Here is a 72,089-nt window from a genome sequence, read left to right on the forward strand (position 1 = left end):
TCCGAGGAGCTACAATGTTTAAGATTTTAAGTTAAATATTTCAATAAGCTTGTTGTATAAGATAATATTTTAGTTAAATACAAGAATCACATTACTCACCTCATAGTTGTTATTTTTGCAGTTTTCTCCTTTAAATAATTTATGCAACACGTTTAACACCAATTACACAACAACTTAATAAAGCCAAACTGAAACATTAACTAAAACTCCGGTTAAATATTTGATTCGATGTCCCCGAATTTCATTATTTTGTGCTGTTTAATCGATAGCTGGTAGTGGATTTTCTTAACAAACTGCTTTTCTTTTCCAACAAAAATGCGTAGTTTTTGTGAAAATCGAAAATGAAAATTATTTTTTTTAAGGTTATTTTTGTACTAAAAACGACACTTTTATACCATTGTCGTATTAAAACTTCTAGTAATCTCGCACACAGGCAATATTTTTAAATATAATGCCGTATTATTAATTTATTTATAACAATTTCTTAAATTATATTACCTGGAAAATGTAAGTTTGTATTTACCACGTATTTACGACATGCCATTATAGATAATAAATGTTATATGGCGCGTTCACAATTGTAGATAATAAATATAATTCGAAAGTGATTTTTAAAATGAATTTGTCAAAAATAATTTTAAGGACAGCGCTAGTCGTCCGCTAAACGGATGAATAAAATAAATTAGTTGTCCGATTACCGGATGAATAAAATAATAATTCTTTAGAGAACTGCCGCACGTATTATAGGTTTTTTGTGGGGGGAGGAGAGGGGGGAGGAGGGCACACGTAGGTATTTGATTTTTTTTGCGCGTCGAGGGAGCCCCACTTCGCGGGGCTCCTATTTCTGTGTAGTTTTTTTTTTAAGAAACCTAACCTAACCTAACCTAACGGCTAACCTAACCTAAACTTGATTTTTTTTTGCGCGTCGACGGAGCCCCGCTTCGCGGGGCTCCTATTTCTGTGTAGTTTTTTTTTTAAGAAACCTAACCTAACCTAACCTAAACCTAACCTAACGAATTGAGGGCGAATATCTCGGCCATTTTTGATTTTAGAGAAAAGTTGTTCCTATAAAACATGCTTATATTAGCGTAATCTTTACGATAAAACAATAATAAATAGGTGTTATAATGACACCAACTCCATCAAAAATTTTCTAAGTCCTGAGCCCCCTTTGCTTTAGTCCAACCCAACTAGCTTTAGTGTTAAAAGGTTATCTAGTAATCCGAATAATCGGACGATTAAATTATTTTATTCATCCGGTAATCGGACGACTAATTTATTTTATTCATCCGTTTAGCGGACGACTAGACACTTCGTAATTTTAATTTAGATAGCATTTGATAATAACAAAAATTTTACGATACATAAATAAAATACAAACAGGTTGTTTAAACCTACGTAGTTTTTTTTTGTTTGAGTGGGAATCGCCCTAAAGTCGCTTCTGGCACTCGCCGGCCGCTGCCGCGGCACGCTCGCTTCGCTCGCTCGGCTCGTGCGGCAGTTCAACAGTTAACCTAACACGCTCGTCGCTTCGCTCCTCGCTACCTATTTGAATACTAAAAGTAAAAGTTAATCGATTTTTAAAACTGAAGCAAGTGAGCTATAAAAAAAAACATTAAAAATTAAAATGTATCATTTATACTCTATGATAAGCTAGTATATTTGTATTGCTAATCTGTGATCTGCGTCATATTAACTAATCTGTGTTATCTGTGGCTTGTTGTGAATACAAAATATGGAACGATTTTTGGCTATACTAAATTGTTAAAATACTATTTTGACAAAATAAATTGTAATATGTAAATAAAGTAATAGGTACGTAAATATATTTAAAAATAATGCGTGTGAGTGTGATAATTAGACATTTTGATACTATAATGGCTTAAGATTTTACTTTAAGTTGCGTTTTTAGTACAAAAATAACCTTAAAAAATATCATTTTCAATTTCGATTTTCACAAAAACTACGCATTTTTGATGGAAAAGAAAAGCAGTTTGTTAAGAAAATCCACTACCAGCTATCGATTAAACAACACAAAATAATGAAATTCGGGGACATCGAATGTAATATGCAGCCAAAACTCCAACATAACTTTTAGAAAGAATGCAACACGAAACACTTTAAAATTAGGTACAAAAAACCACTTGAGAAATAAACATAAGTCAAACGAACCACAGACAAGCGTCCTTTTTTTTCAGTGACGCTAGAATTATTTTGATTTTAAAGAATTTATCAGTGTAAAATTGCAATTTTAGTTTAATTCCACCCACGGTACAATACTAAAGTGTTATTATGTCTTCAAAATGTGTTAAATTGCCGCATTTTAAAGATAATAACAATGTCGATAAATTCAAATCTATAAGATCCCTTCACTAGGCAAGTGAGTTTCGAAGTGAGACTCACTTCGCTTCGCCTCTGCCGAGCGGATGTTTACAGAATGCGAAACCAAAAACTCGAACGTTCGAAAGTGAAGTGAGTCGACTCACTCAGGTGAGATGCGAGTTCGGGCGCGTTTTTTACAGAATAGCCTAGCTGCTACGTCCGTACAATACGTTCCCGTGAGAAACGTCGACGCAGCAATGTCTTGGGGATCCGTTGGCGTAACTCCTCCCCCCGAAGACCAGCAACTATTTGAGCACGGTGTGATAAAATGTTGCTGGAAACTGTGGTCCTGGCGAAGATTCGGTACAATTTTGACTGTCTTGATCTTCCGTCTTTGTATTAGGGTCGTCTTGATTCTTCCAGCACGTAACGTTCTTATAACGGATTACTTTGTAAGTTGCGAAAAGTAGCAAAGTGCCCAAAAGGAATGTATAAATTGGGACAGTGGTATGGTATATCGTCGATGTATTCTTTTCTAGTTCAATCGGTGCTTGCATCAGTACCTTAGTATGAATCTTATGCAGATCTTCCAAATTTATTGAATTCAACTTTACATGATTTTCAGGGCTGTGGTTGAAGTGTATTTCATTTAAGTCGATATTACTTATTTTCAGTGGTTGTCCCCGAATTCTATCTTGAACGTTATTGACTTTAAATTTATCTGATTCCAGGATACAAATATCCCGTTTGATAAAATATGCTAAATTTGCCCAAATCCTTAGCATAATGACAGAAAATGTAGATGATATATTGCAAGAATTGGTTAGAATTGAAAATACATTAGCTTTCATTCGTACGTCCTCAACACATCATTCTATGTTAAGTTCAAATGTGTTAAAGGATATATTAATAAAATTAAATACTATATATGGTAAGGATAGAATTTTAGAGTTAGAATTAAGACAATATTACGATATAATAAAACCAGGATATTATTTTAATGGAAAAAAGATTATAATTGTTCTTAAATTTCCGATAGTGTCTAAGGATTCATTTACTTAAGCTTCACAATATCTTTTTTGACTGATATGCTCTAGAGACCTAGAGTGTCATGAGACAAGTGGTGTGATGACTGGTACTTAAAACCTACTGAGTTATTTTTTTAGTTGTCCTACTGTTGTACTGGTCCAATTTTTTTAATTCTTTCGTTGTTGGAAAGCTACACTATCCATAAGTATAATACACTATGTTTGTTCAATAAATGCTTTTAATAAAAAAAATACTAAAATCCATGTTTCTGTAGCAATCTATTTATTATTACTTGGGACCATATCCAATGTTATAAGTAACATTTTTATCTCTTTCAGGCAGACCATCCATCTCAATTTGCCTTAATTGACATATCAAATACTACTGATCAACCATCATGCTCAGGTTATCCACATCCACAAGATGCCAAGGATCTTGAATTGGTAAGAGCAGTTCTTGAATAGAAAACCTATATGAAATAATTCTTGTTTAAGGTGGATGTTCCGACCGTCCCTCCATACATTTTTGATGACGACTAAACACTTAACACAGACACTATTTCTTTAAAACTAATCATTTTATCACTTCTCTACAATGAAATGTGTCCGCGTTCGACCTTTTTAATCAATAACTTACATTATTTACTTAGAAAAACAACAGTGAAATACCGGCAAAATTTGACACTTCTACAGTAGTGTGCGTGACTTTTGCCAAGCGAAACACGACATAAAGCACGACATCTAGCGCGTCAATGTCTAAACGAATGGCGATGTTTAGACATTGACGCGCTAGATGTCGTGCATTCGCGTTCGTTATCTTATACATAATTCGCATAATTCTAATAAATCAAAGTTCTATGTGTAATAATTGAGTAATTTCATTTCCAATCGTTCAAAGAAAATAACAATAAAATAAAATAAAACTAATGACCTTAGAAACTATGTTTTTTTTTGTAAACAATTTATTACTCATTATTGTTCGTCCGTCGTAGGTCTGTAAACTGTATTGTACACTGAAGGTAAATGGTACTGTAGGTACTTTAGTTCGGCGTCGTCGTCGGCTTGATATAAAATTACATTCTTGATTTCATTGACACGCGCTATGATTTGCGCGCGGAATTTCTTGTGTTGTGAATTTATTTTTGTATGCTATGCATTTTTTGATTCAAATTGCAATATTTCTCTAGTATGCATTTGAGACTATATTGTAAATTGTAATAATTGATCGTGGGTATAGTCATTAATTATTCTAATAACGCAATTAGTAATATGTATATGTATTTTCGGTGGGATTCAAAACAAAAAATTGGCCCGTGATTTTTATGAAATTTCACCACATTGCAAATCACATCAATCATAGTTCATACACATGTATGACGAAAGTGATTAGTATTGTGGCTAACATTGACTCATCAGTTCATCACTGAAACCAGTGATAAATCAGTACCTATATCATATTGTGTTTGAATATTTTTAAACAATGATATAAGTATACAATTATTATAAATCGATAAACTATCAAAGTAATCACAAACTTGCAAACATTGGTAAAATATGCTTTAGCGAATTTTCAGACAGACACACAATTTTATTACTTAGTTTGTTTTAGCAAAGTAGGTACCTACTCTGTTTACGTCACGCGTCGGCCGTCGCGTCGTCGAAAACGGTGCACCCAGAAACAAACATACCTAATTACCTAATTCAGTTACAATCCTTCTTTTGTTCCAATACGATTTTTTTTCCTGATAGCTAATAGCAAAACCATATGTTACTTTGTTTTCGTAAATATGTTTTTCACCTTCCTGGTTATTTTCACATAATGAAATATAATAAAATAATAAATAGTGTATTAGATTTGTTATTGTATCTTGTATAGGTACGAATTATTCTTACTTGTTGGTTATGAAATGTTCAAATACCTATTGAAATAATTTACTGTTACAAATCATTAGTGTTATTAGTTTTGAGTGAATAGGCATGGATCAGAAATTCAGAATATTATATGCTGCTAACTACTCAAATACATACATGTTTTGATAAAAAAAAAACAATAGTGTACAGTGAAATTAGTCTCGAGAAATTTTTGCATATGTAGTGGTGTGTATATTACTCAGATCTTAGAGCGCGTTTCCATTATATCGTTCTAGCCTATACAAAAATGTTTCGATATCCTAACATTACTATTTAATTTTATACTTATCCCTAGCAATACTCTGATTTATGTTTTAAAGAAAATGGTTTTGACTTTATAAAAAAAATAATATATCATTCAATTTTACGTCCTTGAGCCAATGACAAGGCGAATACCGTGAAACAATAAAATATCTTGTTCATAATAATTTGTTTCGTAATTAATATTTGACCATAATAATTACGAAACAAAACAAATAAATAAATCGTCACTTGATAGTGGAAAGTGGAAACACGCACAAAACCAGAATAAACCAGTTTACGCTGTCCGCAGGTGCCTCGTGCAGTCCGGCGTCAGTCGCTTGGTACCGTTAGAACATAAAGCACACATTTCATTCGAAAATTATAATTATTACGTAGTTTAATTGTTAAATTTTGTATTTGTTGATTGTTGTTATTGTTTGTTATTGTTGTTATTGTTTGTTATTAAAGTGAAACTTTTATTACATCGTCTCAAACTTTTTGGTCTGTGTAGCGCATGTCGCGTGTATCGCGGCTGCCGAGTAGGTATACCTACTCGGCAGCCGACCGTCACGCGACATGCGCTACACAAAGCAGTGTTCGGAACCGTTCGAACAGTTTCACTTTTACCGTGGTTTACATTTTTGGCCGGAGAACACCAGCTAATTCATACACGTCTTCACTGAAGTAAAAATCGGCACTGCTTGTAATGTTTGGAACTAATAAAATATTAATAATACTAATATTATATACTTGAATAAAAACTAAAAATAAAATGTTGTTTTTTTTTATTTGCTGACCATACACTACTACAAACGCAAAAATTTCTCCAAGCTAATTTACCTGTAATGTAATAAAATAAAACTGCGTTTTATTGTAATCAATTTTGACATTATTTATTTTCCAAAATTAATGATGAATAAAATAGTTTACGCCAACAAATATGTATAACTTTTATTTTTATAACAATCGTTCATACCGTAGCAGGTAGCGTTTTGAGTCTCACGCAACGTTGCCGCATCGCATGACAGCAGCAATTGCGACGTTGCCATTCCTTTAGTATAAACAAACACTATGGATACCTACGCGTAGGTACGCTCGCGAATGCAAATTCGGTGATTTACTAATTATTGATAATCATTGAATTCGTTTTGAAATAGCCTGTACTTTGTAATTTTTAGTGTTATAGACATTTATAAAATGTGGTGCTCATTTTTTTTGTAATAAATTATCCCGCTACGCTATTGTATTTTCGTTGTTTTATTTCAAGTGAACACCCATACAATTTTGTCACGAGCCGCCTCTGGCCTCTGGGTGAAATCAACCAGTCAAATGATTTTTGTTCTAATTGTATTTTGGTAGTAGTTTGTTTAGAATTTACATTACCATTGTTTAATTTTTATTTTGTATTTGCAGTAAAATAAAAAGATGAAAAACTTCATTAGGTATATTGTCTACTGTATCCTCCACAGTTGTGTGACCCCGACGTGCATTGAACACGCAGCTTTCTGATACTAGTAGCTAAAATCAAAACCACAGATATGTCTGTGATCAAAACCATAATAATATTTTTACCTACCTATTATTTTACTAAAAGTCGAGTGCATCGAAATCGTAAATATATGTTTTTCACCTTCCTGGTTTTTTTTCCATAGTAAATAGTGTTTTTGATTTGTTGTATTTTCCTAGCCAAATTATTACAAACAATATTTTCGCTCCAACTCCAAGGTATCGTATTACGAGTACGAGTTAATTGTGTCTTTAAGAAGTATAGTAATAAAACAAACAAAATAAATCTTGTGTAGAGCAATTTAAATCTCGATAATTATTTCTATTAATATTATACAAACTTTTTTAACCGCCTCATTCAGTCGTAGAGCTGTCAAATGTCGATTGCGCGGCAAATTTGTATTTTTTTTTTTCATTTTGAAAATTTCATCATCTGTTGTTTTACAGTATTTTTTTATCAAAATATGTAATGCAGTTTACAATAAAAACAACGTATATCGAAACAATACAGCTTTGTGTGAATATTAAATTATGTTCTCAGTTCAATTACTTATTAAGTACTATTTTTCGTACATTTTGATATCAGTTGAAAATATTATACTTATTATCATATAAAATTTTTGGTTAATGCAGCTGGTATAATAAGGTAATGCGCTTTCGTGTTTTAACTACATAATTAGTTCAATATTAATTTGTCGTAAAATACGTTATTTTGTTATTAATTTGAATAATATTGTAAGGAATCTAATTCAGTGTTAGATTTTCAAAATTAGATTAAGGATAATTTGTAATCATTGAAATAAATATTTTTGGATGTACATACTGGTCTTTTTATTTTATTCCCCTGTGCTCATATTATGTCATGAAACCTTTCAGTAGATACATGGACGAAATCGCAGCCAGCTGCAGCGCCCAGCAGTAATTAGCTATAACATATAGGTAGGTAAGGTAATAAATAATAGCTCTATAGTTAATACGCACCTTGATACTTACCGTAGAGTTGTTTGATGTTGAATCCGTAATAAATAAAATTTACACAATTGAATGTTACTTTTGATAGGTTATTCAGATAGAAATAAACGAAAAAAGTTTGGAAAATCCAAAAGTGCACGCCTCATAATTTTTTTTTAATAATTATTTATTAATTATTATTTTTGTTTATTTAATAACAATTAAACCACATCGAATCAGACCCTGAAAAATGAAAGGGTTCTATTCCTGAGCATACTCAAGCGTAAGAGAAAAAAAAAGACTCGATTAGTAAAGTATTTCGGTCGCTATCGTGTTAACAAGAAAATCCTCCGCACATACAGACACACGGACGTCCAAGACAGAACTTTTTTAAACTGTTTTTTAACTAGTTTAAATAACAAAAATGACATCAAAAATATCATGAATGTTAAAAATAGTGTTTTTTTCTTAATATGTGTGTGTATTTATTATCTTACAAGTGCAATGTATGATACATAAAGACATTTTAAGTTTGAAAAATCAGATGTTTTGCGCGAAGTGACAGTAGTACCCACCTCAACGCTTCGCTTATGAGGCGTGCAATAAATAAATAGTTCCCGTTCCCGTGGGATTTACGGGATATAACCTATCCTATTTGTTAATCCAAGTTACCTGTTGAGTATGAATATCATCGTTTACGCATGAAAATAAGTGGACGCGATCTCCACTTATGTTCATACAAATACAGACTTTACAGGGTGCTCCAAAATTACAACATTTCAAAATTTTTTGCTACTTGTTTTTATTTTTATTTTAATTAAAACTAGATAAAAACTAACAGTAATTTTTACTTTTTGAAAATATTTAGGTTTTTATTAATGTTTAAAAATCGTCTTATTCCTAAATGACGTCATTCTTATGGTGGACTTTGTTCTAACGTCTGTATGTATAACGTCGCCACATCAATTTTAATTTTAATTTATTTTCTCTTAAAATTTGCGATTAAGAAAATATTTTTTGTGGTAACAATAGCATTATGAAGAAATGCTTTTTTTTTTCTTTCATGCTCTTAATTTTATAATAGTACCTATAAAATGAAATGTTATCCAACTTCAAATCGAAAGGCACTGTATCCATACAGAAAAATGTCTAAGCTGTACAAAAGTGAAATCTACATTTAATTATACCATAACTTAATTATAAAACGTTACATAGAACTTATAAATCAAAAATTTCGAAAATTCGAGTTTTAAACATTTTTTATTAAATACAGCTTATGTAAAGGATAAAAATCAATAAACTTAAAGATTCAGAATAAATAAACAATTACACAAATTATGTTTCAGACAGCCGGAGGCCCCAAAAAAAACTACGAATTCACTTAGAAATACTTTAATATAAACTTATTACAATACGTCTTGCTCGATGCAAGTCTTAACAATTAATAACTATAAAGCTAATTGAATATAAAATGAAAACTTAAAATTACGTTGCGCCAATGGAATCTGCAGTGCTATTCTGTAAGGTTATTATAAAAACTCGAACGCGGAATCCGCGGTGAGTTTTCGATTTCGTATTCTGTAAAACTCGACAGTACTAGTGGCGCCACATCGTCGAGAGCGGCGACGAGGCGAACTGTGCTAAGTGAGTATTTTGACCACAGACATGTATCAAGATAGACTAAGCGAGTGTATGTACTTCCCGTGTCCAAACTAAGTTTATGAAACTTACTTGACGCTGGCCTACACTCAGTCCGCGCTTGCAGTTCGCCAAGGAAAGACGTGAAGCTGAATAAAGTAAAATGCCGAATTGCGCCGTTATAAACTGTAGAAACTCCACAGCTGTGAGTGGCCGAGTTAGCATAGATGTTTCCTTCCACCGGTAAGTAATTTTCTAATCAGAATATGCACTATTTATTTTAAAATCAAATAAAGAATATCTGTGGAAAACGATCGTGACAAACACGGATACCAAATCATACGAAATGATTCGGAATACATTGCGGCTTTTACTTGGCACGGTAAAGATCGCGTCGTATGATAACAAGCAATGAATAGCGTCTTCTCATTTTTCTGTTCTCATTTTTCTGTCCAATTTTGTGGTTAGTGATGTTCATTTGATGCAACAGTTCTCGATTCTAATCGATTTTATAATCGAACAGAAAAATGATAATTTGAAGGAGCAATTTTTCAGAAAAAAAGGCATAGATTTTTTTTGTCATTTAATACGACTTGACCTAGAACTTTTAAGTATTTTAATACAAAGGTACTAAAAATAAATATTATGACATGGACGCCATTAGTTATAAAGTGTCATCTTGGGAGTTTTTTAAGAAAACTCCTTATTGCTTAGACTATGTTTGTTTTTTCAGTTTTCCAAGTAACCCGAACATAAAAGGAAAATGGATCGATGCAACGGGACATAAAGATTGATTGATTGACAGTTTCATTACTTTCTTTCGATGGCCTCTCTAGTACGTAGTACATGGTAACTCAATGGGCATATGTAAGAAAAAGCTAAAACACATTAGTTTACTTGTTAGAATATTAAAAGGTTTATAACTTTATTTTATCATCCCTCTGTCTATGGTAATTATCATTTTTCTGTCTTGAATCGATTTAGTAATCGATTACGATTCATTTATTTGACTACCTCTTAGACATAGATCTAGTTTGATCTGATTTCTTTCGATTTACTTCGATGGGATAGGACGATACTAGAATCGCCGCGCGAGTGGCGGCCTAATCGATTTAGCGTAAAATGAAATTAACATCACTAAAAAGCGCTCGTGACGTCATAACGCGTCAAGGTCAGTACAAAAAATATGACACGCTTGGTTTTCATACAGATCGCGGTACTTGCGTTGTCTACTTAAATATATGTACATGTCTGTGATTTTGACGTTTATAGTATGAATTCGGCATTCTGTAAGGTAATTTTACACCTCGAACGTCGAGTTCGAGTATTTACAAATACGAATTCACCTGTCAGCAATTCACTCGCCTATTAGGTGCCGAGTTCGTGAGTGAGTTAGTGGTTGTGGAACAAATTTGATACAAATTTTATATATTTTTTTACTAAAATGGCGCGTTATTTTATATTAAGTGCTATAATACGAGAAGCTAATGCTGTGGATATAATAGAAAGTCGCCGGCAAAGTACCAGCATTCGGGAAATGCAAATTATTAATCGAAATAAAAATTTTGTTGAATGCTACCGTTTATCGGAAGAACTAGTTTCTCAAGTGATGGAAGACATTAAAGTTTTAGTTAAAAAACCTCAACGTCGACGAAGAGGATTAACTGCTAGAGTCAAGGTATGTATCTAAGTGCTTTATATGTGTATTCATAATGTCATGAAAAGTTACTGTTACAATAGTCATCGGTCCCGTGATTTCATCTGCGGAAGTCCCGATCCCGTGTGAATATTGGGATAACTTTCCCATAACTCTGTAAAACATTCCATTATGTAGGTAGGTAACATAACTTCCTCGCATAGAACATAGAACCACTAACGATAACGTCATCTAATCCCCGATTATTTTTTATGATGTCACCCTTTCAAGTGGTAGGTACCCTATGTTAAAGTCCAAAGTTTCTCTCCCTTACGGTTTCTTTAAAAACGTTTTGAGTTATTAACCGACTTTAATTATGGATGGTTTCCTTATCAGATTAAGTACCTTTTATTTTGATAGTTTCAAGAAATTTCATTAATTTTTTTCAGTTGTTATGTGCACTTTCTTTCTTTGCGACTGGGAGCTATCAAAGGATATGTGGAAAACACATAAATTCGTTTGTGTCGCAGCCATCAGCATCTCGTAGTATCCACGAGGTCATAGAAGCCCTAAGCCATCCAAGTATAGTAAAAAAATACATAAGATTTCCCCAAAATTCTGAAGAAAGACTGAGACTCAAAACAAGGTTTGTGTACCTACCTAAATAAACCTATCATGTTAATGAAAAATATTTAATGATTTTTTTATTTCTTATTGCAGATTCTATGAGAAATTCAGTATTCCTGGGGTATTAGGATGTGTAGATGGGACTTTTGTGACAATGGTGAGACCAACTTGCCATGAAGAACGATACTACTGTCGCAAAGGATATCATGCAAGAAATGTACAAATGGTAAGCCTGATATAATAATGTCTGTATACGCTTTCGCACTTGAACCACAGAAAATCGATTTAATGAAATTTGGACCAATTCCATAGGATCATTAACGAAGCAGTATAAATCACAAGACGCTGCTAGTACCTATATTTTTTTTAACATTCATTAGAACAGCCACATAAAAATAGTTGTAAAATAATTCTTTTTGCAGTTCACAGATGCAGATTTGAACATAATACATGTAGATGCAACATATGGCGGAGCGACTCACGACAGCCTTATTTTTAATAATTGCATCATTCGGGACCACCTCGAACAATTAGTACAAACAGGCGAATCTGTGTACTTGTTAGGTGAGTTACCTCTTAGCTAATTAATTATAAAGACGAATCTTTGTTTGTTTGTAAATATTTAACTCAAAAACTACTGGATTAATTCCTTCAAAAATTCTTTCATCATTAAAAAAACTACTTTATTTCTGAGTAATTTAGGCTTTATTACCGAAGTTCACGGAATTCATAAAAATTGGAGAGCAGGCGAAATCATTGAAAACTCCTAACTCCTAATAAAAATATAATTGTTGATGACAAAACATTTTATTTTTTAACAATATTCATTGTTACAGGTGATTCTGGGTATCCGCAGCGTCAGTACCTAATGGTGCCAGTTCCAAATGCAGACGAGGGAACACCAGAACATCACTATAACTAGCTGCATGCTACTGCAAGAAACACCGTAGAAAGAACAATTGGGGTCCTTAAAGCCAGATTTAGATGCCTATTAGCACATAGAGTCCTACATTATGACCCCGACACGGTTTCGAAGATTGTAATAGCATGTTGCGTGCTTCACAATATTTGTAATCGTGCCGGCCTGCCAGCTCCAGCCATATTCAATTCAGAGCTAGAGGTTGAGGCTGGTTTTCATAGGACCAGACAAAGTGTAGCTTCAAATGAGGATGTACCTAATGAAACTGCACTTGGTCAGCTATGTAGACAAAGATTGATAAATGAATTATGGAGGGCAAGGAACACGCGGTAATTGTAATTAATTCAATCAAAAATCAATGCAAATTATTTATTCCGGAAAATTATATTCATAGGTGTTAGTAACTCAATTAGGGCTTATAAACTAATGTTAGTAAATTAAGAAACTATAAGTAAAACCACAGATAATTTTTTACTACTAAAATAAGTTAAGAACTAATAAATGTATTTAAGTATAAAAGTATTTTATTTTTTTAAATTTTCAGCTAATAATTTAAGACCTTCCCCGACGGCAATCAGGCCCTCTGCTGTCATTCTGTTGGTCTCCCTTTGTGAGTTGACCATCACCTCCTGTAACTCACAGTAGCGACGGTCAATCTCAATCCGTTGCTCTTCCAAGCTAAGAAACCTTTCAGTAAAGGTTGTTAATTGAGATTGCCGCCTTTGTGATGGAGGTGATCGTCTTCTTTGCCGTTGTTGTGGACGACTCGATGACCCTGAAACGTAAAATAAATATTAATTTATTATTATTTCCACCGGTCGCGGTGACGCATTTTTGACAAGTCTTCTGATGTTATTATTATTTCCTTAATTCATTATCAAGTATTATTTAGTTTTATTTGTATGTATTTCCAAATTTTTATTGTTGACTAGCTTTCCGCCCGCGGCTTCGCCCGCGTTTTCAAAGAAAAACCCGTTCCCGTAGGATTTCCGGGATAAAACCTATCCTATGTCCTTTCTCGGGTATCAAAATATCTCTATACCAAATTTCATGCAAATTGGTTCAGTAGTTAAGGCGTGATTGAGTAACAGACAGACAGACAGAGTTACTTTCGCATTTATAATATTAGTATGGACTAGCGGTCCGCCCCGGCTTCGCCCGTGGTACATATTTACGTTTTCTCTACATAAGAACCATCCTCGTACTTCAATGAATATAATAGAAAAGAATTATCGAAATCGGTTCAGCCGTTCACACGTGATGCCGTGACAACGCGAAACGGGTGCAGACCCGCCGCCTTTTTATAGCTCCCGCCGCGAAGCGCGTCGAACGCGGCAACTGATACACAAAAATAATCCTTATGGCATGATTCTGTATTCTCGCGCGATGACTTAATGTATGTATAACTTTGGTGTTTCTACACCGATTTACATGATTCTTTTACTATAACCTGCCCAGGAGTATGAAGAATAATTGTGCCAAATTTGGTTAAAATCCGTCGTGTAGTTTTTGTTTCTATAACGAATATACAGACAGACAGACAGACAGACAGACAGACAGACAGACAAAAATTTTACTGATTGCATTTTTGGCATCAGTAGCGATCCCTTATCACCCCTTCATAGTTTTTTTTTAAATATATTTCATGTACAGAATTGGCCTCTCTACAGATTTATTATAAGTATAGATTATAAATATTGTAAATCAATTCATAAATCTCATAATTACTTGTAGTACGACGTGGTGATGGACCCGCGACGTTCAATTGACGTCGAGCAGGAAAGTTGCCTGAGCCAGAGGGGGTAACTGCTTGCAGAGGGCTCGTTACCTCCGCTCTCGGTGGTGTATGAGCAGGGGAAGGTTCGGGATTCGGGATACAGTTAACATATTGCTGAATTAGTTGAGGTCTCTGAAAAAAAAAACATAGTATTTCAAATACTAGAATCAATAAAAAAGTACCATTTTCATAATATCTTATTAATATATACCTCAGTATCTGCCATACTAACATTTTCCGTATTTATAGCAGTCTCATCCAAGACTTGGTATTCCTAGAACAATATAAGAAACATTTACTAATAAGTTGTTTATTATTAAGTAATATTTTATTAATACACTAGGTATTTACTTACAATAGTTGTGGTTTCATTTATCATAGATGAAGTCGGCAATGTGGGGCTTTCGTTGGCATCAGTAAGGACGGGGATTTCCTAAAAAAAGAACATGATAATAATACAAAAGATTTATTGCAACCAACAGAACATACATAATAATACACAATACAAAAAAAGGAAAACAGACATAAAATAACACAAAATTATAAGGAATTTACAACACTTACAGTTATTAGTTACACTTATAGTTAAAAAAGTACACGAATGTATTATCTGTGTTGCGCGCTGGCTGCAATTAGGCCCTGGCTCAGCATAGTGTTGTGGGAGCAAGCTCCACAACGCTGATAATTCTGCCAGATACCCAGATGAATAGTTTGCGCCTCCAATCAAGTAGGTATATATAAGTATAACTAGCGACCCGCCCCGGCTTCGCACGGGTGCAATGCTGATACTAAATACACTACAGAAAAATTGTGAACGTTGTATAGGTATAAAAATATAGCGGCCCGCTCCGGCCTCCGGCATCGCACGGGTATAAAATACATAGCCGGGCGGCCGCAAACGCTACGTCCTGCAATTTTTAAATCTGTAATATCTTCGAAAATATTCACTTAAATCATACGGTGTAAAGGGCCATATAGATCTATATTAAATGAACAATGTATCCATGGTATTTAATTGGTTAAGGATTAATGCTGTATTGGTTAAAATCGCTTCGAAAATTAGCCATTATTTGTCGTAAAAAGTAAATGACAAAAAAAAGTTATTGTGGGTTATCCATAAGAGATAGACATATACTATCGCGGACTTTTCTGTAGACCTTTTCAATGTGTATAATACTTAGTACATTATTTTGATAAAACTCGTAGGGTTCAGCCTGCGTTTGCAATGTAAGCGGAATAAATGTAATTTTTTACGACATCACATTAGAAACCTCAAAAATAACAGTACTTCTCCACTACTTAATGGATTTTATTATACATATAAACCTTCCTCTTGAATCACTCTATCTATTAAAAAAAACCGCATCAAAATCCGTTGCGTAGTTTCAAAGATTTAAGCGTACAAAGGGACATAGGGACATAGGGATATAGGGACAGGGAAAGCGACTTTGTTTTATACTATGTAGTGATGATAAAAATAGAATAATTAATTATGAATGTAAAGAAATAATAAATGTGTAATAATAATAATATATAAGCAGTAGAATATATATATTTGGTCAAGTAAAATCAGTATTTATATGTAGGTATATAGGTAGGTATATATGTATGTATAATATGTTAATTTATAAGTTTGGATACGTATAGTCAAAGGAAATAAAATTATGATGATTGTAATTTGAGCAGTAGTGATTTGTAAGTGCGACGAAAGTTGGATTTGCACTTGAGTTTTTTTATTGGAGGTGGTATGTTGTTCCAACATTTCGTCGCATTATATTTAAATGACCCACGAAAGGCGGTAGTTTTATGTTGGGGAATTGATAACTCTTGGGTCCCACTTCTTATTTCACCTCTTTTAGTATACTTACGCCACAATAGTTTTGTGTACAGATATTCAGGCTGCTTTGTATTGATCGTATCAAATAAAAGGCAAGCTAATAATAAATCTTGCCGACCTTTCATTTTTAAAAACTTTATGCTATTAAGAAAAGGGGTGACGTGAGACCTGGGTGGGATTGTGACGCAAAATCTGGCACAGGAGTTTTGGACCCTCTGAATAAGACGGTGTGCTTTTGCCGTTAGACAAGGTCCATAAACAGGGAGAGCATAATTTAATTTAGATAGTACGATGCTTTCGCACAGTCGTATTCGTAGATCGACACTCAGAAAAGGCCGAATATTGTAAAGAACTTTGAGTCGATAAAAGCAATTACTAACTAAATTAGTGACATAATCTTCGAACCTTAACTGAGCGTCGAAATCGATGCCCAGGTTACGAGCAATTGTAACCCGCTCTATAGGGGTGGAATTTACAAAAACGGTGGGATCTGCTTTAACCAAGTCAGAGACTTGCTTCTTAGACCCAACAACAAGATATTTAGACTTGGATGGATTAAGAACCAATGAGTTTTTATGAGACCAGTCTGATATGCGTTCCAAATCCTCATTCATTTTTCCTCATTTTCCTGGTGCATTCTTCTATTCGGTCTCTATCAATAGGAATGTAAAGTTGCAAATCATCGGCATATAAATGATATTGGGAGTTATTTATGCAAGAGGTGATATCTGCCGAGTACATGATAAATAAAAGAGGACCGAGAATAGAGCCCTGAGGAACCCCTCTATTGACAGGCACAAGCGAAGAAAGATCTCTGTTGCCGTCACCTTTAACCAGCATTACTCTTTGGTGACGTTGGCGAAGATAGCTATCAAACCAAGATGAAGCAATAGAATTGAAACCATAGAAATTAAGCTTTGAGAGAAGAAGAGAAATATTTATACAGTCAAAGGCCCTAGAAAAATCAAGCAGAGTTAGAATCGATGGCTGGCCATTGTCGCATGCAGAGAGCAAGTTATCCACAACATCAATCAATGCAGTACAGGTACTACGAAGTTTTCTAAAACCTGACTGGTACTCCGGTAAGATATTATTTGATTCGCAGTACTTAGTGACTTGGTTGTAGACAACTCGCTCTAAGATCTTGGAGAGGTAAGGAAGAATACTGATTGGCCTAAGGTCCTTGAGGGCAGTGGGATTGTTGTTTTTTGGTATGGGCCGCACCAGGGCTGTCTTCCACTGCGATGGGAAAAGTGAAGAAGAGAGAGATGTATTAATAATTTCAGTAAAAGCATGAAGAGAATGTGGAAGTGTTAAAAGAAACATGTCCCTGGTTATTCCATCAACTCCTTCTGCATTACTTTTGATGTCCAGAATAAGTTTTCCGACATAGCTTTCACTAACGGGTTCGAATGTAAAAGTACTGTCACAGTAACGATTTTCGTTAAAATAAGCAAGGTCGACAGGGTCAGCAGTACTTTGACCGGGAACATCCAGGAAATGTTTATTTATTGCGTCGGCGTCACACAAATGTTGCGGGATCTCACCAGTGCATTTAAAATCAGGGATAATATTTCTTTTCAAATTTTTCCACAGAAGTTTAGCGTTATTCTTGTGTTGGTTTATGTTATGATCGAAGAAGGCTTTCTTTTCATAGAACAAGCTAGTGTTCACTAATCCTTTCAAATTTTTATAGTCCTGAAGATGAACGTCAAGGTTAGTTTTTCGATATTTATAATGTTGCTCATCTCTCAACTTCATCATGTACCTTACGTTACTAGTTAACCATGGATACGACACTTTTTTTATTAAAGACTTCTTTATAGGGGCAAATGAGTCAAATAAGTTTATAATCAAGTGATTGAATGCATCTACCATCTGATTCACATTGGATAAACGCACAATTGTATCCCAGGGAAGAACAGAAACAGCTTTATTAAAATTATTAATATCTATGTCCTTTAAGGGTCTAAATATTATGTGTTTGGGGGACAAGGTGTTTTTTCTTAATTTGAATTCTGTTGTGATAAATGCATGAGCACCAAGGTCTGGGATATGCTCAACTTTTATTTTAGCTACAGGAGCATTTGTACAAACAACATCAATAAGTGACTGACTATGATCGGTGAAGTGTGTAGGCTCATTGACATGATTTACCAATTGCAGAGATTGTAAGAATGCATTCAAGCGTGCGGTATTTGGGTCTCGTTTGTTAATGAGATTTATATTAAAATCACCAGTTAGCACCAGATAGTCGTAGTCACTGAATGCAGATATAGTGTCTGTTAAAGTGTCCAAAAAGACATCGACGCTAAGCCATGGCGGGCGGTATGCTGTGCCGACAATGACGCGACGAGAGTTTATCTTCATCCTCAGCCACATCTGTTCGACAGATGCAGGAGAAGAGGGAATGGTACAGTCTCGCGCTCTCATACCACGCCTTACGTAGAACCCTACACCTCCACCCCTACTGCGTACTTCGGGAGGGCGGGGTCGGTGACGGAGATTAAAGCCGGGCAATGAAGGAGCATGTGCTTCCTGCCCATCCCGAAGCCAGGTCTCATTGATCGCAAAGATATCTGGTTGTGAGCGATCAAATGCAGCACGGAACTCATCCTGTCGTGTACCCAGAGAACCCGCATTAAAAAATCCAATAATTAAACTAGTAGACTTGGCCATAACAATTAAATAATAAATAGTAACTACCTAATGCAATAATTTTAAAATCATACGTATCCCGGGTGCGATTATTTAATTGATAAGAATAATTGTATGGTAAACTATAATAAAAATTTAAGGTAATAAATAATGTTTTGTGAAAATAAATACTTTTAGATACAACAGGAATAACAAAAATAATATTAAAGATAATGTTAGCATATGTTATAATCTCATATGGTAGTAGGTATGTTGTAATATATAAATAATAAAGTAATATTATTTGATTGTGTATGATAAAAGATATAGGATAAAATTTATTCAATAGCATTCCCAAAATTCTTAAAAGTTCATAATATGATATGATTTTATATTTTTTTATATGTTCATTGTCCAAAATGGTACCTGAAGAATTATCAGCTGTATCGTGGAGTAGGAAGTAAATAAACAGAATAATAGAATTAACATATAATATTGCCATAACTGACCACGATACCAAGTTTCGCACAACCACAACGCAATCACAGTTATCTACCTTATGTTTAATTAAAATAGCGACAAAAAGTAATATTAAATTAAGAATTAAAACAATTTTCACAATACTATAATATAAGTTCATACAGTTTAAACGTAACACATTATTTAGAAAAAAGTTGAGTACAAAGAAAGGGTCTGACCACAATATAAAGTACATAATTTTAGGTATTGAAATTGAATTCAAGATAGAAAATGAATAGTTCATTAACAGATTAATATCATATTCAAATATACGGCGCAATCCACTACAAATACATAGAAAATATTGAAATATATAAAACTCAAGCTTATTAAATAATACAATATTATATCTAATTTTTGTTATCAACATTGTACGGCACATTTTTGTTTCTGAATACACGGGTAATATCGTGTTCATTACGAAATAAACAAATTTTTGTGGTTTCACTTTGTCTTGCATATATACGTCCCTCCTTCGTCCAGGCAAATCTCCAATTTTGTGCCTTACACATTTCACGTAGTTTACCGAAAAGTAGGCGATTAGATTTAGTTAATCTTTCATTAATATAAATTGATTTTTGATGGTGAGGTGGGAGTCCAAGATCAGCTGTTGTCAAGTTGCGTTTAATGCGAGCCTGCTTTATAAAATCATTTTTTATTGATCGGCGCGTGAGTTTTACAGCGATAAGCCGGGGACGCGGGGAGCGGGAATCAAGGTGCAAGCCATTCGTAGAAATCGTAGAATCATTAGTACGATGTTTAGACCCTATGCGATAAGCACATACGATGTCGCGTTCTTCGATTTCGATGCCGAGTTTTAGTGCAGTGGTGATAACAAGATGAGTCAGGGACTCGTTGTTAGTTTCGGGAATGCCAGATATTTCTATATCATTGAGTAAATCAAGCTGATAACGTTCGTTTAACTCGGATTGTAATGCATTAACGGTATCACTAAGATTAGTTGTGTCCCGGGAAGAAAGTTGATCGCGTATGGTGCTTAATTCGGCCCTCAGTGAGACGTTATCGTTTTCCAGTGCCAGGATTTTCTCCTTGTGAGTATGCAGCTCGTTTTGATAATCAGCCAGTTGATCACGCAAGATGTTAATAGTGTTCGAGAATTCTTTTTTTATCTCAGTGAGGGCGGCACTTATATTACTTTCAAGTAGGGATTTCAACTGATCGTAAGTAAATGGGGAAGGTGGGACTACAGGGGAGGGACATTCTTTGAAAGTATGCATATCGGCCATCGTGGGAGAACGATTTTTTTTTACTTCATAACTGGTTCTTTATATACTTCTTGTAATCTTTAGCGCTTATATAACATATTTTTTTTTTAGGGACGTAAATATAAGTTAATTTGAACAAGTTATAGACGCTTAAATTTTTTGAGCGAATGGTGATGAGATTTGCTGAAAATGGTAATGATTATATAATTATGGTAATTAGTTATTGTAAAACGGTAATTAGAAATCAAACAACATAATATATTAGATATTGACATTTATTAACAATCAATAAAACTGAATACTTACTCTTATTACTAAATTACCTATAAAAAATATAAATTTTGGTCAATCAAATGCTTATATCACAATGTAAAAGAGGGAAAGCTGCACTAATTCTTAACTAAAGGCACTTCTCAAATAACAAATACGTGCAAAATTAAAAAAAATTCTCAACAAATCTCAAATATTTCTTAAAATCTATATAATTCTTAGCTACCTTAATTGTAATTTTTGATAAATCAGATCGATCACTCTCGTTGACTAAATATGCAAAATGCAGTCTCCTCATGCATCGTATTTTCCGAGCTTTATTTTTTGGCATGTATCTTAATATCTTTTAAGTTTATTATTATTTTTTATTTATTATCACAATGTTTATTTGTTTATTTTTATTTATTAGTCTATTATATTAGCTTATTATATTTAATATCACAATGAAAAATGCTGAAAACTACACTACTTTCTAACTTTACGCATTTCGCAAATTAAACATAACAACAGTTTGAAATAAACTTAGAAATTCAACATATTAATGAAAAACAATAGCAACCATTGTGGTTGCTCCCCAAAATATCGTTATATCAAAATTAAATACATACTAAACTGCAAAATAAACTTTCTTTCTGGGATAAACATCAAGCTCGTCCTCAGAATCGCTTAACCCTTAAATTGATTTCGTCAGTTTTAAAGGACATAGTATTTACACACATGCTGGCGCTGTTATAGCAGACCTAAGCATTGCCAATCGGTATATTGGGAAGGTACTAGCTATGTCCTTCGCGTACATGTAGGTTTTTTTACCAAAGCGAAGTAGAGTCGCGAATGGTGACCATTTGAAAATTGCAAAAAACGGATCTCTTGACTCTCCCGATAAAATTGATAATAACTGTAAGTATTTTGGCTATTTTGCTTTTAATGTTATATTATTAGTTAGAATACGATTGTAAGTATAGTATTTTGACATAATTTTTACATATTTTACAATATTTGGAATACAAATCTTAGTTTATATACGATGTCCCATAAAACGGACGTTGACAACTTGGAGTATATACTAGGGTATTCTTCACATGTCCTATGTAACGGACGTTGCCAATAAGGCCCTCCATTTTCAACGTCATCATTTTGATATATTTTTCTCTATTTTTAATATGTTTTAGAGGAGCATGACTTGGCAATCAATAAAAAATTCCCTCCCTACCTCTGGCGGAAGCTGAAGAGTCTGGCGTTGAGTTGAGATGACGATTTTGAAGGAAATGTAGACCTACGGGAGTGATTTCACTATGATAACAGTGTCAATCATTTACCCCCAGCACCATACCTTCGGAATTATACGACATATTGATTTGAGACACAATGAAGACCCAAAAAGTCAGAATTTTTACCATCAACAAAATATTATTGCTGCAGAATTACAGCCATTACATGCGGTGCGAGATGAATCTTCCCTACTTCTCAGTAGTTCTTCAGCCACAGCATGATGTTACTTACCAGAAATACCACCCAATGTTTGAAAATTTAAATAATAATACCTTACAAATTAAAAAACTGGCAGAAAATGGATATAATATATGCCAAAGAATCCAAAAAAAAGCGATTTAAATTTCCTGTTTGTTTTGGTACCTCAAGCATGGTATACGACTTCTTTGCATACGATGAAGCAAACACATTTCAATCTGTACAATATAAGGAATGGGAAGAGGACTTTCTTAGTGTATTAGATAAGTTCTCAGGCTATGTAATACTATTTCTATTCCAATTCTTAGCATATTCTTAGGCTGTGATTTTTGGTAGTGTCGTTTTTTAAAATCCATTATTTTTAACGATATCGTTAAAGTTTTAACCAACATTTTAAGACAGATGTTTGAAAAGCTTATTCTAGATCGTTCATAATTATAATTTGATAATAATTTTGAATTACAGAGTTGAAAATGTGCATTGTATTCATGTACCACGGTTGCAGGAATAATGTGCAATGTCCGTTATATGTGACGGTTCGAACATGTACATATAATTGGCAATGTCCGTTTTATGTGACATAGTGAAAACAATAGAAAAAATTAAAATTTTTAATTTTTTTTTTCATTTTCCTCTTTTCTATCCTAATTCCAACACATCCTCCAAATTTGGACATTATAAACACAAGTTATCTAGGGGTGACAATTTAAGGGTTAAATTGAAAAAACTACGATTTGGTTTTGATTGAGCTTGTAAGTTATCCGTACTTGCTACGAAGGGCGGTGAATTTTCGTCATTTGGCTCAATATTTTTGGTATCAACTTTTCCTAATTCCGATTCTTTTATTTCAGTCGAACTTTTTCTACGAATTATAAAAATTTTATCTGAATCTGAATCACTGTCATCTTTATGCGCACATGATTTTTCATCTGTAGAGGGATTTTCTATTATCGAGGTTTTGGAGCGTACAAAATTTTCAAATGCACCCGAAAAATTTGCTTCGATACCACTAACGTTGTACATATTTACCATTTCATTAATGCTTATATTTTCTAAATGCATCTTACTGTCCGCTGTAATATCCGAGAGCTTTGTGACTTCACTGTGTGATTTTGAAGCTGGTTTTATTATTAAGTCTGACGTAATGCGCACGTTTTCGCTGTTTGGCTCTAATATTTCGGGACGGACCTTGTATTTAGGAGGTTTAGTAATAACTATATCTTTTGGCTGGCCAGTAATCAAAAGTTTTTGTTGATTTCCATTATTGTATTTTAGTACTCCAATATGTTCAGTGTGATAACAATCAACCCCATAACAAACAAAGCAGCTAGTTTCTCGAAAGATTAAATTGTTTTGCTCCTTTCCCCATACAACTTGATGGACTTTGTTTGTTCCTTTTAATGGTTGCAATTGATCTGAGGGTATTATTAAATCATTTTCAAAAATTTTATGCTCCTCAATAATTTTTATTATAATACTTGCTGTACTGTAGGTCACAACTGACACAAAATCATCAATTGATACAATATTATTGCCGTGTGCTACGGCGGCATCAGCTAAACGTTTGACTGTTCCTCCAATGCCGTCAGCAGCTCCTTTGCCGTGGCCTGCCTCCGTATAATTCCATGTGACCAATCTTAAATTCGTGTAATACCAGTATAATTTTGAAATTATGTAAAACATGGTTTTGTTCCTATATTGACTGCTTGGGGAGTCTGATTGAAAATGAATCGAATCAATTTTCCCCAGCGATTCCACAAACTCTATAAGCGGAAGAATATGGGCCAACACTGCAGCAGCATCAACTACTGACCGTACAAAATGACTGACAAGTGATTTGGCCATCGAGCATATAATATACAACTGCTGTGTGAAGAGTCAACTCTTTTCTGCTTCCACCAAAGTGAAATGCCTGGATTTCAGCAGCATATTTAAAGGCATAATTCTCACTGAAGTCAATATGTATAATTGCTTCACTCTCTTTTAATTGGTCTTTCAAATTTTTCATAGCAGTGAATTGCCACCTGCGAATTCCTTCATGTTTTAAAAAAATCGGCATCAAGTTTTCCAGTTCCTCTACCGCCTTTTTGGGTGAAACAGATATTTTTTTTGTACTAGTAACACGCTTTTCCTTCTCTTTGCCTTTTATATTAAATTTTTGTTTCTCATTTTGCCACATCTCATAAACTACTAATTCTTGGCTATGCAAATTGTATTCCATGTTTTTATTTTGACATACATCGCATTTTTGCAATAGACATTGCGTATTTAGGCAGCAAACTTGGTTAATCACCTCTTTGGTGCCTTTTTCTTTTATTATTTTTCTTTTGTACAGCGCTTCAATCAAATTACTTACGTTTGCATGAATTTTACATAAGCAAGTTTCTCTTTCGTCAACATTTGGGATAAGTACCCAGAATGGCCGCTGTTTACAAAAAAAAGAATAGCTAACAGTTTCGTATTCTTCTTCAAATATTTTGTGCAAGTTTCTCATAGTATCTAATAAATAACGTCTTTGTTTTTTTATTTTATTTTGTGTAACAGTTTCCTTCTTTCCTGCAGTCATTCTTGATACATCATCTCTCTCAAAAAAACTAATAATTTTTTTCTTTAGCTCCTCGTATTTATTTTGTTTGCCCGCACGGATATTATCTCGAACAGTGAATTTTCTCGTTTCGGTAAGAACCTTGTGTTTCTTCAAAATAGCTTTGTCAGGAATAACTGTCTCGCTGAACAAGTTTTTGTCTTTGTTTGATTGTAATGTTGCGTAATTCATTTCCAGGGTCTTTTTCATAGCTTCTCCAAACAAGATTTTCTTTTTCACTTCTGGTTTCTTACTCTTGTCTTTGAGTAATCTATCCACCGTAGAGTTAGGGCTTTGTAATCTTTTCTTTAGTCTTTCAATAACTTTCCTTGTACGTTGAAGATTTTTTTGCAATGTTTCTATAGTTGATTTATATTTTTGTTCCTTAAGCTTAAATATGTATTGTAAACGTCTCATCCTTTTTTTAGTCTTCTCAAGTAAAGAAGATTCTTTACTTGTTACCAAAAGATTTTGAATAGATACAAGATTTTCCTGTCTTCTATCTTCTAAAGGATCATCTTCTGCCAAATTGTCTTGTCCCTCCTCTTCAATAGATTCTTCTCCTTCACTGCAGCCGGGTGTGTTGTTTTCCATAAGCGCTAAGCCTCTTTTCTGCAATACCTTTTTTGTATAATGTCTTTTAAAAGATTCTCTCCATTTTTTTCGCTGGTTTCTTTGAGCCCGTGGTGTCATTTCTTTTATATTTAATAATTTCTTTGCTTCTTTTCTTTTAAGGTATCTCTGATGTTCTTTTTCTTTTTCTAAAGCATATTTTATTGGATCGGCTTTTATCGCAGCATATCTTTGTCTTCTAGATAATTTAGCTTTCAACAAAATTTCTTCTTTTGTTTTTTTCTTTGGAGGCATCTTGGATACTGTGAATAAAACCAAATTTTAGTTTATGAAAATAAAATTCACAAGATACGTGAGTGGGTAAGTTCATCTAAAAATATTTTCATCAAATTACTCATTACCATTTTTGGCGACTCATTACCGTCCATAATTCGAGAACGGGAAAACTATGGTAATTAGAAAAATGGTAATTAGAGAATCGCACATTTTTGTTCATAGATCGTTATTTCTTATACCTATATTTTTATTATTTATCAAGGCCAAAGAAGTACTTATAGTGGTTAAAATGTGATAAAAATTTATTAAATTAACATATTAACTTACCAGTAACAGTCGAAATGGGAATGAGATCTATTTTAAAACAAAACACGACGGGACACTACTTTTATTTCTGAGATCGGCAAAAAACACTCTTTAACACGTCTACACTGCTCGGAGGCGGAGCGAAGACTAGTTCACAATCGTACATGTCGGTTGCAAGCAGTAAATGGCAACATTTGGCTCCAAATATTACTGGAGATATCAATGAATGGTAATTAGCCAGAATTGGTAGGACAATTTTAGGACTATTATTATATATGTTAAATATGTTCTTTCAAGGATGATATTTCAGACGAACTGTGATACAATATTCTATTTTGTAAAAAACACACTTAAAATACATTCTTTAAACATTCTCTTAATAAATTCGTGTGTATTGTAGGAAAAAATGGGGTTTGTGACACGAATGGTAATTAGGATTTTGAATATTGAATGATGATAAAAAATTAACCGAAGGTTATAGGACATTTTTACGAAAGGGCATAGTTACAAGAGCAGTTGATTTATCAAATAATAAATTAAAACATATGGAAATATCTCTGAAACTGTGTTCTTTATGCTTGGACGCGTAATTTGCACATTTTTAAAGAATGTCCCGGGAACTATTTGATGATGAGCTGGTTTCATGAGAAGTGTTTTCTAACTGGGCTTTAGCGGGTGTTTCATCGCCTTTACGTCGAGATGTAACGTTCTTACAGAGAGGACAAAGCCACGATCGTTTTAATTCTTTAAGATTTTTCTTGAAGTAGTCGACGGAAATATTGATACACTTGTAGTGATAAGACCCCGCACAGGTAGTACAGTCAAGTTTTTCATCATGCCTTAAAAATTTCTTACACGCAGCACAATTCATGATAGATTAATACGTAAATAGTAAAGTTAAGAAACAATTTTTACTTGCAAACCTGCTTCACATAAATATGTCCCACTAAATTCACCAATTACACAGTGAAATGTAACTTATATACTTTAAATACAATTAATTATTCACAGAACTTTTAAAAACAGCTGTTAACTTTCGAGGCGCAAACTACCCTCCATGACATGACATTGAATAATTATATTTTACATACATACATGTATCGGATCAACAAAATCGATAACAATAGCTTACTTCAAATGGATTAATTTCCAAATGCCTATCACCAATTGCAAAACCTTCCCCGCCCATTAATGTGAGTATTTTCTCCTCCACCTCTGAAAGCTCCACCACCGATTCACATCCACCACCAGTCTTATTGCGTGCCCGGTATCTTAGGGCAGCTTTTTTCTTCACGGCACTCTTTTTGTCAGACCAATACTAAAGCAAAATTAAAAGTTTATTAATAATATATAGGTAAGCCAGATACCTACACGGTATAAGATGAATAGTTTTCTATATGCCTATTGCCTACCTTTGTCCACTGTTTCCATGTTTTAGTGCAGCCTCCCAAGCTATTTAATTTGATAGTCAACTCCTCCCATGTTTTTCTAGCTTCGTCTCTAGCGCTCGGGACTTTTGAAAAACCCTTGGCTAAGCTAGGATGTTTGCTAAGATAGTCGACTAGATACTCTACTTGGGCACGGGAGGGATGAGACGACCTTTCCGAGGAGCTACAATGTTTAAGATTTTAAGTTAAATATTTCAATAAGCTTGTTGTATAAGATAATATTTTAGTTAAATACAAGAATCACATTACTCACCTCATAGTTGTTATTTTTGCAGTTTTCTCCTTTAAATAATTTATGCAACACGTTTAACAGCAATTACACAACAACTTAATAAAGCCAAACTGAAACATTAACTAAAACTCCGGTTAAATATTTGATTCGATGTCCTCGAATTTCATTATTTTGTGCTGTTTAATCGATAGCTGGTAGTGGATTTTCTTAACAAACTGCTTTTCTTTTCCAACAAAAATGCGTAGTTTTTGTGAAAATCGAAAATGAAAATTATTTTTTTTAAGGTTATTTTTGTACTAAAAACGACACTTTTATACCATTGTCGTATTAAAACTTCTAGTAATCTCGCACACAGGCAATATTTTTAAATATAATGCCGTATTATTAATTTATTTATAACAATTTCTTAAATTATATTACCTGGAAAATGTAAGTTTGTATTTACCACGTATTTACGACATGCCATTATAGATAATAAATGTTATATTATGACGCGTTCACAATTGTAGATAATAAATATAATTCGAAAGTGATTTTTAAAATGAATTTAGTTGTCCGATTACCGGATGAATAAAATAATAATTCTTTAGAGAACTGCCGCACGTATTATAGGTTTTTTGTGGGGGGAGGAGAGGGGGGAGGAGGGCACACGTAGGTATTTGATTTTTTTTGCGCGTCGACGGAGCCCCGCTTCGCGGGGCTCCTATTTCTGTGTAGTTTTTTTTTTAAGAAACCTAACCTAACCTAACCTAAACTTGATTTTTTTTTGCGCGTCGACGGAGCCCCGCTTCGCGGGGCTCCTGTTTCTGTGTAGTTTTTTTTTTAAGAAACCTAACCTAACCTAACCTAACGGCTAACCTAACCTAAACTTGATTTTTTTTGCGCGTCGACGGAGCCCCGCTTCGCGGGGCTCCTATTTCTGTGTAGTTTTTTTTTTAAGAAACCTAACCTAACCTAACCTAAACCTAACCTAACGAATTGAGGGCGAATATCTCGGCCATTTTTGATTTTAGAGAAAAGTTGTTCCTATAAAACATGCTTATATTAGCGTAATCTTTACGATAAAACAATAATAAATAGGTGTTATAATGACACCAACTCCATCAAAAATTTTCTAAGTCCTGAGCCCCCTTTGCTTTAGTCCAACCCAACTAGCTTTAGTGTTAAAAGGTTATCTAGTAATCCGAATAATCGGACGATTAAATTATTTTATTCATCCGGTAATCGGACGACTAATTTATTTTATTCATCCGTTTAGCGGACGACTAGACACTTCGTAATTTTAATTTAGATAGCATTTGATAATAACAAAAATTTTACGATACATAAATAAAATACAAACAGGTTGTTTAAACCTACGTAGTTTTTTTTTGTTTGAGTGGGAATCGCCCTAAAGTCGCTTCTGGCACTCGCCGGCCGCTGCCGCGGCACGCTCGCTTCGCTCGCTCGGCTCGTGCGGCAGTTCAACAGTTAACCTAACACGCTCGTCGCTTCGCTCCTCGCTACCTATTTGAATACTAAAAGTAAAAGTTAATCGATTTTTAAAACTGAAGCAAGTGAGCTATAAAAAAAACATTAAAAATTAAAATGTATCATTTATACTCTATGATAAGCTAGTATATTTGTATTGCTAATCTGTGATCTGCGTCATATTAACTAATCTGTGTTATCTGTGGCTTGTTGTGAATACAAAATATGGAACGATTTTTGGCTATACTAAATTGTTAAAATACTATTTTGACAAAATAAATTGTAATATGTAAATAAAGTAATAGGTACGTAAATATATTTAAAAATAATGCGTGTGAGTGTGATAATTAGACATTTTGATACTATAATGGCTTAAGATTTTACTTTAAGTTGCGTTTTTAGTACAAAAATAACCTTAAAAAATATCATTTTCAATTTCGATTTTCACAAAAACTACGCATTTTTGATGGAAAAGAAAAGCAGTTTGTTAAGAAAATCCACTACCAGCTATCGATTAAACAACACAAAATAATGAAATTCGGGGACGTCGAATGTAATATGCAGCCAAAACTCCAACATAACTTTTAGAAAGAATGCAACACGAAACACTTTAAAATTAGGTACAAAAAACCACTTGAGAAATAAACATAAGTCAAACGAACCACAGACAAGCGTCCTTTTTTTTCAGTGACGCTAGAATTATTTTGATTTTAAAGAATTTATCAGTGTAAAATTGCAATTTTAGTTTAATTCCACCCACGGTACAATACTAAAGTGTTATTATGTCTTCAAAATGTGTTAAATTGCCGCATTTTAAAGATAATAACAATGTCGATAAATTCAAATCTATAAGATCCCTTCACTAGGCAAGTGAGTTTCGAAGTGAGACTCACTTCGCTTCGCCTCTGCCGAGCGGATGTTTACAGAATGCGAAACCAAAAACTCGAACGTTCGAAAGTGAAGTGAGTCGACTCACTCAGGTGAGATGCGAGTTCGGGCGCGTTTTTTACAGAATAGCCTAGCTGCTACGTCCGTACAATACGTTCCCGTGAGAAACGTCGACGCAGCAATGTCTTGGGGATCCGTTGGCGTAACTCCTCCCCCCGAAGACCAGCAACTATTTGAGCACGGTGTGATAAAATGTTGCTGGAAACTGTGGTCCTGGCGAAGATTCGGTACAATTTTGACTGTCTTGATCTTCCGTCTTTGTATTAGGGTCGTCTTGATTCTTCCAGCACGTAACGTTCTTATAACGGATTACTTTGTAAGTTGCGAAAAGTAGCAAAGTGCCCAAAAGGAATGTATAAATTGGGACAGTGGTATGGTATATCGTCGATGTATTCTTTTCTAGTTCAATCGGTGCTTGCATCAGTACCTTAGTATGAATCTTATGCAGATCTTCCAAATTTATTGAATTCAACTTTACATGATTTTCAGGGCTGTGGTTGAAGTGTATTTCATTTAAGTCGATATTACTTATTTTCAGTGGTTGTCCTCGAATTCTATCTTGAACGTTATTGACTTTAAATTTATCTGATTCCAGGATACAAATATCCCGTTTGATAAAATATGCTAAATTTGCCCAAATCCTTAGCATAATGACAGAAAATGTAGATGATATATTGCAAGAATTGGTTAGAATTGAAAATACATTAGCTTTCATTCGTACGTCCTCAACACATCATTCTATGTTAAGTTCAAATGTGTTAAAGGATATATTAATAAAATTAAATACTATATATGGTAAGGATAGAATTTTAGAGTTAGAATTAAGACAATATTACGATATAATAAAACCAGGATATTATTTTAATGGAAAAAAGATTATAATTGTTCTTAAATTTCCGATAGTGTCTAAGGATTCATTTACTTAAGCTTCACAATATCTTTTTTGACTGATATGCTCTAGAGACCTAGAGTGTCATGAGACAAGTGGTGTGATGACTGGTACTTAAAACCTACTGAGTTATTTTTTTAGTTGTCCTACTGTTGTACTGGTCCAATTTTTTTAATTCTTTCGTTGTTGGAAAGCTACACTATCCATAAGTATAATACACTATGTTTGTTCAATAAATGCTTTTAATAAAAAAAATACTAAAAGTTTTACAATTTACCAAACATTGAGTCCATGTTTCTGTAGCAATCTATTTATTATTACTTGGGACCATATCCAATGTTATAAGTAACATTTTTATCTCGTTCAGGCAGACCATCCATCTCAATTTGCCTTAATTGACATATCAAATACTACTGATCAACCATCATGCTCAGGTTATCCACATCCACAAGATGCCAAGGATCTTGAATTGGTAAGAGCAGTTCTTGAATAGAAAACCTATATGAAATAATTCTTGTTTAAGGTGGATGTTCCGACCGTCCCTCCATACATTTTTGATGACGACTAAACACTTAACACAGACACTATTTCTTTAAAACTAATCATTTTATCACTTCTCTACAATGAAATGTGTCCGCGTTCGACCTTTTTAATCAATAACTTACATTATTTACTTAGAAAAACAACAGTGAAATACCGGCAAAATTTGACACTTCTACAGTAGTGTGCGTGACTTTTGCCAAGCGAAACACGACATAAAGCACGACATCTAGCGCGTCAATGTCTAAACGAATGGCGATGTTTAGACATTGACGCGCTAGATGTCGTGCATTCGCGTTCGTTATCTTATACATAATTCGCATAATTCTAATAAATCAAAGTTCTATGTGTAATAATTGAGTAATTTCATTTCCAATCGTTCAAAGAAAATAACAATAAAATAAAATAAAACTAATGACCTTAGAAACTATGTTTTTTTTTGTAAACAATTTATTACTCATTATTGTTCGTCCGTCGTAGGTCTGTAAACTGTATTGTACACTGAAGGTAAATGGTACTGTAGGTACTTTAGTTCGGCGTCGTCGTCGGCTTGATATAAAATTACATTCTTGATTTCATTGACACGCGCTATGATTTGCGCGCGGAATTTCTTGTGTTGTGAATTTATTTTTGTATGCTATGCATTTTTTGATTCAAATTGCAATATTTCTCTAGTATGCATTTGAGACTATATTGTAAATTGTAATAATTGATCGTGGGTATAGTCATTAATTATTCTAATAACGCAATTAGTAATATGTATATAAGGGAGTTTAAATTAAACGATGTGTTTCTTCTGAAAACAAAAGTTGAGACTTTAATATTCGCACATTTAACAAACATAACTTTTACATTGTTAATGTTACTAAAATGAGAAAAGAAATTACTAACCTGAAAACAAAAGAAACGACATTTAAAGTTTAATTTAACTTAAGCACACAATTTAAACAGATCAAAGATTACACAATAATTTTAAATTAACACATTACAATTTTATTTGGCGTCGTTCGCCATTATAGTTCTCTCGCGAGTCGCGACCTCTGTCGAAGGTATGTCTCACTAATGTTATATTATCTATGCCGAGCGGCAAAATTCAAATCCACTACTTAAACTATACAAAGAAATGAAGTTTCTTTACATCTCCCCCCCAAAGAGCATATTTTGCAATATAATTTACACAAAACTAAAATATTCTAATTCAAATGCTTGAATACAAATAATATAACATAACATAGCTTCATCTAACTCTTAATACTACATACATACTATAATTTTAGTTTAACAGTTTTCAGTAAGTATAAAATAGGTACATTTTTTATTATTCTACTTTAAAGACAAAGGAATTAGTTTCGTTATATGAAAGAGGTTCGACTCTGCCTTTTTATGGCCAGTATTAATTCTATAAATAGAATTTGAAATCTTTTCAATAATTTTAAACGGACCAATTCTCAATTCATCTAATTTGTTTCTGTTTAATTTACTACCATTCTCAACATATACCATATCTTCTACTTGGAAATCAAATTTAGCTCTATGTTTATCAAATATTTTTTTGTTGTAATTATGAGATTTTAAACTATTTATGAATGCTATTTTCCTATCTCTGAGCAAATCTTCTTCTGAGATACTATGTTTAAGTTCATTTGGCAAACAGGATATATTTGTGCCTTCTAATAGATATTTAGGAGAAAACCCTGTGACTGAATGTTTTGTTTTATTATATTTATCAACACAGTCATGAGCAATCGTTGTCCATGCTTTTTTATAATTATTTTCATTAACTTTACATCTAATTTTATTTACTAGAGTTTGATTCAATCTTTCATTTAAACCATTGGAAAATGGAGCATTTACTGCAGTGAATATTATTGGTATTGATTTTTCCTTTAAGTAATTTTTGAATTCTTTTGAGTTGATTCCTGGGTACTGATCAGAGAAGAGCATCCCAATTGTGTCTGAGTCTGTTGCCTTATTTATTAATTTCATAAAATCATTAGCATTTTGTGTCTTTGATGTAATAATAAAAGCATATCTTGTGAAATGGTCCACAAGAAGATGTAAGTATTTTTTTGTGGATCGTTTGCCTCCAAAGCCTCCAATTGTGTCGATTGAGACTATCTCAAAAGGTCTGGTAGCAGGGCCTAATTGTGACATTAAACCATATTTTTCTTGCCCTCTTGTTTTATTCCTAATACAAGTCTCACAATTTTTACAATGTAGTTTTATATTTGTTGTGATATTTTTTGCTGAATATAATGGACTTATTGTGTTAAGCATTTGTCTTACACCAATGTGACACATGTTTTTATGGACATTTTGAATCAATTGTTTACTGAATTTTTCAGATAAAATTATCTTTTCATAATTTTTAAACTTTTTGTAATAGACATTGTTTTTTAATATTAAACTGTTTTTTTTATTTTGTAACTCTTCATTTTTTTCTTGGTCCAAAATAATATCATTTAATTTTATCAAATTTACTATTTTTAATGTATCATCTAAGTTTTCATTTGCATTTAATACAGGATTCCTACTTAAACAATCCGCTTCAATATTTTCTCTTCCTGGAGTGTATTTGATTTTGAAATCATATTGTGATAAATAATAAGTTAAATCTCCCAACTCATCATCTGTCCTTGATCTAATATTTAAATTTTCTAAAGGTTTATGGTCTGTATATACTGTAAATGATTTGCCAATTAGCCAGAACTGCCAATATTTTATAGCTTCTTTGATTGCTAAACATTCTAAGTATATTGCTTTTTTTTTCTTTTGGACTTTGTTTAATTTTTTGGAAAAATATGCAACTGGTTTTTCAATTCCATTTGGTTGTATTTGTTTCAATACAGCTCCTATACCTTCCAAGGAAGCGTCTGTATAAATATTAATTGGTAAGTTCTTATCAAATATTTCTAAAATTGGTTTTGAGCACAATAATTGTTTTATAGCCTCAAAAGATTTTTGGCAATCTGAAGACCAAGTAAAAGTCTGATTTTTACGAAGTAAGTTGTGAAGAGGATCCAAAATCATTGATCTGTTTGGTATATATTCATGATAGAAATTAATTTTTCCTAAAAACTGTCTTATATTTTTCTGACAGGTTGGTACAGGAAAATCTTTTATTGAAATTAAATTATCCCGTAAGGGGCTAATAGTATTTTTTTGTATAATATGACCAAGATATTTAACGGAGTCAGAAGCGAACATACATTTTGTAAATTTAAGTCTAAAACCTTCTTTTTTAATAGCTTCCAATAATACTGTTAAATGATGAACATGCTCAGAAAAACTTTTAGAGAATATAAGTATATCGTCAATATAGTTAACAGCAAAGTCAGTAAGCTTATGTTTCCTTAAAATATTACCGAGTATTCTTTGGAAAATAGCTGGCGATGTCTTTAGTCCAAATGGTAGGCATGTCCACTGATAATGCCCGTCTTGTGTTACAAAGGCAGTCTTGTGTCTGTCTTCAATCCTTAAAGGAATTGACCAAAAAGCGGAATTTATGTCCAGTGTAGAAAAATAGTTTGAATTTCTTGTTTTTATTACAAGGTCTTCTATTAATGGAAACGGTTGAGCCTGGGGTACTACTATTTTATTTAGGTCTCTAAAATCTATGCAAAGTCTTGATCTTTTGTTGTCTTCCTTTTTAAAGGCTAGTGTTACTGGTGCTGCAAATGGACTATAAGATTCTTCAATAATATTTTTGTCAAGTAATTTTGCTATTTGCTGTTCTATTTCTATTTTATCTTGAACTGAACATCTGTAAGGTCTTTTACTGCAATATTTGTCCATGAGTAAATCAATACGTGCCTCATATTCTTTGACAGTGCCAACATCATATTTGTCTTTCGCAAAGATGGATCTATAGTTGTCAATCAATTCATAGATCTTTTTTTTCTGTTGATTATTTAAATTGCCCATGTTTATTTTGAAATTTTCTTCCAATATGTGCTCATTAAAATTTATTGAAACTTTTTCACATGACGTATCTTCTTTTTTTATTTCTTTATTTTCATTTGTAACATTTTTTTCTTCAGTTTTTTGTGTTATTTCCAAATCCTCATTTTGAATCAGTTTAAACTTCTTAATAAGGTCCAGACCAATTAAAAAATCATATTTAAACTCTTTGCTGTCGACAATATAAACATCAACATTTTCTTCAATTTTTAAAATTTTTATTCTTATTGTTGTCAAACCATTAGTCTTTTTAACACCATTAATTGTAACTAGGTTATCCTTATTTAAAATATTTTCACTTTCTTTCACCCTTAATAATTTGGAATTAATTATTGATACATTAGAACCGGAGTCATATATACCGAACACTTCTAATTTTCCATTTAATATTAGTTTGACTTTAATTAATGGTGTTATTATTCGTTTTTTGTATCATTGTTATTTAATTCCACCTCTATCACTGAATTATTTACAGCTTTACTGTTGTATGTCTTACCGGGATGTTTAAACCAACACTTATCTTCATGATGATATCTGACGCCTTTATTTAAACCTTCACAAATCTTACATGGTTTTGTTATTTTTTCAATATATGGTTTTGTTATTTCTTTAGTATCATAATATCTTTTTGTTTTATAGTAGTTTTTTTTGGTTGTTAAATTTTCATATTTACCTATTTCATTATATAGTGCGGCAGTTGATTTTACAGTTTTTTTGTCAATTTTATCCATAATGTATTCCGGTAATCCCATAACAATAAGACTAATCATTGTTTGAGTGTCAATATCCCTGTTTACTTCTAATAACAGTCTTTCCTTTTTAGTTGCATATTCCAGTAGTGATCCAGCTTGATATTTGAAGTTAAATGCATATTTCTCTTGAGTCCAACCTTTATTTCCGTATGTTTCACACAAATTTTCTTTCCATTCTATCCAGTTTGAATTCACAGTTAGTTTTATCAACATACTGGTATACCAATCTATACATTGTTTCTCTAATAAATATTTCAATATCTCAATCTTCTCTTTATCTTCTAAAATCTCAAATCTCTCACATTCACTCTCAAATACAGTTATCCACTGATTTACATTCGAATTTTTATTTGAAAATTTTTCTATCATGAATCGTTCAGCTACTTTACTAATATTCTTATTTTCTGTTGTGGTGTTTTTATTATTACTCAGTAAAGGTACGGTTTCTCTTGTAATTTCTTCCAAATACTGGTCACCAAACTGTAAATTTTCGCCTTCGTCTAAATATATGTTCCTCAAATCTGTATTTAAAGGTATCCACACTGCACGTGTCTGATGTCTTTTTTTTAATGAGTTTTTTATTTTAGTGAATACGTCCGAAGATATTAAACTAGTGTGCTTACTTGCAGGTTTTAAATCATCTGGAATATTAAAAATGCGTCCATCCGTAGTCTCGATTGAGGTTATGCACACCACATTGGATTTTCCATCTGATCCCGCTAAAACTGCGAATTGGAATCGTAGTTTATCCATTTTCATAACTAGAAATGTCGTTTTATAAGGGAGTTTAAATTAAACGATGTGTTTCTTCTGAAAACAAAAGTTGAGACTTTAATATTCGCACATTTAACAAACATAACTTTTACATTGTTAATGTTACTAAAATGAGAAAAGAAATTACTAACCTGAAAACAAAAGAAACGACATTTAAAGTTTAATTTAACTTAAGCACACAATTTAAACAGATCAAAGATTACACAATAATTTTAAATTAACACATTACAATTTTATTTGGCGTCGTTCGCCATTATAGTTCTCTCGCGAGTCGCGACCTCTGTCGAAGGTATGTCTCACTAATGTTATATTATCTATGCCGAGCGGCAAAATTCAAATCCACTACTTAAACTATACAAAGAAATGAAGTTTCTTTACATGTATATGTATTTTCGGTGGGATTCAAAACAAAAAATTGGCCCGTGATTTTTATGAAATTTCACCACATTGCAAATCACATCAATCATAGTTCATACACATGTATGACGAAAGTGATTAGTATTGTGGCTAACATTGACTCATCAGTTCATCACTGAAACCAGTGATAAATCAGTACCTATATCATATTGTGTTTGAATATTTTTAAACAATGATATAAGTATACAATTATTATAAATCGATAAACTATCAAAGTAATCACAAACTTGCAAACATTGGTAAAATATGCTTTAGCGAATTTTCAGACAGACACACAATTTTATTACTTAGTTTGTTTTAGCAAAGTAGGTACCTACTCTGTTTACGTCACGCGTCGGCCGTCGCGTCGTCGAAAACGGTGCACCCAGAAACAAACATACCTAATTACCTAATTCAGTTACAATCCTTCTTTTGTTCCAATACGATTTTTTTTCCTGATAGCTAATAGCAAAACCATATGTTACTTTGTTTTCGTAATTATATGTTTTTCACCTTCCTGGTTATTTTCACATAATGAAATATAATAAAATAATAAATAGTGTATTAGATTTGTTATTGTATCTTGTATAGGTACGAATTATTCTTACTTGTTGGTTATGAAATGTTCAAATACCTATTGAAATAATTTACTGTTACAAATCATTAGTGTTATTAGTTTTGAGTGAATAGGCATGGATCAGAAATTCAGAATATTATATGCTGCTAACTACTCAAATACATACATGTTTTGATAAAAAAAAACAATAGTGTACAGTGAAATTTAGTCTCGAGAAATTTTTGCATATGTAGTGGTGTGTATATTACTCAGATCTTAGAGCGCGTTTCCATTATATCGTTCTAGCCTATACAAAAATGTTTCGATATCCTAACATTACTATTTAATTTTATACTTATCCCTAGCAATACTCTGATTTATGTTTTAAAGAAAATGGTTTTGACTTTATAAAAAAAATAATATATCATTCAATTTTACGTCCTTGAGCCAATGACAAGGCGAATACCGTGAAACAATAAAATATCTTGTTCATAATAATTTGTTTCGTAATTAATATTTGACCATAATAATTACGAAACAAAACAAATAAATAAATCGTCACTTGATAGTGGAAAGTGGAAACACGCACAAAACCAGAATAAACCAGTTTACGCTGTCCGCAGGTGCCTCGTGCAGTCCGGCGTCAGTCGCTTGGTACCGTTAGAACATAAAGCACACATTTCATTCGAAAATTATAATTATTACGTAGTTTAATTGTTAAATTTTGTATTTGTTGATTGTTGTTATTGTTTGTTATTGTTGTTATTGTTTGTTATTAAAGTGAAACTTTTATTACATCGTCTCAAACTTTTTGGTCTGTGTAGCGCATGTCGCGTGTATCGCGGCTGCCGAGTAGGTATACCTACTCGGCAGCCGACCGTCACGCGACATGCGCTACACAAAGCAGTGTTCGGAACCGTTCGAACAGTTTCACTTTTACCGTGGTTTACATTTTTGGCCGGAGAACACCTAATTCATACACGTCTTCACTGAAGTAAAAATCGGCACTGCTTGTAATGTTTGGAACTAATAAAATATTAATAATACTAATATTATATACTTGAATAAAAACTAAAAATAAAATGTTGTTTTTTTTTATTTGCTGACCATACACTACTACAAACGCAAAAATTTCTCCAAGCTAATTTACCTGTAATGTAATAAAATAAAACTGCGTTTTATTGTAATCAATTTTGACATTATTTATTTTCCAAAATTAATGATGAATAAAATAGTTTACGCCAACAAATATGTATAACTTTTATTTTTATAACAATCGTTCATACCGTAGCAGGTAGCGTTTTGAGTCTCACGCAACGTTGCCGCATCGCATGACAGCAGCAATTGCGACGTTGCCATTCCTTTAGTATAAACAAACACTATGGATACCTACGCGTAGGTACGCTCGCGAATGCAAATTCAGTGATTTACTAATTATTGATAATCATTGAATTCGTTTTGAAATAGCCTGTACTTTGTAATTTTTAGTGTTATAGACATTTATAAAATGTGGTGCTCATTTTTTTTTGTAATAAATTATCCCGCTACGCTATTGTATTTTCGTTGTTTTATTTCAAGTGAACACCCATACAATTTTGTCACGAGCCGCCTCTGGCCTCTGGGTGAAATCAACCAGTCAAATGATTTTTGTTCTAATTGTATTTTGGTAGTAGTTTGTTTAGAATTTACATTACCATTGTTTAATTTTTATTTTGTATTTGCAGTAAAATAAAAAGATGAAAAACTTCATTAGGTATATTGTCTACTGTATCCTCCACAGTTGTGTGACCCCGACGTGCATTGAACACGCAGCTTTCTGATACTAGTAGCTAAAATCAAAACCACAGATATGTCTGTGATCAAAACCATAATAATATTTTTACCTACCTATTATTTTACTAAAAGTCGAGTGCATCGAAATCGTAAATATATGTTTTTCACCTTCCTGGTTTTTTTTCCATAGTAAATAGTGTTTTTGATTTGTTGTATTTTCCTAGCCAAATTATTACAAACAATATTTTCGCTCCAACTCCAAGGTATCGTATTACGAGTACGAGTTAATTGTGTCTTTAAGAAGTATAGTAATAAAACAAACAAAATAAATCTTGTGTAGAGCAATTTAAATCTCGATAATTATTTCTATTAATATTATACAAACTTTTTTAACCGCCTCATTCAGTCGTAGAGCTGTCAAATGTCGATTGCGCGGCAAATTTGTATTTTTTTTTTCATTTTGAAAATTTCATCATCTGTTGTTTTACAGTATTTTTTTATCAAAATATGTAATGCAGTTTACAATAAAAACAACGTATATCGAAACAATACAGCTTTGTGTGAATATTAAATTATGTTCTCAGTTCAATTACTTATTAAGTACTATTTTTCGTACATTTTGATATCAGTTGAAAATATTATACTTATTATCATATAAAATTTTTGGTTAATGCAGCTGGTATAATAAGGTAATGCGCTTTCGTGTTTTAACTACATAATTAGTTCAATATTAATTTGTCGTCAAATACGTTATTTTGTTATTAATTTGAATAATATTGTAAGGAATCTAATTCAGTGTTAGATTTTCAAAATTAGATTAAGGATAATTTGTAATCATTGAAATAAATATTTTTGGATGTACATACTGGTCTTTTTATTTTATTCCCCTGTGCTCATATTATGTCATGAAACCTTTCAGTAGATACATGGACGAAATCGCAGCCAGCTGCAGCGCCCAGCAGTAATTAGCTATAACATATAGGTAAGGTAATAAATAATAGCTCTATAGTTAATACGCACCTTGATACTTACCGTAGAGTTGTTTGATGTTGAATCCGTAATAAATAAAATTTACACAATTGAATGTTACTTTTGATAGGTTATTCAGATAGAAATAAACGAAAAAAGTTTGGAAAATCCAAAAGTGCACGCCTTATAATTTTTTTTTAATAATTATTTATTAATTATTATTTTTGTTTATTTAATAACAATTAAACCACATCGAATCAGACCCTGAAAAATGAAAGGGTTCTATTCCTGAGCATACTCAAGCGTAAGAGAAAAAAAAAGACTCGATTAGTAAAGTATTTCGGTCGCTATCGTGTTAACAAGAAAATCCTCCGCACATACAGACACACGGACGTCCAAGACAGAACTTTTTTAAACTGTTTTTTAACTAGTTTAAATAACAAAAATGACATCAAAAATATCATGAATGTTAAAAATAGTGTTTTTTTCTTAATATGTGTGTGTATTTATTATCTTACAAGTGCAATGTATGATACATAAAGACATTTTAAGTTTGAAAAATCAGATGTTTTGCGCGAAGTGACAGTAGTACCCACCTCAACGCTTCGCTTATGAGGCGTGCAATAAATAAATAGTTCCCGTTCCCGTGGGATTTACGGGATATAACCTATCCTATTTGTTAATCCAAGTTACCTGTTGAGTATGAATATCATCGTTTACGCATGAAAATAAGTGGACGCGATCTCCACTTATGTTCATACAAATACAGACTTTACAGGGTGCTCCAAAATTACAACATTTCAAAATTTTTTGCTACTTGTTTTTATTTTTATTTTAATTAAAACTAGATAAAAACTAACAGTAATTTTTGCTTTTTGAAAATATTTAGGTTTTTATTAATGTTTAAAAATCGTCTTATTCCTAAATGACGTCATTCTTATGGTGGACTTTGTTCTAACGTCTGTATGTATAACGTCGCCACATCAATTTTAATTTTAATTTATTTTCTCTTAAAATTTGCGATTAAGAAAATATTTTTTGTGGTAACAATAGCATTATGAAGAAATGCTTTTTTTTTTCTTTCATGCTCTTAATTTTATAATAGTACCTATAAAATGAAATGTTATCCAACTTCAAATCGAAAGGCACTGTATCCATACAGAAAAATGTCTAAGCTGTACAAAAGTGAAATCTACATTTAATTATACCATAACTTAATTATAAAACGTTACATAGAACTTATAAATCAAAAATTTCGAAAATTCGAGTTTTAAACATTTTTTATTAAATACAGCTTATGTAAAGGATAAAAATCAATAAACTTAAAGATTCAGAATAAATAAACAATTACACAAATTATGTTTCAGACAGCCGGAGGCCCCAAAAAAAACTACGAATTCACTTAGAAATACTTTAATATAAACTTATTACAATACGTCTTGCTCGATGCAAGTCTTAACAATTAATAACTATAAAGCTAATTGAATATAAAATGAAAACTTAAAATTACGTTGCGCCAATGGAATCTGCAGTGCTATTCTGTAAGGTTATTATAAAAACTCGAACGCGGAATCCGCGGTGAGTTTTCGATTTCGTATTCTGTAAAACTCGACAGTACTAGTGGCGCCACATCGTCGAGAGCGGCGACGATGCGAACTGTGCTAAGTGAGTATTTTGACCACAGACATGTATCAAGATAGACTAAGCGAGTGTATGTACTTCCCGTGTCCAAACTAAGTTTATGAAACTTACTTGACGCTGGCCTACACTCAGTCCGCGCTTGCAGTTCGCCAAGGAAAGACGTGAAGCTGAATAAAGTAAAATGCCGAATTGCGCCGTTATAAACTGTAGAAACTCCACAGCTGTGAGTGGCCGAGTTAGCATAGATGTTTCCTTCCACCGGTAAGTAATTTTCTAATCAGAATATGCACTATTTATTTTAAAATCAAATAAAGAATATCTGTGGAAAACGATCGTGACAAACACGGATACCAAATCATACGAAATGATTCGGAATACATTGCGGCTTTTACTTGGCACGGTAAAGATCGCGTCGTATGATAACAAGCAATGAATAGCGTCTTCTCATTTTTCTGTTCTCATTTTTCTGTCCAATTTTGTGGTTAGTGATGTTCATTTGATGCAACAGTTCTCGATTCTAATCGATTTTATAATCGAACAGAAAAATGATAATTTGAAGGAGCAATTTTTCAGAAAAAAAGGCATAGATTTTTTTTGTCATTTAATACGACTTGACCTAGAACTTTTAAGTATTTTAATACAAAGGTACTAAAAATAAATATTATGACATGGACGCCATTAGTTATAAAGTGTCATCTTGGGAGTTTTTTAAGAAAACTCCTTATTGCTTAGACTATGTTTGTTTTTTCAGTTTTCCAAGTAACCCGAACATAAAAGGAAAATGGATCGATGCAACGGGACATAAAGATTGATTGATTGACAGTTTCATTACTTTCTTTCGATGGCCTCTCTAGTACGTAGTACATGGTAACTCAATGGGCATATGTAAGAAAAAGCTAAAACACATTAGTTTACTTGTTAGAATATTAAAAGGTTTATAACTTTATTTTATCATCCCTCTGTCTATGGTAATTATCATTTTTCTGTCTTGAATCGATTTAGTAATCGATTACGATTCATTTATTTGACTACCTCTTAGACATAGATCTAGTTTGATCTGATTTCTTTCGATTTACTTCGATGGGATAGGACGATACTAGAATCGCCGCGCGAGTGGCGGCCTAATCGATTTAGCGTAAAATGAAATTAACATCACTAAAAAGCGCTCGTGACGTCATAACGCGTCAAGGTCAGTACAAAAAATATGACACGCTTGGTTTTCATACAGATCGCGGTACTTGCGTTGTCTACTTAAATATACATGTCTGTGATTTTGACGTTTATAGTATGAATTCGGCATTCTGTAAGGTAATTTTACACCTCGAACGTCGAGTTCGAGTATTTACAAATACGAATTCACCTGTCAGCAATTCACTCGCCTATTAGGTGCCGAGTTCGTGAGTGAGTTAGTGGTTGTGGAACAAATTTGATACAAATTTTATATATTTTTTTACTAAAATGGCGCGTTATTTTATATTAAGTGCTATAATACGAGAAGCTAATGCTGTGGATATAATAGAAAGTCGCCGGCAAAGTACCAGCATTCGGGAAATGCAAATTATTAATCGAAATAAAAATTTTGTTGAATGCTACCGTTTATCGGAAGAACTAGTTTCTCAAGTGATGGAAGACATTAAAGTTTTAGTTAAAAAACCTCAACGTCGACGAAGAGGATTAACTGCTAGAGTCAAGGTATGTATCTAAGTGCTTTATATGTGTATTCATAATGTCATGAAAAGTTACTGTTACAATAGTCATCGGTCCCGTGATTTCATCTGCGGAAGTCCCGATCCCGTGTGAATATTGGGATAACTTTCCCATAACTCTGTAAAACATTCCATTATGTAGGTAGGTAACATAACTTCCTCGCATAGAACATAGAACCACTAACGATAACGTCATCTAATCCCCGATTATTTTTTATGATGTCACCCTTTCAAGTGGTAGGTACCCTATGTTAAAGTCCAAAGTTTCTCTCCCTTACGGTTTCTTTAAAAACGTTTTGAGTTATTAACCGACTTTAATTATGGATGGTTTCCTTATCAGATTAAGTACCTTTTATTTTGATAGTTTCAAGAAATTTCATTAATTTTTTTCAGTTGTTATGTGCACTTTCTTTCTTTGCGACTGGGAGCTATCAAAGGATATGTGGAAAACACATAAATTCGTTTGTGTCGCAGCCATCAGCATCTCGTAGTATCCACGAGGTCATAGAAGCCCTAAGCCATCCAAGTATAGTAAAAAAATACATAAGATTTCCCCAAAATTCTGAAGAAAGACTGAGACTCAAAACAAGGTTTGTGTACCTACCTAAATAAACCTATCATGTTAATGAAAAATATTTAATGATTTTTTTATTTCTTATTGCAGATTCTATGAGAAATTCAGTATTCCTGGGGTAATAGGATGTGTAGATGGGACTTTTGTGACAATGGTGAGACCAACTTGCCATGAAGAACGATACTACTGTCGCAAAGGATATCATGCAAGAAATGTACAAATGGTAAGCCTGATATAATAATGTCTGTATACGCTTTCGCACTTGAACCACAGAAAATCGATTTAATGAAATTTGGACCAATTCCATAGGATCATTAACGAAGCAGTATAAATCACAAGACGCTGCTAGTACCTATATTTTTTTTAACATTCATTAGAGCAGCCACATAAAAATAGTTGTAAAATAATTCTTTTTGCAGTTCACAGATGCAGATTTGAACATAATACATGTAGATGCAACATATGGCGGAGCGACTCACGACAGCCTTATTTTTAATAATTGCATCATTCGGGACCACCTCGAACAATTAGTACAAACAGGCGAATCTGTGTACTTGTTAGGTGAGTTACCTCTTAGCTAATTAATTATAAAGAAATTATGTTTCAGACAGCCGGAGGCCCCAAAAAAAACTACGAATTCACTTAGAAGTACTTTAATATAAACTTATTACAATACGTCTTGCTCGATGCAAGTCTTAACAATTAATAATTATAAAGCTAATTGAATATAAAATGAAAACTTAAAATTACGTGTCGCCAATGGAATCTGCTACGTCCGCACAATACGTTCCCGTGAGAAACGTCGACGCAGCAATGTCTTGGGGATCCGTTGGCGTAACTCCTCCCCCCGAAGACCAGCAACTATTTGAGCACGGTGTGATAAAATGTTGCTGGAAACTGTGGTCCTGGCGAAGATTCGGTACAATTTTGACTGTCTTGATCTTCCGTCTTTGTATTAGGGTCGTCTTGATTCTTCCAGCACGTAACCTTCTTATAACTGATTACTTTGTAAGTTGCGAAAAGTAGTAAAGTGCCCAAAAGGAATGTATAAATTGGGATAGTGGTATGGTATATCGTCGATGTATCCTTTTCTAGTTCAATCGGTGCTTGCATCAGTACCTTAGTATGAATCTTATGCAGATCTTCCAAATTTATTGAATTCAACTTTACATGATTTTCAAGGCTGTGGTTGAAGTGTATTTCATTTAAGTCGATATTACTTATTTTCAGTGGTTGTCCTCGAATTCTATCTTGGACGTTATTGACTTTAAATTTATCTGATTCCAGGATACAATTTTCAGGAACGGTTATGAGGAAGCTGCCATTAATAGTCATGAAGTCGTCCTGTTTGCATCTTAGATGTATTTTCGTCTGGTGTGGCATAGATAGGATGTAGTGTCTGTCATCCAGTCCTAGTATCATTTCTTGAGAAAGAATTACTTCCGTCATCCTGCATCCTTGGCCCAAGACTTGACTTTGTATAAAATCCTGTATGCAGTCTGCTTTCGTTTGGATCTGATTGGTTTTTATCTCACAAAGATACCCATTACCGTACTTCGGGCATTCAGCCTCCATGTACAAGAAAGACTGTGTACTTGTGGCAATGAAAGGATAAGGAGGGATGAGAGCCTGCATGTACTTATTAGGAAAAACAGCTAATTTATAAAAAGTAAATGAATCCTTAGACACTATCGGAAATTTAAGAACAATTATAATCTTTTTTCCATTAAAATAATATCCTGGTTTTATTATATCGTAATATTGTCTTAATTCTAACTCTAAAATTCTATCCTTACCATATATAGTATTTAATTTTATTAATATATCCTTTAACACATTTGAACTTAACATAGAATGATGTGTTGAGGACGTCCGAATGAAAGCTAATGTATTTTCAATTCTAACCAATTCTTGCAATATATCATCTACATTTTCTGTCATTATGCTAAGGATTTGGGCAAATTTAGCATATTTTATCAAACGGGATATTTTATAGTCTTGTTGCGTCATAAAAAATATTAAAGTAGAATTTATCTTTACCTGATTTTCGACAATTTTAGATATAAGTTCAGAATGACGTTTCATCCATTCTTTGCTTATACTAATATGAGTATTGAATTCATTAACTATTTGATCCTGATTGTGTTCTAAATTTTTGATAACACTATCGTATCTTATTGCGTCTGTGTAATCTAAATTACCAGTTATGCCTTTTATTACCGATCCTAGCCCATCAATGAGACCTCTTTTTACACGACTTGGCTCAAGCGATTTAAGCTGTTCTAAAACTTGCACTAATTTAGAAGAAAGGTGCTCAATTTGATTTTCGTACAAACTTAAAGCTTCACTGTCTAGAGTCCTTTTATAGTGTATAATTTGGTCCTGTAATGTCCTTAATTTAATGTCAATGTCATTAAGTTCTATGTATTCTAAAAACGTATGATAATGCGTCAAAAGTCTCGCTTGTCCAAGTTTAAACGGCAGTAGTCCTGGTCCATTTCCTAAGTCGTCAAGTTTTATCTCCTGTGTCATTACTACGGGGATCGTGAGAAGCATCAGTATCCTGTAACAATTTGGCGGTCTTAGGCACACGTTTAAGTCTGTGTTTTGCAACGGGGTCCTTCTTACGAGAGGTATATATATGTATAGGCAAATTAGTTAAAACCTTATCTTTAGTATAACGGGGTGCTAATTTCTTACGGGCAGCTAATGGGTTATTGACAAATACTATCTGACCAGGCTCGTACTGGATCTCGGGATCCCGATCCCTATTCCTATTTTCTATTAGATTAGTTCTATTTTGCAAAGAAAATTCGTTAATCGTTTTATATACTTCCTGTACTCTACTCCTGTGTGTTAATATATATTGCTGCATTAAGTGTTTTGTTAGATCAATATCCACAGGGTCTCTAGGGTCCATATGCCCAAGTATGAGGTCATAAGGCCTACATTTCGTAAAACTATGGATGGTACTATTGTATGCTAAAAGTGCGTAAGGTATTAAGTGCGTCACCATAGCCTCTTTATTTTTTAATCTAAGTATTCTAAGGTGTTCTAAAAGCGTGGAATGGAATCTTTCTATATTACCGTTATCATTTGGCGAATTTGGAAGTATTTTATGATGATTAATTTTATGTAAGTTAACAAATTCAGAAAAAATTTGGTTCGTAAATTCCGTGCCATTATCAGTTACAATCGTTAAAGGCAGACCGTGATGCGTTGAAAATGTTAAAAGAGCTTGCACAATACTTATAGCAGTAATATCTCGGAGGTAATAAGCTTGCGCGTACTTGGAAAACACGTCTATAATAGTTAGATATTTTTCGGTCTCAACTGTAAAAGTATCTATGTGAACAATTTCGAAAGGCTTGGTAGCTGGTGGAACAACCTTGAATTGCTGTTTAATGGGTTTCCTGTCATATTTTACCTGACCGCATATACTACATTCGTTAATAAATTTAGTAATTTCATCCTTCATTTTAGGCCAAAAATAACGTTTGGAAAGAGCTAAGTAACATTCGTTTATCCCCCGGTGGTTTGTTTTACCGTCGTGGTACTTTCTAATTAAATCCTGCTGGTTTAAGTAGTCACTGACATTTTCTATCTCGGATTTGGCTATCACAAGTTTGTATGATGAACTCTTGAACTTTTCCTGTATAATGGGAACAATATCGAACATACAGTCATATGGTTCTATTAACATCGCGGTTTTAATTTTTGGACTAACAAATTCCTTAATCATATCGACTATATCTTCCTCAAGGTAAGGTTGACGTAGTTGGAGAGAAATACGCGTGTGATTTTCAAAAGGCTTAGTTACTTTAGGCTTACGTTTAATATCGCCTACTACCGTAATGAATAATTGCCTGTGAAATTTATTTAATGGTTCGTCCGTAATTGGTACCTCAAGTATAGGATTTTCTCTACTAGTATGTGCTGTTTCCGTGGATGAGCCTAGCGATATATGGTCACCTGATGGTGAATAAGCCGTTTCGGTTGAAGACCTCATTGCGTTCTGATTACGTCTAGGTGAGCTAAGATGAACTGTCTCTGTGGATGAGCTATTTGAAATATTATCTACTGATGTGTTAACTAATACGGAACTAATTTCTTCGTTATGAATTTCAACGCGAGATAGCGCGTCTGCGTTTGTGTTAGCTTTTCCCTTTTTATAAATTACCGAAAAATCATATTCACTAAGCTTAAGTTTCCACCGCGTTAGTCTTGCGTTCGGTTCTTTCATACTCATAACCCACTGTAATGGCTTATGATCTGTAACGATTTTGAATTTACGGCCAAATAAATAAGGGCGAAAGTACTTTGTTGCCCAGACTATAGCTAAAAGCTCTTTTTCTATAGTACTATAATTTAATTCACTGTCATTAAGTGTTCTAGATGCGTAACAGATAGGCTTATCAGAACCAATAGGACCTTGCGATAAGATAGCTCCTAAAGCAAAATTTGAAGCGTCCGTTGTTAAAATGAAATCTTTACTAAAATCTGGATACTGTAAAATCGGATCATTCGTTAAGAGAGACTTACATTTCGTAAAACAATTTATGTAATCAGTATCTAAAATTATCTTCTTGCCTTTTTTCAAACACTGCGTTAGAGGTTTTGTGATACGAGCGAAATCGGGTACAAATTTTCTATAATAGCCCAATAAACCGAGAAATTGCTTAATTTGCTTAGGCGTTTTAGGTATAGGATACTTTTCTATTGCTGAAATTTTGTCCAGATTGGGCTTAATTCCGTCCTTAGAAATAACATGGCCTAAATACGATGTCTCTAATTTTAAAAATTCTGACTTGTCCATTTGGATTTTAAAATTTGATTCTCTCAATTTTGCAAAAACCTTTTCCAAATTATTCATGTGCTCTTGCAATGACGTACTAAAAACAATGATATCGTCGAGATAAACTAGGCAAATCGTGTTCTGTAGGTCTTTGAGAACATTATCCATCACTCTTTGAAAAGTTGATGGAGAATTTTTTAAGCCCATGGGCATACGTAAAAATTCGTAGTGCCCATGCTCGACATTGAAACCTGTCTTGTGGACGTCATCAGGGTGCATTTCCACCTGATAGAATCCACTAGCTAAATCTAAGGTGGTGAAATACTGGCAATTTCCTAGCTTATGGAGGACGTCATTTATATTGGGGATGGGATATTTATCATCTACTGTCTTTTCATTAACCTTTCTGAAGTCTACAACAAGCCGCCACTTAGTTTTACCTGAAGCGTCTGCTTTTTTTGGGACCACCCATATAGGTGAGCTCCATGCAGATGCAGAAGGTCTAATGATACCTTGTTCTAACATATTTTTAATTTGGCTTTTGACTTCCTCTCTATGAATAAATGGATATCTGTAGCTACGAGTGTGAACGGGTACCTCATCCGTTGTCCTAATTTTATGCTTAATCTTATTAGTGAACGTGAGAGGCTCTCCCTCAATGTAAAATACGTCCGCGTACCTAGCACATAATTTCTCTAAATTGATACGTTCTTCCGGATTTAAATGATCGGTTCTAAGTTTGGATAAAACTTTATCTGCACGAGATGTAACTCTATTATTGCTAAAAACTTCTGCATTAAAAATTTCGCAGTTAATTGGTCTATCTAATGAAAAAATTACGTCATGCGGAGATGGGTTGTGCACTTCTAAGAAACCTCTACTTTCTACTACTGAAGTTAGACATTGGGGTATCACGCAGCTGCCTACAGCCTGTTCGGAAATTATGACGTCACCATTTTCGCAATTAATGGGAATTTTAACCAATTTTGATGAACCGGCAGGTATGACGTCTTCATAGAAATTAACGTTACACGAGTTATACATGAGGATGGGGTTTCGAGCATAACGCGTAATTAAAACTCTGTCCTTCAAATCAATTTTTGCGCCCCAAAATTCTAACAAATCTAATCCTATAAGCCCATCAAAGAATTCATGAAATTTATATATAAAAAGTTTTATATTTTCGCTATCCCTAAATTCTGAAAAGCACGGTATAGTTATTGAATAATTATTGCGAGTTGTCGCGTGAACGTTCGTTACCTCAAAGGGATCGTAATCTAATTTTACATGTGCAAAAAATAATTGAACTGCTTCCGGACTTATAAACGACTGATTAGCACCAGTATCGATTAATAATTTTAAAGGTGGATCTGAAATTTGTATGAAGGGAAGCTGCCTTTGCGTTTGAATGTTAAGCTCTATCTTGGCTTTTTTAAAAGGCACTTTTTCGTAAAATTTTCACTATCACCGCTAGAGGGCTCTAACTCAGGTGTCACTACTTGGGATAAGTCGCAATGCTGTTCTTCAATATAGTTACAGTCAAGGTTAGATGAGTCATAGTCATTATAATCGTTAAAGTATTGTTCAGAGTCATAGTAACAGTTATTGTCATAATTATTAAAATCATTATCAAAGTAGTAACTTTCATGAGGTATTTGGGATTCATGCATATGCATCTCCCTATTCCTAAAATTATGCGCAATTTGAGAAGATGGAATCTCTTTAGTTACATAATGACTAACGCCGCTCATTGGTTTCGGACCTTGATTTTGATTAAATTTTGGTTGTAGCCTAAAAACGTTACTTTGCGGATTATAATTCGGTGGTAAAGCGCGGAACATCTGTTGTGTTCGCGTCGGCTGCCTATTGAAATTATTAAATTGCGGCCGACCTTGAACAGGTTGATGCGTACTAGGTCTAGGCATCGGTGCAAATTGTTCGGAATTTCTTGGAACATGTGTATTATTGAATGAAAATTGGGGCCCCAAAGGCATGGGCCCTAAATTAAATTGCTTTTTATCTAATTTTTGAATACTATTTCTATTTTGCAAGTATGTCGCGTTAAGCTCCTCTTGCACGTATTCGAGGGCCTTTTCCATCGTTTCGGGCCTCATACACCGAATTCGTGACCCTAGGGGTTCTTTCAAACCGCGAACATAAGCCTGAAGGGCTACTTTTTTATAGAGCGTACGTTTTGCTTCGATTGTACTTTCGATAACTTCGTGAAGTGAAACGTAAGTCATGATTGTACTAAAAAGTTGCTGGCACCTTTCGTAATATTCCTGAGGGGTTGAGGACCCCTGTGAAGCCATAGATAAGTCATTGTACAAAGAGATTTCATCTCTTTGGTCTGAAAAATTATTAATTAAAGCTGACCTTATACCGGCCCAATTTTCGGGAATTCCATTTGAGTTCATAAACCGAGAGGCAGAACCGGTAATTTTATTTAAAATTCCGTTTATTAAACATAAATTTGATAATTCACTACCTGGCCCTGTACTAACATATTGGTTAACTATTAGATCGCAAATTTTTATAAATCTAGTTAAAACATTCGGATTCCCGTCGAATTCGGGAACCGGGCGTAAGGCCTTAAATATAACGTCAGGGTCATGTACAGCCATCTCTTCAAAAATACTTTCTAAGCTACCTAAATTCCTACGATTATTATCTAGATACGACCTACGAGATAACCTACTCGATGCAGGCTCCCGGGAAAATAATTCTCTCGGATGGAAAATTTTGGAAATATAAAAAATATCAAAAAGGATTAAAACTAAAAGGATAAGTAACACAGATCTATTCTATGTACTTACATGAACATAATTCGGCTTCTTTCGGGATCAATGTTCGGATGTCGCCTCCAGGCCGCAGAAACCGTAGATTCTGGATCCTCGTAGCAATAGCGAAGGTCACTATCTATGCCACTTATTTTTGAGGATCCTACCGACTGCGCCAATTATGTTTCAGACAGCCGGAGGCCCCAAAAAAAACTACGAATTCACTTAGAAGTACTTTAATATAAACTTATTACAATACGTCTTGCTCGATGCAAGTCTTAACAATTAATAATTATAAAGCTAATTGAATATAAAATGAAAACTTAAAATTACGTGTCGCCAATGGAATCTGCTACGTCCGCACAATACGTTCCCGTGAGAAACGTCGACGCAGCAATGTCTTGGGGATCCGTTGGCGTAACTAAGACGAATCTTTGTTTGTTTGTAAATATTTAACTCAAAAACTACTGGATTAATTCCTTCAAAAATTCTTTCATCATTAAAAAAACTACTTTATTTCTGAGTAATTTAGGCTTTATTACCGAAGTTCACGGAATTCATAAAAATTGGAGAGCAGGCGAAATCATTGAAAACTCCTAACTCCTAATAAAAATATAATTGTTGATGACAAAACATTTTATTTTTTAACAATATTCATTGTTACAGGTGATTCTGGGTATCCGCAGCGTCAGTACCTAATGGTGCCAGTTCCAAATGCAGACGAGGGAACACCAGAACATCACTATAACTAGCTGCATGCTACTGCAAGAAACACCGTAGAAAGAACAATTGGGGTCCTTAAAGCCAGATTTAGATGCCTATTAGCACATAGAGTCCTACATTATGACCCCGACACGGTTTCGAAGATTGTAATAGCATGTTGCGTGCTTCACAATATTTGTAATCGTGCCGGCCTGCCAGCTCCAGCCATATTCAATTCAGAGCTAGAGGTTGAGGCTGGTTTTCATAGGACCAGACAAAGTGTAGCTTCAAATGAGGATGTACCTAATGAAACTGCACTTGGTCAGCTATGTAGACAAAGATTGATAAATGAATTATGGAGGGCAAGGAACACGCGGTAATTGTAATTAATTCAATCAAAAATCAATGCAAATTATTTATTCCGGAAAATTATATTCATAGGTGTTAGTAACTCAATTAGGGCTTATAAACTAATGTTAGTAAATTAAGAAACTATAAGTAAAACCACAGATAATTTTTTACTACTAAAATAAGTTAAGAACTAATAAATGTATTTAAGTATAAAAGTATTTTATTTTTTTAAATTTTCAGCTAATAATTTAAGACCTTCCCCGACGGCAATCAGGCCCTCTGCTGTCATTCTGTTGGTCTCCCTTTGTGAGTTGACCATCACCTCCTGTAACTCACAGTAGCGACGGTCAATCTCAATCCGTTGCTCTTCCAAGCTAAGAAACCTTTCAGTAAAGGTTGTTAATTGAGATTGCCGCCTTTGTGATGGAGGTGATCGTCTTCTTTGCCGTTGTTGTGGACGACTCGATGACCCTGAAACGTAAAATAAATATTAATTTATTATTATTTCCACCGGTCGCGGTGACGCATTTTTGACAAGTCTTCTGATGTTATTATTATTTCCTTAATTCATTATCAAGTATTATTTAGTTTTATTTGTATGTATTTCCAAATTTTTATTGTTGACTAGCTTTCCGCCCGCGGCTTCGCCCGCGTTTTCAAAGAAAAACCCGTTCCCGTAGGATTTCCGGGATAAAACCTATCCTATGTCCTTTCTCGGGTATCAAAATATCTCTATACCAAATTTCATGCAAATTGGTTCAGTAGTTAAGGCGTGATTGAGTAACAGACAGACAGACAGAGTTACTTTCGCATTTATAATATTAGTATGGATTATAAATATTGTAAATCAATTCATAAATCTCATAATTACTTGTAGTACGACGTGGTGATGGACCCGCGACGTTCAATTGACGTCGAGCAGGAAAGTTGCCTGAGCCAGAGGGGGTAACTGCTTGCAGAGGGCTCGTTACCTCCGCTCTCGGTGGTGTATGAGCAGGGGAAGGTTCGGGATTCGGGATACAGTTAACATATTGCTGAATTAGTTGAGGTCTCTGAAAAAAAAAACATAGTATTTCAAATACTGGAATCAATAAAAAAGTACCATTTTCATAATATCTTATTAATATATACCTCAGTATCTGCCATACTAACATTTTCCGTATTTATAGCAGTCTCATCCAAGACTTGGTATTCCTAGAACAATATAAGAAACATTTACTAATAAGTTGTTTATTATTAAGTAATATTTTATTAATACACTAGGTATTTACTTACAATAGTTGTGGTTTCATTTATCATAGATGAAGTCGGCAATGTGGGGCTTTCGTTGGCATCAGTAAGGACGGGGATTTCCTAAAAAAAGAACATGACATTGAATAATTATATTTTACATACATACATGTATCGGATCAACAAATGCCTATCACCAATTGCAAAACCTTCCCCGCCCATTAATGTGAGTATTTTCTCCTCCACCTCTGAAAGCTCCACCACCGATTCACATCCACCACCAGTCTTATTGCGTGCCCGGTATCTTAGGGCAGCTTTTTTCTTCACGGCACTCTTTTTGTCAGACCAATACTAAAGCAAAATTAAAAGTTTATTAATAATACATAGGTAAGCCAGATACCTACACGGTATAAGATGAATAGTTTTCTATATGCCTATTGCCTACCTTTGTCCACTGTTTCCATGTTTTAGTGCAGCCTCCCAAGCTATTTAATTTGATAGTCAACTCCTCCCATGTTTTTCTAGCTTCGTCTCTAGCGCTCGGGACTTTTGAAAAACCCTTGGCTAAGCTAGGATGTTTGCTAAGATAGTCGACTAGATACTCTACTTGGGCACGGGAGGGATGAGACGACCTTTCCGAGGAGCTACAATGTTTAAGATTTTAAGTTAAATATTTCAATAAGCTTGTTGTATAAGATAATATTTTAGTTAAATACAAGAATCACATTACTCACCTCATAGTTGTTATTTTTGCAGTTTTCTCCTTTAAATAATTTATGCAACACGTTTAACACCAATTACACAACAACTTAATAAAGCCAAACTGAAACATTAACTAAAACTCCGGTTAAATATTTGATTCGATGTCCCCGAATTTCATTATTTTGTGCTGTTTAATCGATAGCTGGTAGTGGATTTTCTTAACAAACTGCTTTTCTTTTCCAACAAAAATGCGTAGTTTTTGTGAAAATCGAAAATGAAAATTATTTTTTTTAAGGTTATTTTTGTACTAAAAACGACACTTTTATACCATTGTCGTATTAAAACTTCTAGTAATCTCGCACACAGGCAATATTTTTAAATATAATGCCGTATTATTAATTTATTTATAACAATTTCTTAAATTATATTACCTGGAAAATGTAAGTTTGTATTTACCACGTATTTACGACATGCCATTATAGATAATAAATGTTATATGACGCGTTCACAATTGTAGATAATAAATATAATTCGAAAGTGATTTTTAAAATGAATTTGTCAAAAATAATTTTAAGGACAGCGCTAGTCGTCCGCTAAACGGATGAATAAAATAAATTAGTTGTCCGATTACCGGATGAATAAAATAATAATTCTTTAGAGAACTGCCGCACGTATTATAGGTTTTTTGTGGGGGGAGGAGAGGGGGGAGGAGGGCACACGTAGGTATTTGATTTTTTTTGCGCGTCGACGGAGCCCCGCTTCGCGGGGCTCCTATTTCTGTGTAGTTTTTTTTTTAAGAAACCTAACCTAACCTAACCTAAACTTGATTTTTTTTTGCGCGTCGACGGAGCCCCGCTTCGCGGGGCTCCTGTTTCTGTGTAGTTTTTTTTTTAAGAAACCTAACCTAACCTAACCTAACGGCTAACCTAACCTAAACTTGATTTTTTTTGCGCCTATTTGTGTAGTTTTTTTTTTAAGAAACCTAACCTAACCTAACCTAAACCTAACCTAACGAATTGAGGGCGAATATCTCGGCCATTTTTGATTTTAGAGAAAAGTTGTTCCTATAAAACATGCTTATATTAGCGTAATATTTACGATAAAACAATAATAAATAGGTGTTATAATGACACCAACTCCATCAAAAATTTTCTAAGTCCTGAGCCCCCTTTGCTTTAGTCCAACCCAACTAGCTTTAGTGTTAAAAGGTTATCTAGTAATCCGAATAATCGGACGATTAAATTATTTTATTCATCCGGTAATCGGACGACTAATTTATTTTATTCATCCGTTTAGCGGACGACTAGACACTTCGTAATTTTAATTTAGATAGCATTTGATAATAACAAAAATTTTACGATACATAAATAAAATACAAACAGGTTGTTTAAACCTACGTAGTTTTTTTTTGTTTGAGTGGGAATCGCCCTAAAGTCGCTTCTGGCACTCGCCGGCCGCTGCCGCGGCACGCTCGCTTCGCTCGCTCGGCTCGTGCGGCAGTTCAACAGTTAACCTAACACGCTCGTCGCTTCGCTCCTCGCTACCTATTTGAATACTAAAAGTAAAAGTTAATCGATTTTTAAAACTGAAGCAAGTGAGCTATAAAAAAAACATTAAAAATTAAAATGTATCATTTATACTCTATGATAAGCTAGTATATTTGTATTGCTAATCTGTGATCTGCGTCATATTAACTAATCTGTGTTATCTGTGGCTTGTTGTGAATACAAAATATGGAACGATTTTTGGCTATACTAAATTGTTAAAATACTATTTTGACAAAATAAATTGTAATATGTAAATAAAGTAATAGGTACGTAAATATATTTAAAAATAATGCGTGTGAGTGTGATAATTAGACATTTTGATACTATAATGGCTTAAGATTTTACTTTAAGTTGCGTTTTTAGTACAAAAATAACCTTAAAAAATATCATTTTCAATTTCGATTTTCACAAAAACTACGCATTTTTGATGGAAAAGAAAAGCAGTTTGTTAAGAAAATCCACTACCAGCTATCGATTAAACAACACAAAATAATGAAATTCGGGGACGTCGAATGTAATATGCAGCCAAAACTCCAACATAACTTTTAGAAAGAATGCAACACGAAACACTTTAAAATTAGGTACAAAAAACCACTTGAGAAATAAACATAAGTCAAACGAACCACAGACAAGCGTCCTTTTTTTTCAGTGACGCTAGAATTATTTTGATTTTAAAGAATTTATCAGTGTAAAATTGCAATTTTAGTTTAATTCCACCCACGGTACAATACTAAAGTGTTATTATGTCTTCAAAATGTGTTAAATTGCCGCATTTTAAAGATAATAACAATGTCGATAAATTCAAATCTATAAGATCCCTTCACTAGGCAAGTGAGTTTCGAAGTGAGACTCACTTCGCTTCGCCTCTGCCGAGCGGATGTTTACAGAATGCGAAACCAAAAACTCGAACGTTCGAAAGTGAAGTGAGTCGACTCACTCAGGTGAGATGCGAGTTCGGGCGCGTTTTTTACAGAATAGCCTAGCTGCTACGTCGTTACAATACGTTCCCGTGAGAAACGTCGACGCAGCAATGTCTTGGGGATCCGTTGGCGTAACTCCTCCCCCCGAAGACCAGCAACTATTTGAGCACGGTGTGATAAAATGTTGCTGGAAACTGTGGTCCTGGCGAAGATTCGGTACAATTTTGACTGTCTTGATCTTCCGTCTTTGTATTAGGGTCGTCTTGATTCTTCCAGCACGTAACGTTCTTATAACGGATTACTTTGTAAGTTGCGAAAAGTAGCAAAGTGCCCAAAAGGAATGTATAAATTGGGACAGTGGTATGGTATATCGTCGATGTATTCTTTTCTAGTTCAATCGGTGCTTGCATCAGTACCTTAGTATGAATCTTATGCAGATCTTCCAAATTTATTGAATTCAACTTTACATGATTTTCAGGGCTGTGGTTGAAGTGTATTTCATTTAAGTCGATATTACTTATTTTCAGTGGTTGTCCTCGAATTCTATCTTGAACGTTATTGACTTTAAATTTATCTGATTCCAGGATACAAATATCCCGTTTGATAAAATATGCTAAATTTGCCCAAATCCTTAGCATAATGACAGAAAATGTAGATGATATATTGCAAGAATTGGTTAGAATTGAAAATACATTAGCTTTCATTCGTACGTCCTCAACACATCATTCTATGTTAAGTTCAAATGTGTTAAAGGATATATTAATAAAATTAAATACTATATATGGTAAGGATAGAATTTTAGAGTTAGAATTAAGACAATATTACGATATAATAAAACCAGGATATTATTTTAATGGAAAAAAGATTATAATTGTTCTTAAATTTCCGATAGTGTCTAAGGATTCATTTACTTAAGCTTCACAATATCTTTTTTGACTGATATGCTCTAGAGACCTAGAGTGTCATGAGACAAGTGGTGTGATGACTGGTACTTAAAACCTACTGAGTTATTTTTTTAGTTGTCCTACTGTTGTACTGGTCCAATTTTTTTAATTCTTTCGTTGTTGGAAAGCTACACTATCCATAAGTATAATACACTTTGTTTGTTCAATAAATGCTTTTAATAAAAAAAATACTAAAAGTTTTACAATTTACCAAACATTGAGTCCATGTTTCTGTAGCAATCTATTTATTATTACTTGGGACCATATCCAATGTTATAAGTAACATTTTTATCTCTTTCAGGCAGACCATCCATCTCAATTTGCCTTAATTGACATATCAAATACTACTGATCAACCATCATGCTCAGGTTATCCACATCCACAAGATGCCAAGGATCTTGAATTGGTAAGAGCAGTTCTTGAATAGAAAACCTATATGAAATAATTCTTGTTTAAGGTGGATGTTCCGACCGTCCCTCCATACATTTTTGATGACGACTAAACACTTAACACAGACACTATTTCTTTAAAACTAATCATTTTATCACTTCTCTACAATGAAATGTGTCCGCGTTCGACCTTTTTAATCAATAACTTACATTATTTACTTAGAAAAACAACAGTGAAATACCGGCAAAATTTGACACTTCTACAGTAGTGTGCGTGACTTTTGCCAAGCGAAACACGACATAAAGCACGACATCTAGCGCGTCAATGTCTAAACGAATGGCGATGTTTAGACATTGACGCGCTAGATGTCGTGCATTCGCGTTCGTTATCTTATACATAATTCGCATAATTCTAATAAATCAAAGTTCTATGTGTAATAATTGAGTAATTTCATTTCCAATCGTTCAAAGAAAATAACAATAAAATAAAATAAAACTAATGACCTTAGAAACTATGTTTTTTTTTGTAAACAATTTATTACTCATTATTGTTCGTCCGTCGTAGGTCTGTAAACTGTATTGTACACTGAAGGTAAATGGTACTGTAGGTACTTTAGTTCGGCGTCGTCGTCGGCTTGATATAAAATTACATTCTTGATTTCATTGACACGCGCTATGATTTGCGCGCGGAATTTCTTGTGTTGTGAATTTATTTTTGTATGCTATGCATTTTTTGATTCAAATTGCAATATTTCTCTAGTATGCATTTGAGACTATATTGTAAATTGTAATAATTGATCGTGGGTATAGTAATTAATTATTCTAATAACGCAATTAGTAATATGTATATGTATTTTCGGTGGGATTCAAAACAAAAAATTGGCCCGTGATTTTTATGAAATTTCACCACATTGCAAATCACATCAATCATAGTTCATACACATGTATGACGAAAGTGATTAGTATTGTGGCTAACATTGACTCATCAGTTCATCACTGAAACCAGTGATAAATCAGTACCTATATCATATTGTGTTTGAATATTTTTAAACAATGATATAAGTATACAATTATTATAAATCGATAAACTATCAAAGTAATCACAAACTTGCAAACATTGGTAAAATATGCTTTAGCGAATTTTCAGACAGACACACAATTTTATTACTTAGTTTGTTTTAGCAAAGTAGGTACCTACTCTGTTTACGTCACGCGTCGGCCGTCGCGTCGTCGAAAACGGTGCACCCAGAAACAAACATACCTAATTACCTAATTCAGTTACAATCCTTCTTTTGTTCCAATACGATTTTTTTTCCTGATAGCTAATAGCAAAACCATATGTTACTTTGTTTTCGTAAATATGTTTTTCACCTTCCTGGTTATTTTCACATAATGAAATATAATAAAATAATAAATAGTGTATTAGATTTGTTATTGTATCTTGTATACGAATTATTCTTACTTGTTGGTTATGAAATGTTCAAATACCTATTGAAATAATTTACTGTTACAAATCATTAGTGTTATTAGTTTTGAGTGAATAGGCATGGATCAGAAATTCAGAATATTATATGCTGCTAACTACTCAAATACATACATGTTTTGATTAAAAAAAACAATAGTGTACAGTGAAATTAGTCTCGAGAAATTTTTGCATATGTAGTGGTGTGTATATTACTCAGATCTTAGAGCGCGTTTCCATTATATCGTTCTAGCCTATACAAAAATGTTTCGATATCCTAACATTACTATTTAATTTTATACTTATCCCTAGCAATACTCTGATTTATGTTTTAAAGAAAATGGTTTTGACTTTATAAAAAAAATAATATATCATTCAATTTTACGTCCTTGAGCCAATGACAAGGCGAATACCGTGAAACAATAAAATATCTTGTTCATAATAATTTGTTTCGTAATTAATATTTGACCATAATAATTACGAAACAAAACAAATAAATAAATCGTCACTTGATAGTGGAAAGTGGAAACACGCACAAAACCAGAATAAACCAGTTTACGCTGTCCGCAGGTGCCTCGTGCAGTCCGGCGTCAGTCGCTTGGTACCGTTAGAACATAAAGCACACATTTCATTCGAAAATTATAATTATTACGTAGTTTAATTGTTAAATTTTGTATTTGTTGATTGTTGTTATTGTTTGTTATTGTTGTTATTGTTTGTTATTAAAGTGAAACTTTTATTACATCGTCTCAAACTTTTTGGTCTGTGTAGCGCATGTCGCGTGTATCGCGGCTGCCGAGTAGGTATACCTACTCGGCAGCCGACCGTCACGCGACATGCGCTACACAAAGCAGTGTTCGGAACCGTTCGAACAGTTTCACTTTTACCGTGGTTTACATTTTTGGCCGGAGAACACCTAATTCATACACGTCTTCACTGAAGTAAAAATCGGCACTGCTTGTAATGTTTGGAACTAATAAAATATTAATAATACTAATATTATATACTTGAATAAAAACTAAAAATAAAATGTTGTTTTTTTTTATTTGCTGACCATACACTACTACAAACGCAAAAATTTCTCCAAGCTAATTTACCTGTAATGTAATAAAATAAAACTGCGTTTTATTGTAATCAATTTTGACATTATTTATTTTCCAAAATTAATGATGAATAAAATAGTTTACGCCAACAAATATGTATAACTTTTATTTTTATAACAATCGTTCATACCGTAGCAGGTAGCGTTTTGAGTCTCACGCAACGTTGCCGCATCGCATGACAGCAGCAATTGCGACGTTGCCATTCCTTTAGTATAAACAAACACTATGGATACCTACGCGTAGGTACGCTCGCGAATGCAAATTCGGTGATTTACTAATTATTGATAATCATTGAATTCGTTTTGAAATAGCCTGTACTTTGTAATTTTTAGTGTTATAGACATTTATAAAATGTGGTGCTCATTTTTTTTTGTAATAAATTATCCCGCTACGCTATTGTATTTTCGTTGTTTTATTTCAAGTGAACACCCATACAATTTTGTCACGAGCCGCCTCTGGCCTCTGGGTGAAATCAACCAGTCAAATGATTTTTGTTCTAATTGTATTTTGGTAGTAGTTTGTTTAGAATTTACATTACCATTGTTTAATTTTTATTTTGTATTTGCAGTAAAATAAAAAGATGAAAAACTTCATTAGGTATATTGTCTACTGTATCCTCCACAGTTGTGTGACCCCGACGTGCATTGAACACGCAGCTTTCTGATACTAGTAGCTAAAATCAAAACCACAGATATGTCTGTGATCAAAACCATAATAATATTTTTACCTACCTATTATTTTACTAAAAGTCGAGTGCATCGAAATCGTAAATATATGTTTTTCACCTTCCTGGTTTTTTTTCCATAGTAAATAGTGTTTTTGATTTGTTGTATTTTCCTAGCCAAATTATTACAAACAATATTTTCGCTCCAACTCCAAGGTATCGTATTACGAGTACGAGTTAATTGTGTCTTTAAGAAGTATAGTAATAAAACAAACAAAATAAATCTTGTGTAGAGCAATTTAAATCTCGATAATTATTTCTATTAATATTATACAAACTTTTTTAACCGCCTCATTCAGTCGTAGAGCTGTCAAATGTCGATTGCGCGGCAAATTTGTATTTTTTTTTTCATTTTGAAAATTTCATCATCTGTTGTTTTACAGTATTTTTTTATCAAAATATGTAATGCAGTTTACAATAAAAACAACGTATATCGAAACAATACAGCTTTGTGTGAATATTAAATTATGTTCTCAGTTCAATTACTTATTAAGTACTATTTTTCGTACATTTTGATATCAGTTGAAAATATTATACTTATTATCATATAAAATTTTTGGTTAATGCAGCTGGTATAATAAGGTAATGCGCTTTCGTGTTTTAACTACATAATTAGTTCAATATTAATTTGTCGTAAAATACGTTATTTTGTTATTAATTTGAATAATATTGTAAGGAATCTAATTCAGTGTTAGATTTTCAAAATTAGATTAAGGATAATTTGTAATCATTGAAATAAATATTTTTGGATGTACATACTGGTCTTTTTATTTTATTCCCCTGTGCTCATATTATGTCATGAAACCTTTCAGTAGATACATGGACGAAATCGCAGCCAGCTGCAGCGCCCAGCAGTAATTAGCTATAACATATAGGTAGGTAAGGTAATAAATAATAGCTCTATAGTTAATACGCACCTTGATACTTACCGTAGAGTTGTTTGATGTTGAATCCGTAATAAATAAAATTTACACAATTGAATGTTACTTTTGATAGGTTATTCAGATAGAAATAAACGAAAAAAGTTTGGAAAATCCAAAAGTGCACGCCTCATAATTTTTTTTTAATAATTATTTATTAATTATTATTTTTGTTTATTTAATAACAATTAAACCACATCGAATCAGACCCTGAAAAATGAAAGGGTTCTATTCCTGAGCATACTCAAGCGTAAGAGAAAAAAAAAGACTCGATTAGTAAAGTATTTCGGTCGCTATCGTGTTAACAAGAAAATCCTCCGCACATACAGACACACGGACGTCCAAGACAGAACTTTTTTAAACTGTTTTTTAACTAGTTTAAATAACAAAAATGACATCAAAAATATCATGAATGTTAAAAATAGTGTTTTTTTCTTAATATGTGTGTGTATTTATTATCTTACAAGTGCAATGTATGATACATAAAGACATTTTAAGTTTGAAAAATCAGATGTTTTGCGCGAAGTGACAGTAGTACCCACCTCAACGCTTCGCTTATGAGGCGTGCAATAAATAAATAGTTCCCGTTCCCGTGGGATTTACGGGATATAACCTATCCTATTTGTTAATCCAAGTTACCTGTTGAGTATGAATATCATCGTTTACGCATGAAAATAAGTGGACGCGATCTCCACTTATGTTCATACAAATACAGACTTTACAGGGTGCTCCAAAATTACAACATTTCAAAATTTTTTGCTACTTGTTTTTATTTTTATTTTAATTAAAACTAGATAAAAACTAACAGTAATTTTTACTTTTTGAAAATATTTAGGTTTTTATTAATGTTTAAAAATCGTCTTATTCCTAAATGACGTCATTCTTATGGTGGACTTTGTTCTAACGTCTGTATGTATAACGTCGCCACATCAATTTTAATTTTAATTTATTTTCTCTTAAAATTTGCGATTAAGAAAATATTTTTTGTGGTAACAATAGCATTATGAAGAAATGCTTTTTTTTTTCTTTCATGCTCTTAATTTTATAATAGTACCTATAAAATGAAATGTTATCCAACTTCAAATCGAAAGGCACTGTATCCATACAGAAAAATGTCTAAGCTGTACAAAAGTGAAATCTACATTTAATTATACCATAACTTAATTATAAAACGTTACATAGAACTTATAAATCAAAAATTTCGAAAATTCGAGTTTTAAACATTTTTTATTAAATACAGCTTATGTAAAGGATAAAAATCAATAAACTTAAAGATTCAGAATAAATAAACAATTACACAAATTATGTTTCAGACAGCCGGAGGCCCCAAAAAAAACTACGAATTCACTTAGAAATACTTTAATATAAACTTATTACAATACGTCTTGCTCGATGCAAGTCTTAACAATTAATAACTATAAAGCTAATTGAATATAAAATGAAAACTTAAAATTACGTTGCGCCAATGGAATCTGCAGTGCTATTCTGTAAGGTTATTATAAAAACTCGAACGCGGAATCCGCGGTGAGTTTTCGATTTCGTATTCTGTAAAACTCGACAGTACTAGTGGCGCCACATCGTCGAGAGCGGCGACGATGCGAACTGTGCTAAGTGAGTATTTTGACCACAGACATGTATCAAGATAGACTAAGCGAGTGTATGTACTTCCCGTGTCCAAACTAAGTTTATGAAACTTACTTGACGCTGGCCTACACTCAGTCCGCGCTTGCAGTTCGCCAAGGAAAGACGTGAAGCTGAATAAAGTAAAATGCCGAATTGCGCCGTTATAAACTGTAGAAACTCCACAGCTGTGAGTGGCCGAGTTAGCATAGATGTTTCCTTCCACCGGTAAGTAATTTTCTAATCAGAATATGCACTATTTATTTTAAAATCAAATAAAGAATATCTGTGGAAAACGATCGTGACAAACACGGATACCAAATCATACGAAATGATTCGGAATACATTGCGGCTTTTACTTGGCACGGTAAAGATCGCGTCGTATGATAACAAGCAATGAATAGCGTCTTCTCATTTTTCTGTTCTCATTTTTCTGTCCAATTTTGTGGTTAGTGATGTTCATTTGATGCAACAGTTCTCGATTCTAATCGATTTTATAATCGAACAGAAAAATGATAATTTGAAGGAGCAATTTTTCAGAAAAAAAGGCATAGATTTTTTTTGTCATTTAATACGACTTGACCTAGAACTTTTAAGTATTTTAATACAAAGGTACTAAAAATAAATATTATGACATGGACGCCATTAGTTATAAAGTGTCATCTTGGGAGTTTTTTAAGAAAACTCCTTATTGCTTAGACTATGTTTGTTTTTTCAGTTTTCCAAGTAACCCGAACATAAAAGGAAAATGGATCGATGCAACGGGACATAAAGATTGATTGATTGACAGTTTCATTACTTTCTTTCGATGGCCTCTCTAGTACGTAGTACATGGTAACTCAATGGGCATATGTAAGAAAAAGCTAAAACACATTAGTTTACTTGTTAGAATATTAAAAGGTTTATAACTTTATTTTATCATCCCTCTGTCTATGGTAATTATCATTTTTCTGTCTTGAATCGATTTAGTAATCGATTACGATTCATTTATTTGACTACCTCTTAGACATAGATCTAGTTTGATCTGATTTCTTTCGATTTACTTCGATGGGATAGGACGATACTAGAATCGCCGCGCGAGTGGCGGCCTAATCGATTTAGCGTAAAATGAAATTAACATCACTAAAAAGCGCTCGTGACGTCATAACGCGTCAAGGTCAGTACAAAAAATATGACACGCTTGGTTTTCATACAGATCGCGGTACTTGCGTTGTCTACTTAAATATACATGTCTGTGATTTTGACGTTTATAGTATGAATTCGGCATTCTGTAAGGTAATTTTACACCTCGAACGTCGAGTTCGAGTATTTACAAATACGAATTCACCTGTCAGCAATTCACTCGCCTATTAGGTGCCGAGTTCGTGAGTGAGTTAGTGGTTGTGGAACAAATTTGATACAAATTTTATATATTTTTTTACTAAAATGGCGCGTTATTTTATATTAAGTGCTATAATACGAGAAGCTAATGCTGTGGATATAATAGAAAGTCGCCGGCAAAGTACCAGCATTCGGGAAATGCAAATTATTAATCGAAATAAAAATTTTGTTGAATGCTACCGTTTATCGGAAGAACTAGTTTCTCAAGTGATGGAAGACATTAAAGTTTTAGTTAAAAAACCTCAACGTCGACGAAGAGGATTAACTGCTAGAGTCAAGGTATGTATCTAAGTGCTTTATATGTGTATTCATAATGTCATGAAAAGTTACTGTTACAATAGTCATCGGTCCCGTGATTTCATCTGCGGAAGTCCCGATCCCGTGTGAATATTGGGATAACTTTCCCATAACTCTGTAAAACATTCCATTATGTAGGTAGGTAACATAACTTCCTCGCATAGAACATAGAACCACTAACGATAACGTCATCTAATCCCCGATTATTTTTTATGATGTCACCCTTTCAAGTGGTAGGTACCCTATGTTAAAGTCCAAAGTTTCTCTCCCTTACGGTTTCTTTAAAAACGTTTTGAGTTATTAACCGACTTTAATTATGGATGGTTTCCTTATCAGATTAAGTACCTTTTATTTTGATAGTTTCAAGAAATTTCATTAATTTTTTTCAGTTGTTATGTGCACTTTCTTTCTTTGCGACTGGGAGCTATCAAAGGATATGTGGAAAACACATAAATTCGTTTGTGTCGCAGCCATCAGCATCTCGTAGTATCCACGAGGTCATAGAAGCCCTAAGCCATCCAAGTATAGTAAAAAAATACATAAGATTTCCCCAAAATTCTGAAGAAAGACTGAGACTCAAAACAAGGTTTGTGTACCTACCTAAATAAACCTATCATGTTAATGAAAAATATTTAATGATTTTTTTATTTCTTATTGCAGATTCTATGAGAAATTCAGTATTCCTGGGGTAATAGGATGTGTAGATGGGACTTTTGTGACAATGGTGAGACCAACTTGCCATGAAGAACGATACTACTGTCGCAAAGGATATCATGCAAGAAATGTACAAATGGTAAGCCTGATATAATAATGTCTGTATACGCTTTCGCACTTGAACCACAGAAAATCGATTTAATGAAATTTGGACCAATTCCATAGGATCATTAACGAAGCAGTATAAATCACAAGACGCTGCTAGTACCTATATTTTTTTTAACATTCATTAGAGCAGCCACATAAAAATAGTTGTAAAATAATTCTTTTTGCAGTTCACAGATGCAGATTTGAACATAATACATGTAGATGCAACATATGGCGGAGCGACTCACGACAGCCTTATTTTTAATAATTGCATCATTCGGGACCACCTCGAACAATTAGTACAAACAGGCGAATCTGTGTACTTGTTAGGTGAGTTACCTCTTAGCTAATTAATTATAAAGAAATTATGTTTCAGACAGCCGGAGGCCCCAAAAAAAACTACGAATTCACTTAGAAGTACTTTAATATAAACTTATTACAATACGTCTTGCTCGATGCAAGTCTTAACAATTAATAATTATAAAGCTAATTGAATATAAAATGAAAACTTAAAATTACGTGTCGCCAATGGAATCTGCTACGTCCGCACAATACGTTCCCGTGAGAAACGTCGACGCAGCAATGTCTTGGGGATCCGTTGGCGTAACTCCTCCCCCCGAAGACCAGCAACTATTTGAGCACGGTGTGATAAAATGTTGCTGGAAACTGTGGTCCTGGCGAAGATTCGGTACAATTTTGACTGTCTTGATCTTCCGTCTTTGTATTAGGGTCGTCTTGATTCTTCCAGCACGTAACCTTCTTATAACTGATTACTTTGTAAGTTGCGAAAAGTAGTAAAGTGCCCAAAAGGAATGTATAAATTGGGATAGTGGTATGGTATATCGTCGATGTATCCTTTTCTAGTTCAATCGGTGCTTGCATCAGTACCTTAGTATGAATCTTATGCAGATCTTCCAAATTTATTGAATTCAACTTTACATGATTTTCAAGGCTGTGGTTGAAGTGTATTTCATTTAAGTCGATATTACTTATTTTCAGTGGTTGTCCTCGAATTCTATCTTGGACGTTATTGACTTTAAATTTATCTGATTCCAGGATACAATTTTCAGGAACGGTTATGAGGAAGCTGCCATTAATAGTCATGAAGTCGTCCTGTTTGCATCTTAGATGTATTTTCGTCTGGTGTGGCATAGATAGGATGTAGTGTCTGTCATCCAGTCCTAGTATCATTTCTTGAGAAAGAATTACTTCCGTCATCCTGCATCCTTGGCCCAAGACTTGACTTTGTATAAAATCCTGTATGCAGTCTGCTTTCGTTTGGATCTGATTGGTTTTTATCTCACAAAGATACCCATTACCGTACTTCGGGCATTCAGCCTCCATGTACAAGAAAGACTGTGTACTTGTGGCAATGAAAGGATAAGGAGGGATGAGAGCCTGCATGTACTTATTAGGAAAAACAGCTAATTTATAAAAAGTAAATGAATCCTTAGACACTATCGGAAATTTAAGAACAATTATAATCTTTTTTCCATTAAAATAATATCCTGGTTTTATTATATCGTAATATTGTCTTAATTCTAACTCTAAAATTCTATCCTTACCATATATAGTATTTAATTTTATTAATATATCCTTTAACACATTTGAACTTAACATAGAATGATGTGTTGAGGACGTCCGAATGAAAGCTAATGTATTTTCAATTCTAACCAATTCTTGCAATATATCATCTACATTTTCTGTCATTATGCTAAGGATTTGGGCAAATTTAGCATATTTTATCAAACGGGATATTTTATAGTCTTGTTGCGTCATAAAAAATATTAAAGTAGAATTTATCTTTACCTGATTTTCGACAATTTTAGATATAAGTTCAGAATGACGTTTCATCCATTCTTTGCTTATACTAATATGAGTATTGAATTCATTAACTATTTGATCCTGATTGTGTTCTAAATTTTTGATAACACTATCGTATCTTATTGCGTCTGTGTAATCTAAATTACCAGTTATGCCTTTTATTACCGATCCTAGCCCATCAATGAGACCTCTTTTTACACGACTTGGCTCAAGCGATTTAAGCTGTTCTAAAACTTGCACTAATTTAGAAGAAAGGTGCTCAATTTGATTTTCGTACAAACTTAAAGCTTCACTGTCTAGAGTCCTTTTATAGTGTATAATTTGGTCCTGTAATGTCCTTAATTTAATGTCAATGTCATTAAGTTCTATGTATTCTAAAAACGTATGATAATGCGTCAAAAGTCTCGCTTGTCCAAGTTTAAACGGCAGTAGTCCTGGTCCATTTCCTAAGTCGTCAAGTTTTATCTCCTGTGTCATTACTACGGGGATCGTGAGAAGCATCAGTATCCTGTAACAATTTGGCGGTCTTAGGCACACGTTTAAGTCTGTGTTTTGCAACGGGGTCCTTCTTACGAGAGGTATATATATGTATAGGCAAATTAGTTAAAACCTTATCTTTAGTATAACGGGGTGCTAATTTCTTACGGGCAGCTAATGGGTTATTGACAAATACTATCTGACCAGGCTCGTACTGGATCTCGGGATCCCGATCCCTATTCCTATTTTCTATTAGATTAGTTCTATTTTGCAAAGAAAATTCGTTAATCGTTTTATATACTTCCTGTACTCTACTCCTGTGTGTTAATATATATTGCTGCATTAAGTGTTTTGTTAGATCAATATCCACAGGGTCTCTAGGGTCCATATGCCCAAGTATGAGGTCATAAGGCCTACATTTCGTAAAACTATGGATGGTACTATTGTATGCTAAAAGTGCGTAAGGTATTAAGTGCGTCACCATAGCCTCTTTATTTTTTAATCTAAGTATTCTAAGGTGTTCTAAAAGCGTGGAATGGAATCTTTCTATATTACCGTTATCATTTGGCGAATTTGGAAGTATTTTATGATGATTAATTTTATGTAAGTTAACAAATTCAGAAAAAATTTGGTTCGTAAATTCCGTGCCATTATCAGTTACAATCGTTAAAGGCAGACCGTGATGCGTTGAAAATGTTAAAAGAGCTTGCACAATACTTATAGCAGTAATATCTCGGAGGTAATAAGCTTGCGCGTACTTGGAAAACACGTCTATAATAGTTAGATATTTTTCGGTCTCAACTGTAAAAGTATCTATGTGAACAATTTCGAAAGGCTTGGTAGCTGGTGGAACAACCTTGAATTGCTGTTTAATGGGTTTCCTGTCATATTTTACCTGACCGCATATACTACATTCGTTAATAAATTTAGTAATTTCATCCTTCATTTTAGGCCAAAAATAACGTTTGGAAAGAGCTAAGTAACATTCGTTTATCCCCCGGTGGTTTGTTTTACCGTCGTGGTACTTTCTAATTAAATCCTGCTGGTTTAAGTAGTCACTGACATTTTCTATCTCGGATTTGGCTATCACAAGTTTGTATGATGAACTCTTGAACTTTTCCTGTATAATGGGAACAATATCGAACATACAGTCATATGGTTCTATTAACATCGCGGTTTTAATTTTTGGACTAACAAATTCCTTAATCATATCGACTATATCTTCCTCAAGGTAAGGTTGACGTAGTTGGAGAGAAATACGCGTGTGATTTTCAAAAGGCTTAGTTACTTTAGGCTTACGTTTAATATCGCCTACTACCGTAATGAATAATTGCCTGTGAAATTTATTTAATGGTTCGTCCGTAATTGGTACCTCAAGTATAGGATTTTCTCTACTAGTATGTGCTGTTTCCGTGGATGAGCCTAGCGATATATGGTCACCTGATGGTGAATAAGCCGTTTCGGTTGAAGACCTCATTGCGTTCTGATTACGTCTAGGTGAGCTAAGATGAACTGTCTCTGTGGATGAGCTATTTGAAATATTATCTACTGATGTGTTAACTAATACGGAACTAATTTCTTCGTTATGAATTTCAACGCGAGATAGCGCGTCTGCGTTTGTGTTAGCTTTTCCCTTTTTATAAATTACCGAAAAATCATATTCACTAAGCTTAAGTTTCCACCGCGTTAGTCTTGCGTTCGGTTCTTTCATACTCATAACCCACTGTAATGGCTTATGATCTGTAACGATTTTGAATTTACGGCCAAATAAATAAGGGCGAAAGTACTTTGTTGCCCAGACTATAGCTAAAAGCTCTTTTTCTATAGTACTATAATTTAATTCACTGTCATTAAGTGTTCTAGATGCGTAACAGATAGGCTTATCAGAACCAATAGGACCTTGCGATAAGATAGCTCCTAAAGCAAAATTTGAAGCGTCCGTTGTTAAAATGAAATCTTTACTAAAATCTGGATACTGTAAAATCGGATCATTCGTTAAGAGAGACTTACATTTCGTAAAACAATTTATGTAATCAGTATCTAAAATTATCTTCTTGCCTTTTTTCAAACACTGCGTTAGAGGTTTTGTGATACGAGCGAAATCGGGTACAAATTTTCTATAATAGCCCAATAAACCGAGAAATTGCTTAATTTGCTTAGGCGTTTTAGGTATAGGATACTTTTCTATTGCTGAAATTTTGTCCAGATTGGGCTTAATTCCGTCCTTAGAAATAACATGG

At 33.5% G+C, this 72,089-nt stretch overlaps 2 protein-coding genes across 3 annotated transcripts; both read right to left on the reverse strand.

The window, feature by feature from the left end:
* Window positions 1–21,654: 21,654 nt before the first annotated feature.
* LOC149474948 (uncharacterized) lies at window positions 21,655–26,394 on the reverse strand. Its single transcript, XM_089714032.1, has 5 exons — window positions 26,275–26,394; window positions 24,967–25,973; window positions 23,582–23,741; window positions 23,282–23,443; window positions 21,655–21,719 (listed from the first exon to the last, which is right to left on the reverse strand). Exons 2-5 carry the CDS (start codon window positions 25,963–25,965, stop codon window positions 21,655–21,657), a joined length of 1,386 nt encoding a protein of 461 aa, XP_089570158.1. The 5' UTR covers window positions 25,966–25,973; window positions 26,275–26,394.
* Window positions 26,395–36,154: 9,760 nt separating this feature from the next.
* LOC149474949 (uncharacterized) lies at window positions 36,155–37,652 on the reverse strand. Of its 2 annotated transcripts, none has more exons than XM_089714015.1 (2): window positions 37,398–37,652; window positions 36,155–37,302 (listed from the first exon to the last, which is right to left on the reverse strand). In XM_089714015.1, the coding sequence occupies exon 2, from the start codon at window positions 37,249–37,251 to the stop codon at window positions 36,157–36,159; it is 1,095 nt and encodes a 364-aa protein (XP_089570141.1). In that variant the 5' UTR covers window positions 37,252–37,302; window positions 37,398–37,652; the 3' UTR covers window positions 36,155–36,156. The 2 variants fall into 2 exon arrangements, with proteins under 2 accessions (XP_089570141.1, XP_089570142.1); XM_089714016.1 differs by having other exon boundaries at window positions 36,155–37,299; window positions 37,394–37,652.
* Window positions 37,653–72,089: the final 34,437 nt, after the last annotated feature.

This window comes from Colias philodice, chromosome 32, assembly GCF_061535455.1.
Source record: "Colias philodice isolate Cphi_HAF_F1 chromosome 32, ilColPhil1 Martin Lab GWU primary, whole genome shotgun sequence".
NCBI lineage: Eukaryota > Metazoa > Arthropoda > Insecta > Lepidoptera > Pieridae > Colias > Colias philodice.

What these genes read in the sequence shown, in the direction of transcription:
- LOC149474948 (XM_089714032.1), bottom strand. Translation starts at nt 25,965, where the DNA reads ATGCCTCCAAAGAAAAAAACAAAAGAAGAAATTTTGTTGAAAGCTAAA. An exon ending in TTGAAGAAGAATACGAAACT is followed by an intron (nt 23,742 to 24,966) that starts GTTAGCTATTCT and finishes ATTACTGGCCAG; the next exon opens with CCAAAAGATATAGTTATTAC. An exon ending in TTCACCGCCCTTCGTAGCAA is followed by an intron (nt 21,720 to 23,281) that starts GTACGGATAACT and finishes AATCAATTTAAG; the next exon opens with GGTTAAGCGATTCTGAGGAC.
- LOC149474949 (XM_089714015.1), bottom strand. Translation starts at nt 37,251, where the DNA reads ATGAAAATGGATAAACTACGATTCCAATTCGCAGTTTTAGCGGGATCA.